We start from the raw sequence: 72,089 nt of genomic DNA on the forward strand, positions 1-72,089 counted from the left end.
TTAAACAGGTCGATCGATGTCATTGATCGGATTGAGGGGGACAAGTTTTTCCATTCATTTTCAGCTTTTGCAAGTTTAATGCTTTGCGGCCAATTTCTTTTTTTTTTTTTTTTTTTCAGTAGGAACATTAAAAATAGTTGTTCAGTGTGACGTAAATTATATGCTGATCTAAATTGAATCAGAAACTCTTTTAAGTAAGGTGGGAACTTAAACACAAATTGGAAAATGTGTAGCTGTCTTCTGGATGTCAGAGAGAGACATTTGAGGGATGAATACAATATCCAAATGATTTTAGTGAAGGTGTATGGAGTTTAAAGAGAGGGTATCATGCATGTATGTTTGTTCTTTCTTGCTTTCTACCTTGTTATAGTGTTGTTCCCTCATCAAAAACATGCCTGACTCGGTTTTTAGACGTCATCCATGCATGTTTGACTAGTTTTGTGATCTCTACAGGGCCCTATTCAAATACTCCTTACGGTTAGCTGTAAGATTCTGTCCAATGCTCCGCTCACAAGCCCATGTTCCCACAAGTCTCCATAAATATGCAAAAACACAATACAAAACTGTACACAGCAACTTGACAAACCCGATGTGATGTGCAGTAGTTTCATTAGCACCAGAGGTGGGACAAAGTGGTTGTTTTGCAAATCTCAAGTAAGTCTCAAGTCTTTGACCTCAAGTCCGAGTCAAGTCCCAAGTCAAAGACAGACAAGTCAAGTCTTGAGTCACTGGCCCATAAGTCCAAGTCAAGTCCAAGTCGTCTGCTTTGAGCTTCAAGCCATTTCAAGTCTTTAAACCAAAGCACCAACTATAGATTAGATATCTGCAATTTATATGATTTTTAAACTAAATTGTACCATGGTATATTCATGGTATTTACATAAGAGTTGTAGAAGTGTAAATGTGTCATTTTTAAATGTCTTGTCAAGATCTTAGTGTGAGTCATTATAGCCAGAATAGAAATAATTCAGATTATCAGTGCTTAATAACAGTTATTTTGTCATGTGTCTGAAATGGAAGGATCGTGTTTTATGCAGTTCCTTCTGTTTCAGTGTATTGTACTTTATATTACTGTAGTACATTTGATGATACCACATTGTAGTACTTCAGTTACAGAAGTGGGAGTGACATGTTTCAGTTCGTTTCTGTAAAATTTAGCACCGCATATATCAGCTGTAAAGAGAAAAGTATTTTCTAAAAACATATATTTTTAGGAGAAGCATCAAGTCTTCTCAAGTCACAGGCCTCAAGTCAATTCAGGTCCAAGTCGAGTCCCAAGTCTTAGTCGATTTTATCAAGTCAAGTCTCAAATCCTAAAAATAATGACTTAAGTCTGTCTCGAGCCCAAGTCATGAATTGCAAGTCCCAGTGGGATGCACGTTGATTGCGTTGCGATAATGCTCTGAAGGGGAAGTGACTTAGCATGGACAGCATGTCAAAAACAAAACTTAGAAAACATGTTACTTTGGTGAATATAGCATTTTCAAAACAATAAAAGGTAACATGTTGACCTGAATGTGTTTGCAGTTTTTTGTTTGTTTTTAATTTAGTTTATTTTCTTTGGTCAATTAACATCATCATACATCATATTACAGTGATTTATCACAGAAATTATGCATTTTATGCATATCACTAAAGTTATTCTACACACCAAAGGGGTTTAGGCTGAAGTTTTAACACTTATTTTACCAAACCCTATTCAGGGTAGCCATGGGGTCTTAAAAGTCTTAAGACCTTTGTCTTACATTTCATGTTCCTAAATTGAGGCCTTAGAAAATCTTAAATTATGTTGTCCAAGTCACAAAGATCTTAAATTTCCATAGCCTGTTTTTTGTGTACTCAGTAGGGCTGCAGTGCAATGTTAAATGGAAGAAAACGTGAAATGGAAAACAACGTGAAATCACGTAACATGAATGAACGTCTAAGAGTATGTGTAAACAATACTTTGGTTTCTGATGCCAGTGGCAACGAGTAAACAATCAGTACAGTGGAGGAAGGTGCTGGATTGGTCATGGGGAAGTGAAAGTTTAATCCACAGTGGCTCTTCGATTCTAGAGAGAGTAGTTGGTCGGTCATTATTAGAACTGGATCTGGAGTCCTTCGCCTGCATAATGGGTGCGATGTTGGTCTTACTTTTCATTTAAGTGGTGTTAAAAAGGTATTAAATGTGGGGCAGCCAAACCTGGGGATACGCTGCTATTAATATATAAAACATGATACAAGACGGCAGAACTATTTACAGAAAACAACACAAAACTCATCTTTTATTAGCACAGGCAAGAATGCGTACTTAATTCCCCATAGACGTAAAATACCCCCTTTTTAATATACAGTTGTCATGTGATCGAGCAATACCCTTTGTCTTCCTTGCCTCTTGTGTCTGCGTAGACTGGCGAGTTTATGAAAAAAAAAATTAATAGCTCCCTGAGGAATTGTTAGGAGTACTCAACGAAGGCAGGAAATCGCTCTATTTACTTAGAAAACCTATTCCCTGTTGCATTGCCCTAAACCCACGTGTATTCCATTAACAAACCACTGTCTTCATTAGATTTGCCCACCCTCACTCGCGTCCCCCATAGATTTCATTACACCCGTGTCCTGTTTCTAAAATAAGCTCCGGTTCGGACCCCCTCTCCTTCAAAGTCCTTGGAAACCGTTGCCGTGGGCCTTCCGTGACAGCCACCGCGCCGCTGCCTGGTTGCCGCCGTTTGCATCACTCTTACCGCGCTCTGCACTTGTCCCCGGAAAACGCATTAAGTGGAAGCGGTTATAGCAGAAAGAGATATTATTTTGTTTTCGGCTGGAGATTGCCTCATATCAAAGGGCAGCTCTGCGGAGAGGGGGGCAGGATGGACAGCAGACACTCCGGGTCATTGGAAACGCCTCATTAGGATTCATGCGTTCAGCCGCGCCACTGTTTTTCCCCGCACAAAACAAAGTCACGGAGAGGAGCTGCCAGTTTTATTGCGCAAATCAGAGACATGTTCAGAGAGAGATGAGAATTATTATAATGAGGGTGAAGCAGACGGTTTGAAATATTGAAACATATTTGGTTTAATAATGACGGGCAGGTTTTGAGTTCTCTTCGGAGACTTGCAGATTTGTCTAAAGGACCTATATTACGCAAAACTGACTGCGCATACCAAACATACCTGGAGTTGTGTTGTTTTGTTTCATACATGTTGGAGTAACCCTTTATTATTACCGTATTTTTCGGGCTATAAGGCGCACTTAAAATCCTTCAATTTTCTCAAAAATTTACAGTGCACCTTATAATCTGGTGTGCTTTATGTATTAATTCTGGTAGTGTTTACATAACCTAATTGATCAGCTGGTTTCACTTCGTAGAAACCGTCTGACCTCTCAGCATTCGTTCGCTCGACGGTAGGCAGGTACTTTTTTCATTTAACCAAATGCTGCTATTTGGTCATAATGTATGTAATGCGCCAAATCCCGTAGGAAGAAGGACAATAACGTCTTTCCCCTTGATAAAATTCACCAAACATTCTCTTTGTTCCGGCTTTAAATCCTTGATCTCGGGAATCGTTGCCAGAACAGAATGTACTCACACTTGTGGGGTTTTTGCGAACCGTTTAGTGTATTCTGATTCCTGATCTAGTCGCTGGAGAGAAATGAAATTAAGCGGGGGAACTAGGTGGCGCCAGCCTGGCTAGTGTTTACTGACCTCGAACTGATTTATGCGGTATATGGATAAAAAAATCTAAAAAAATCAATAATCTGTCAAAATGTTTTAGTACATTACATTTGGTAAACTACGAAGCCACACCGCTTGATGGATTGTCAGAGAGTTACGGCTACTGTAGTCAGGAGCCTCACGGAGAAAGTCCAATTTACAGTTCTTTAGTCCGACAGAAGCTGAAGCATCAACGCAGAAGGAGTGAGCAGTTTTTTCAGCACTTACAGTTTATCCAAACTTTAAGTTTTGTTTCTGTAAAATGTAAACAAATGTGTGCAAAGTTGCAAACACATTATTACTCACTGAATATTTGAGTCGTCCTCGTAGGGAATAAAAAACAAACTTAAATTATGCACCCACATTCACCAAGACAGGGAGGCAACGCCGGGTGAATTACACCACGATCTGCCAATGGATCGTGGACGCCCGGGCTAAGGGATCAGTCTCAAGTGTCACCCGTTTGTTTTGTTTAATGTACCTTATAATCCAGAGCACCTTATGTATGAAAATAGACGAGAGAATTCAACATTATTGATATTGCGCCTTATAGTCCAAAAAATACAGTAGTCTCAAATTGGAAAGTAGAAATGCTAAGGCTGAAATCATTCAAATTGGTGTGTACGGAGTTTAAAAACACAGTGGATCACTTCCTGTATTAACGGATGATGTGTTTCTGCTTCACCCAGTATAATGTTTGTGTGTTAAACATGTGTGAATGAAACAAAACTCAAATCCAAGTATGTTGATGAGGAAACTACATTATAACACAAATTAGAAAGTAGTGCAAAATGGGCTCTACATGGGTGTTATTACACTTCTTTAGCATATTAACTGTTAACACACGTATTTAGATCACCATGTTATCTTTTATTGTTTTGAAAATTCTATATTCACCAAAAACAATGTATTAGCATTGGTCCCTCCTCCCTTTGCTAAGTCACTCCCACTTCAGAGCACAATCACAGCACAATCAGCATGCATACCTTTAATGAAACTGTACAGTGCATCAGGTTTGTCAAGTTGTAGTGTTCAGTTTTGCATCTTTTTTTTTTTTGTATATTTATGGAGAACTGTCGTGTGGGAGCATGGGTGACTGCTAACTGTAAGGAGGGTTTGAATAGGGTCAAGGGAGATCACTAGATTACTCAAACATGCATGGATAACATATAAATCCACTTTGGGTGTGTTTCTGATGCAACAATTCTATAATATGGTAGGAAAAAGTAAAATTTGCAATTTGCATAAAACCTTTTTATTTTCATCAGTGTCGACAGTATTAAAGTGGTTGAAAGGTCTAAGGGGCTAAAAGTCGCACTAACACAGTCCTCGGTCATGTTTTAAAAATCAGGTACAGACCCTTTAAGACAAGTCACACCATCTGTCATGAGGCCTTGTAACTGACAGATGCAGATGCAGAACAACTAAAATATACCATTATGGCATCGTTAAAAACTCATAAAGGTCAGTTTTACATAATCAGAGGGATGTTCAGAGAAAGATGAGAATTATTGTAATAAGGCTAGAGCAGACATTCTGAAATATTGAAACACATTTGGTTTAATAAACATGGCCAGGCTTGAAGTTCTCTTCTGAGACTTGGACGTTTGTTTCAAAGTAACGGTTAGGGTTAGGGTTAGTATTTTGCAGTATTTTGATTCATTTCATCAGCATCAACAGTTATGAAGTAAAGATAATGTGATCAAATATTGATTATATTGATAATGTGATGTTGATTTCACATGACGTAAATGTCCGGCTCAGGCCTGCAAGAAGTTGAACAGCCTTAAATCAAGATGCAAGTTATACGGTATACAATATGTGTGTGTTCAAGTGCAGATCCAAAGCATGTTCTGATTTACCAGACAGTAAAGTAAACATGAGAAATACATGACATTCATTTAACACTGTACACACAGTAACTATTGACCCTTCTGCAGCCACATGGATGAGGCTCACACATGTGTTTGTTTTGGCTGCACTTCACTCTCTGCAAAGGATGTTTATACAAAAACAGTTGCAGTCAGCCCGACTATCTGCACCTGCTCCCTCTGCTCCCTGGAACCATCAGCCTCGCCTGCAGACGCTCTAACAGCTCCTCTTTAATGTGCATTAATGTAGAGCTGTACATAACACATGACACCACCTATTAAGACAATAGTTATGAACTGAACTGCTGCTCATAAATCTGCGGTGTACGACTGTATAATGCTCACAGACAGGACCATTTCAAATGCAGTTAAATTAAATACCTTCGGGACAAACTGTAAATGCACTCTAAGTGCTTCCTACAAAATACATCTGAACAGACCTTTAGTGTGTAACATGCTCACTGTATACTGTACTCCTGAATCATGTGTGTCGAAGTACTGCTCTAAGCCTCTTCTGGATCTCTTGTATAGTGCTCTTCTGGACCTCAGTGCTGTGAGGGCCAGCGGTTCCTGGAGGCACAGAGGGCCACCGTCATCATCAGGGAAGTATCTCGGGTGAGCCTATGTTGGTATATGAGACTATACTGTACACCCAGTGCATCACTCTATGGACCGTTGGGAGGGCTCGGGCGTAAAAATGTTGCGGAGGACACAAGCAGACTAAGTGCAGATTCTCTCAATAGTCTTTATCACAACCATGTAACAGACTCCATCCTGCAATGAATACACGGCTCCTATGGCCTTTAAAAGCAATATATAATACAATATTTCCCACTCACATTTCATTTTCTCTGTGAATAAGAGCATGGAAAGCCGCACACCTTGAATCACCATGTACTGTGACCTCCGTCTGATCATATGACTTTCGCGCAGTCCTCTATTTGCAGTATAAAAAGTTGAGTGTGTGGTGTCTCTGTCCTTCATGTGAAGGTGAAGAGAATCATTGTTGTGAAATTTCCTTATGTCTGTGGTGCCATAAACTGTGTAAGCAGTGTTCCATTATCTGTCTGTTTTGAACCAAGGCAGGCCTTGGAACACAAGAAACTGTGGAGAAAGTAACTTCCAAGGCGAGGCCCGAGAAACACTCTCTGATGTGAGTCGCCACTATCTGAACCCCAGCACCTGCATGAGTCAGAGCTAGTGCAGCCTCTGCAGCTCAGGAGGGACGGAGGTTCTGAGCTTTCACATGTTCCTCAGTGCACCATCAACTTAAGTTTTACATCTTGTGTGAATCAATTTTTGTCATTAAATTTTATTTTAATGACTAAAATAAAACATGTTGATCCTTGGCAGTGACATCACACTGGGGGTGTTCTAAATGTATGCATATGATTAAATCTTTAGCAGTTACCATGGCGATACAATGCACACATTAGCAAAGACTGCCAGACATTTCAAGAAAAAAAAAATACAAATGGATTTAAACAATGGTTTTTCAAGGACCTGTGATCAACGTTCATGTTTTGAATATTTCATTTTCAAGAGTGACTCACCTTTGTGATCTAGATTGTGACTAATGCTACATGAGAGGGACTTGATTATCAGCACAATTGCACAAATCTCACCTCATATTATTCTAAAGCCCACCTGCAGGTTTTTTTCAGCCTTAAATGATTTTCAAACCACACCACAGACTCGAGGAGCATCACCTCACATCAGCTGTTTCCTTCTAGAATAAAACCACTCACTTTGAGACTCTTAAGTGTCCAAAAGATCACAGAATTGCACTTCTAGTTTAGATGCTAGTCAAAATTTGTTATTATTATTTGTGAAATGTGGTGCAGACTTCAGATACATGAGTTTTAATGTACAGAAGGCTGGTGATAAAGTACACAGGAAGTAGAGACTCAGCTTCAGCTCGATCCGTGCGCTGTCTGGATCGACACACTGTTGCCTTTTTACTTTTAAAAAACGCTTCAAACTGGATTCACAGCTCTGTTTGTGGACTGGGGTCATTATTTGCAGAGGACAAATTCTATGGATAATGTGGACGAGACGCTGCAGTTTAAATCTATAGCTTTACTAGAGGTGAGTAATAAAGTCGCCTCATTATTTTTCGCTGTTTACTGAGTTTGCTTCTTGCGCCTCTGTGTCCGTCACGCCGTCTGCCCCGATGCTCTGTTTTGTTGGCTGTTGCCGTGGTGATGTTTTACTGTTATGATGTGACAGAGCCGTCAGAGAGCTTGTGATTTCTGTGATGCTGTGGGTTTCACCTACTCGTATTTCCCCCAGTAATCCAAAACATGCAGAGTACAAGCACTCCTGAGGACCTTTTGGGGGATTGTCTTGAAGGTTCTTAAGAAGGTTCCTCAGTATGGCATTAAACATCTATTATCTAAGGATCTGTCCCTGTGGAGGCAAACAGGTGATTCCACCAGGCCAAGGTCCAGGTCAGATTTATGTAAAAATGTATGTTTTTCCCCAAGGTATTTTGTCAACAATAAAAATACTTGTAGTTGAATGAATGTTAAATAACCATGTTTAGTTCCACTCTGCAGAACATTCCAGGCAAAGCAAAAACATCTTTACACTGTAAATGTCAACAACAAACAACAAAGACTCGCATGTTGTCTGTCCCTCCTATAGAAAGCTGCAGATTACACAAGCAGGCTGCGGACTTTTGCTCACTTGTACCAAAATGCTACGCAACGCTGCAGAATTCTACATGTATCACAGATTAAGAAAATCAACCTGGAGAACAAAGTGAGTAGAGAGCAATGAACTAATGCCAGTGGAGCTGAAAACGAGTATTGTATTTTTCGGACTATAAATTTCTCCAGAGTCTAAGTCGCACCAGCCAAAAAATGCATAATGAAGAAGAAAAAAACATATATAACGTGCACTGTAAATTGCACTATAAGTCACACTTTTGGGGTAAAGTTATTTTATAAAATCAAGACCAATAACCGACATTTCATCTTGAAAGTCAAGTTTTAGTAATAACAATAAAATAGAGAACAACAGACTGTTAACATCACATATGAACAGTTCTTCAGATAAATATAGCATGAACAACAGAACAGAACAAGTTTACCAAACTCTCCATCTCACTCCAAATCACTAAATCCATCGAATTCTTCATCCTCAGTGTCATTTCTGAGTAACTTCCGGAGGTAAACAGAGCGCCACTTCCTCTTCTGTGTCACTGTCGTCAGACTCAGCATCAGTTCCAGTTAGAATTATTCTGACCTTTCTGAATCCCGGCAGGATGGTTTCAGTGTCACTGAAGTCCAAGCTTTGTTGATCCATCCAGTGACTCCAGGAAAATTGCACGTTGCACCCTCCCGGTGTCACAAGTTTCTCGCTCACTCCAAACTTTCTTTCTGTTGCTCGATTTCCATTTTGCGCTGCATATTTCGCTACTTGCAAATTTTAATTTGCAAAATATGATTTTTTTTGGGGGGGGCATTTGTGTTCAGTCTTCTCAGTCTTTATAAGTTTTGTTTAAATTTATAATTTTCAGTGATACAGATGTAATGATGCGATCGATTGACATGATACAGACAGGACAGAGGCTCTTTCTGCAGGAGACATGCGCAGTAGAGTGAAGTAACAGTGGTACAGGAGGAACAGGAGCAGCAGATACTGACACACAAGCCTAGAGCGCCCTCTTCAAGCTGTCAGTGTGAAAATTTAAATATATAAGTCGCACTGGAGTATAAGTCACAGGAAACACCCAAACCATGAAAAAAGTGCGACTTATAGTCCAAAAAATACAGTAGAACAGAACAATAACATCTTGAATACTGGAGAATTAAGAGAACTCAAACATGCATGAATCACACTAAATACAACTTCGAGAGTGTCAATGAGCAGGAAACAACTAGAACATGGTTAAAAGCTGAAGTCCTTTTAAAATAATCTGCAGCATACTCTGGTTGTGTGCTCTTGGTGAAACTGCTTTGCTTCCTTAGCTCCTTGTTGGTGGTTGCTAATCTCCCTAAGTCCAGCTCTGGACTTGTTATCTGCTTATTAAGAACTTGACAAGACACAATTAGGAGAGTCTCCTTTATCATAAATTGCCTGGTCTCCTCTGGCCCTACGGCTCCATACAGTAACCAGCGCTGTGTTCAGACCGCACGCAGGAGCACTAATTGGAAAAGGCTAAAGTAACACGTACGCTTTGATTCCATGGATTAATTTTGGGTATAAAACAAATTGCCAAAGCTGCAGACAAGCTCCCTTCTCACTTTGGGGTTGAAAGTGTTGGTTGGTTTTGATTAAGGATAGGTTTTTTCCACTGTTAATGGCCAAACAGCATGTGGGATTCTAACATGAGGAGGCAGATTCAACTGGACTAAAACTATAGATTGGATAAATGGACAGAACTAACCTGCTATCCGCTGTGTTCCAAATAGGTAGTGAGCGTGGGAGCTGGTTCCTTTGAGCTCTGGTTGCAATTGACTTCTATTGAAATATCTCTCTCTCTGTAGCTGCTGCTTCCAGGCTCGACATTCTGACCTTAAAATGTTCGTATTTCCTTGCTCTACATGATCCTGGAGTTTTTATTCCACTATTTGTCCCTAAATCAAGATAAGATATGAACATTAATAATAGACCAATTCGGCGCCTGCTTTCCCCAAGGTCGCTCCCGCTAGTGTTAGGAACAGCATGATTGACAGCTTTGTTGCGAAGCGCCGGCTTAGAAGTTAGTTTGTATTGATAGTGTTCAACCTCCCACAGTTCAGATGTGATCGTAATACAGAAAAATAACAACGTTTTGACACAAGTAGAAAGAGAAAGCTTATTGAATGATAAGTCGATGTAGTAATTATCATGACAGGCCTATGCACATGATCAAACTGAAAGCCATACAGGGAAAAGGCAGAACATTCAGAGGAATACTTCAGTCTGTTTGGGCAAAGTGTGTTTGTATTTCTGCTGAAATAGGCTGAAGTACATGAATCCACGGGTGCAGAGCTTTGCGTTGGTCCTTTCTCCTGCAGACAGTCTTTCTGGGCGCGCCTCAGGACCTGTCTCGACACTCAGTCCTGCTGCAGTTCTGGTTTAGTCCTGGAGATATCATGAGCCTGTGCAGGTTATTTTCACCATTGCCAGTAGCTCCGGTTTGACATTTAAGTTGTAGCTATTTTATATTTGTAATTTTTTAATAACTCACGTCCGGAGAAGTAGGTGGACGGCGTACCCCTGCGTACCACGCCCACTACATACCAGTATGTGTGATGCACTGTGTGGTCTGGCTTTATAGGAGGCTTCTGAACAGTACTATTGTATGTGTAATGTCACAGAATAGTTATAATGCACATCAGTGTGGACAGTAAAGCAGTAATTTCATTGTACAGGGCGAGGCGTTTCCTCACTGTGCACATGGCAGTACGCAATTTAAATCGTGAATCTAGTGCCCTGACAGTACCTAGTGGATAAATGTATTTGGTTGTAATAATCTGTACACGTGTGGCTGTTCTTCAGACTCTGTGATGAACCTGGTTTCTTTGACGGTTCTCGGACTCAGAATTCTCTTCGTCAAAACCGTCGCCATCAAAGTCCTGCTCACGATGCACCTTTGCATCAGCCACTGTGAGCAAGTACTATTACTTATACTACTACTACTACTACTACTACTACTGTACTACTACTAGCTACTACTGCTACTACTGCTACAACTATTACTATTACTACTGCTACTACTATTTCTACTACTACCACTATTGCTACCACTACTAGTACTACTACTACTGCTAGTACTACTACTGCTACCACTACTACTACTACTACTACTACTACTACTACTACTACTACTACTACTACTACTACTACTGCTACTATTACTACTACTACCACTAATACTACTACTGCTACCACTACTGCTACCACTACTGCTACCACTACTACTACTACGACTACTACTACTACTACTGCTACTACTACTAGTACTACTACTACTATTTCTACTACTACTACTATTTCTACTACTACTACTATTTCTACTACTACTACTACTAGTACTACTACTGCTACCACCACTACTACTACTACTACTACTACTACTACTACTACTACTTCTACTACTATTAGTACTACTACTAGTACTACTACTTCTACTACTACTACCACTACTACTACTATTACTACTACTACTGCTACCACTAGAGCATTCGCCCACTGATCTGAAGGTTGGTGGTTTGAATCCAGCTCTCGACATAAACATCACAGGTTGACTGGTCAGATCCACTGACCCACAGGTTGGCTGGTGTGATTCCAGCTCCCACAGATGAATGCTGCCGTTGTGTCCTTGGGCAAGACACTTAACCCACCTTGCCCACAGTGTCTGCATACACTGGTGTATGAATGTGTGTGTGAATGGGTGAGTGGTTCCTTGTTGTAAAGCGCTTTGAGTGTCTTGAAGGTGGAAAAGCGCTATAGAAAAATGTGACCATGACCATTTACCACTATTACTAGTACTACTCCTACTACTGCTGATATGATATTATATGATATTATATTACATTATATTATATGCACGTCTTGATAAGTCCACTGTGTGCTTTCTGCAACTATTTATAAAGGATTATTCAGACGTGTGTGGATAAAATAAACCACAACTTTAGGTAAGTTTTTGGTAAAGTAACAACATCATAACATGGCTCACAAGAAACAATTTTGTTCAATATAGGACCTGAGAAATAACCTTGGGCCACTGCAAACCTGAAAAAAATAACAAAAAACGTTGTTGTGTTTTTCGCCTGAATACGACAGGCACGGGTAGAACAGGTACATCGCTTTTACATCTGATCCTTTCATGTAGCTCAGCCCATCAGGTTTTGTGTGTGTTCAACCTTGTTACGTTTAAAATGGTCATGTTTATTGCTTGAAGAATGTTTGAACTCCTCTATAATTATACATTCAGCATTTGTTTTTCATCTTTTGTATTCACCCAATGTCATTCTATTTCACAGTGCAGCCTCGCAGATAAAGCCCACAGACACGGGGAGAATGCAGTTACAGTCATTTAACCTACACAAATGAACATCTGGGATGCAAAAAGACGTCAAACTCAAAATATAATTACATCCAAGGTTATTTCATATTCTGTACCATTCAGAGATGGAGATATGTAGAAATTATACATATTCAGAAAAATAAACACTTTGATAATTATCCTTTCAACCACCAAGAAGAGATGTTCAACAAACGTCTCCCTCAAATTTCAATTTCTCAATTTTTAATTTTTTTTTTTTTAATATTCAATACAAAGTTGGTATGTGTAGCACTCTGAATTAAGTTCTACACAACATGGCGACGTTTATATGATGACAGTCTGAACAGAAGACACAAAAGTGGCGTCGCTTCCTCATTTTTTATTCCGCGTTTAGAGGAATTCTGCATATGGTGACGCAAAAGTGTGTGGAATTCTTTTGGGTAAGCATGTCAGGTGGCTTGGTGGTGACACTAGGTGGTGACATAAACGTGTACGTGAGGTGAGCAGATCTGACCAGTGTTTTGCGTTTTGGGCAGCATAGACGGAAACGCTACGGTGGAGAGTAATCAGCTTTTTCACTCTGGAGGGTGGTTTCAGATTTTTGCGTTTTTAAGCCCCAAAAACGTCGTAACTATCTAAACGAAAGGCACTTCCGATAAAATAGTTTCTTGTTTTTACCTGCAAGTGTTCTCGTGTAAACAGGCCCCAAAATACTTCTTACTGATGCTAAAATAGGCTGAAGTACATCACCATGTTTGTTTTGGTTTGTTTGGGTGCTTGGCCTTTGACTTCCGCTCAAACCTCGATACTGCTCTGTGGTTGGTCTGCCCACCCAAGTACTCTGTGGGTAGTTTCGCTGTACAGTCGTCCCTCGCTATAACGTGGTTCACCTTTCGTGGTCTCACTGTTTCGCAGATTTATTTGGTGCAATTTTGCATGCCTTTTTTTTTTACAGTGTATGAATGCACATTGTGTTCCTCCCCCTGCGTCCTGATTGGCTAAGAGACTGTTCACCACTGATAAATCACTTTCCTTCATGCCGTGTCACCTGTACAGTACAGAATGTGTTCGATCTCCAGCAGTGTGATTCTGAAGTGCTGTATGTTTGCAAGTTTTTTCCCCGACAAAACCCACCATGTCGACCAAACGTTCTGCACCGACAAAGTCTCCTGCGGTCGTACCCAAAAGGCAAGGCAAGTTTATTTGTATAGCACAATTTGTACACAAAGTAATTCAAAGTGCTTTACAGAATAAGAAATACATTAAAATCATAATAAAAATAAATCAAAACATAAATAATCATGAGGATTAAAATTAAAAAAAGAGAGACATAAATTGGAGAGAAGAGTGCGGAATGAAAACCTTTCAGTTATATGCACAGTTAAACAGAAATGTTTTGAGCCTGGATTTAAACAGCGTCAAAGAAGAGTCTGTCTCACATGTTCAGGAAGACTGTTCCAGGTTTTAGCTGGCAAAGGAAGATGCAAACCATCGTAAAAAAAGTTGGACCTCTGGACACGCTGAAGGAAGGGAGAAGTTACGCGGCTGTAGCAGAGCCCTGCACAGGGTCGGGTATGGGCAAATAATTGTTGAAACGGGTTTAAACGTTCTGGATTTTTACGAGCGGGTAGTGATTACACACGGGCAGGTCAGGACTAAATCTAGACTAAACCAGGACTAATCTTGGACTTGAGAGAACCCCAAGGCCGCGGAGCAGGGTGTCCGCAAAGCACGATCAGCTGCGCTTACCTCCGTGTACGATATTTATTGCGATATTTTAAAGAGGTTTACAAAATTGTTACTATGCCACTTTTCTGTCAAAGTCCAAATAATTAAAATTTAAAGTGCTTTAACGCTTATTTAATCAAGTAGATTGGACTGAAACAAAGCAAGGGATCATGGGATATGTAGTTCTATCTGTTTTTTAGTTATTGCTGCACCACGACAATGAATTAAAGAAAAGAAACTTATAATTCAATGTATTGTGATGACCTTGGATATTTTTGCGAGACCTTTAACGGTACAATATCACGATATTTCAGTTATTGTTACATCCCTAGAATTGGTGCTTAAAGAGGGGCATTATGCTAAATCAACTCAGTTAATTTTCTACCATGTTATAATGTTCATGATAAGCACGCCTGAAGAGATGACCTGAATCATCTGTGCACGCATGAGTGATCTTGTAATCTCTCCTAGGCGCTATTTGAACCCTCCTTACGGTTAAATAAGGTAAGAGCAACTCATGATCTAATAAATCAAAAGCAGAACTAAAATCTAATAAAACGGCTCCAACTAAATTATTCTTCTCAATGAAATTATAACAGTCATCCAGCATTTGTGTCAGCGCCGTGGCAGTCGAATGGCCCTCACGGTATGCATGATGAAATTGAGTGAATAATTTCTCATTTCTAAAGAATAGTTTTACTTGTGTATTTTTCAAGGATTTCACCGAGCACTGCGGTAAGTAATAGATTTACATGTAAGCCTGCTGAGTTTCTCTTTGGAATTTTTTCTTCATTGGGATTAGTTTAGCAGCTTTTCACAAATTTGAAAAGATAGGCCATTTTCTGTATTTTGTAAATGTGGCAAACTGGTCGAGTTATTCAACTAGCAAATGTTTGAAATTTGCACATTCAGGAGATCTTGCAGGGTTTATTTATGTCAGTGGAATTTAGATGCATTTCCTCCGTCTTTGTATTAAATCTTTTGAATTCAAAATTGACAGTGGTTTTATTTTTCAGAATAAGTTTGATTTGATCTTTACAATGTATGCATATCATGTCTTAATTTGTCTGATTTTTAATAGAGACATTTTATTTTATTTTATTTTTTTTTTGATTGATTGATTCATTTTATTTCGAGTTTGTGCCAAGAGAGAAACAATAATCAGGCATACTACATGTACATTGTAAACAAGGGAAAAGGAGTGTGAAGAAGAAAAACTTACATTAACCCAAACCCTATTCAGTGAAAGCCCTGAGAAGGAAGAGAAAACAAAACAAAACAAAAAAGAGGCATGTCATTTGGTGCCAGTGGTTTATCTTTTTGTTCAACTCATAAAAAAAAAAAAGATATATATATATCTATATATCTATATCCATGTAAATATATATATATATATATATATATATATATATATATATATATATATATATATATATATATATATATATATATATATATATATAGTCTTTATTTTTACTTTTTTATTTTGGACCAACAACTAAAAAATGTTTGAAAAAAATGAACAGCTCATTGCGTTAGACTGTGGGTTAGAATATGGGAGACCAAGGTTTTTTTTTTTTTTTTCTCTTGCCGCTCATGGTTTCCATACTATTCATTATATAGTTACAAAAATTATGTGGTTGCTTATGTACATTGATCACGGTAATTTACAAATATTTACATATAGCAAAATAAGTTACATACAATGTACATATGTGTGTATAGTACTATATTATGTTTTACAGTTATTTTATCTGTATACTTCATCATCCATTGCTGACACTCACCGTTGTACCACGAAAGCAAAAACCCTTTCTTTTTCGTAATTTCTTTTGAAGCTGTGAATATTTGGGCACTACTTCAGATTTTCTCCCAACCCATTCCACAGACTGACCCCACACACAGATAAACACAAGCTTTTCCCGGTGGTTCTCTCTCTCTTTATTTTAAAGTTTCCCTTTATTCGCCACACTAAATCACTCCCCCTTCAGAGCACTATCACAACACACTCTGCGTGCATCTGTTATTGACACTTCTACACTTCTCATCAGGTTTGTCAAAGTGTAGTGTATTGTTTTGTATCATGTGTTTGTATATTTATGTGGAGTTGTCGTGTGGGAGCAGAGAATCTTAGAGCTTACAGTCAGGAGTGTTCAAATGGAGCCTGGGAGCGACTGATTATTCAAGATTACTCAAACATGCATGGGTGACATATAAAACCACTTCAGGCATGTTTATGATGAGGGAACAAGATGGCTCCAACATTGTAGATTTTAACATGAGGGAATCTTTTCTAACTTGTTAAGAGGTAATTAAAGCCAACAGTGCACCTCCTTTACATCAGCTCTGTTGCACCATGTGTCTTTCACCTGTACATATTCAGTGTTAGGCATTCTGCTGTGCTCTGCCGCTTTGGGCCCGTGGTGGGATTAGCCCAGCCTGTGTGCACCTGATGAGACAGGCAGGCATCACAATAAGCTCCTTGTTATGCATGAGCTCTGCAGAGATCCAAGGGCGAGGCTGTTGTTGAATGCATTTGAAACCTGTAGCATCAGTCATGTAGGCAGTCAGGTGGCTTTGTCTGGCCTCTGGGTTTTACAAAATCCATCCGGCAGCAGCTATAGCCTAAGCAGAGAACTCTCATCTGCGACAAAAGAGAGTCAGAGTTCACTAAGTATCGCCGGAACGTGTCTGCTCTTATCTCAAGATTGTGTGGTGTTTTCAGGTTAGATAGTGTGAACAGGATGAGACACAATTTTCACCAGAGGGGGTGGGATGCAAGCCTGATTCATCAGCTGGTTTAATTTCGTAGAAACCGTCTGACCTCGCAGTGTTAGAATTCGTTCGCTCGACGGTAGGTGGGTATCATTTAACCAATTGCTGCTATTTAGTCATGGCGTATGTAATGCGCTTCTAATGGGGTTAACTGGTATATTAAGCTTTTCCCAAATTCTGTAAGAAGAAGGACAATAACGTCTTTCCCCTTGATGAAATTCTCCAAACATTCTCTTTATTCCGGCTTTAAATCCTCGATCTCGGGAATCGTTGACAACACTGAATATATGGCTCTTCGCTGATTGGCTGGTGCCCAAACTCGCACTTCCAGGATTTTTGCGAACCTTCTAGTGTATTCTGATTCCTGACCTAGTCGCTGGAGAGAAATGAAATTGAGCAGAGGCACTAGGTGGCACCAGCCTGGCTAGTGGGATGCAATTTTTATACATTATAGAAATTCTGTAATTCTTTTTCCAAATTTGCATTCATTTAATTTTGGATTCAAAGAGGGGGTATTATAGCCAGGCCGGCCCCTATACACATTTTTTCATGTCTAGTCTTCTCACAGCTCCACTGGAACAGGGCGGGAACTGTTGCTGACTTTGTTCGTTGAAAAGTCTGTTGTTCTGGTTGCCATTTCCTCTTCCACATCTCCTACAGGCAAAGCACAAACTGAGCTGAATCCTGGGCTTCTCTGCTGAACGCTCGGGTCTGGACGTGAGTAAACTCCGGCAGGCACACCTCTCAAGGCCCAGGTGGCATTATGGGATATATGCAGACCACAGTGATTCTGCCATTATCCACTGGCTCATTAAGAAGCACCACAAGAGCTCCTTATGTGAGCTGAAGGCCGGATGGCAAAACTGCATCCGTACACACTCATGGACGGGTTTGTGTGTGTGTGTGTGTGTGATCAGTTCTATTTATGAGAAGAGAATATATGCCACGTATTTGAAAACATAAATGCAGGGAGAGTGGATAGCGCTGTGACAAATCCTTTGAGAACATGTGAGAATAAAAAATGGCGGAGCCCGGCTGCACGACAAACCCTGGATCTAAGCAAACTTTTTTCCATAGCTCCAGTTCTCGGCTATTTTACTTATTGCTTACTGTATTTTTCGGACTATAAGTCGCACTTTTTTTCATGATTTGGGTGATCCTGCCACTTATACTCCGGTGCGACTTATATATTAAAATGTTCAGACTGACACCCGAGAGGCTCTATGCCTGTGTGTCAGTATCTAGCACTACTATTACTCCTGTGCCACTGTCACTTCACCCTTTACTGCGCATGTCTCCTGTAGAAAAGCCGCTGTCTTTCTGCAAGTAATGAAATATGCAGCCAAAAACGGTAATCGAGCAGCAGTAAGAAAGTTTGGAGTGAGCGAGAAACTTGTGAGGGACTGCCAGAAAGCGGGGATGGAGAACACAGCTTCACAGCAACTGGGAGGGTGCACCATGAAACTTTCCTGGAAGTCACTGGATGGATCAACAAAACCTGAACTTCAGTGACACTGAAACCATCCTGTCAAGATTCAGAAAGGCTGGAATAATTTTAACTGGAACTGATGCTGAGTCTGACGACAGCTACACAGAAGAGGAAGCGGCGCTCTGTTTACATCATGGATCTATGGTTTATCTCTGGACGTCAGTGACACTGAGGATGAAGAACTCAATAGATTTAGTGATTTGGAGTTAGATGGAGAGTTTGGAAAACTTTTTCTGGTTGTTTATGCTATAGTTATCTGAATAACTGTTAATGTGTTACGTTAACATATTAACGCCTGTTCAGTCTGTTGTTCTCTGTTCTGTTGTTATTACTAGAACTTGCCTTTCAAGATGAAATGTCGGTTCCTCATCTCTGATTTTATAAAAATACATTTCCCCAAAAAGTGTGACTTGTAGTCCGGTTGCGACTATATATATATATATATATATATATATATATATATATATATATATATATATATATATATATATATATATATATATATATATATATATTTTTTTTTTTCTTTTCTTCATTGCACATTTTTTGGCTGGTGCAACTTATACTCCGGAGCCACTTATAGTCCGGAAAATACAGTACTTTATGGTGAAATGTCCAGCAGTTATAACAGCGACACAATGTACGTATTAGCAATAACTACCAAAAAACTTTTAACGGATCTTAAAAACACATTTTCAGGATCCTGTGATCAATACAAGCGTTCATGGTCCTGTTTCAATGTGATTTTCAACCAAAAAAATGAGACTGACTAGAAGTTCTAGTTAATTCAGTCTTTATTGTCAGATTGTGTTAAAACAAAGATCAGATTAAAGTCTAACGTGAGTAACAGAGCCTCAGACAGAGCAGTGCCTACGTTAGCATCGCACCCCCGGAGAATGTTGATGATCAGCTCCATTTGTTTTCATGCCCTACAAGAGTACATATATATATATATATATATATATATATATATATATATATATATATATATATATATATATATATATATATATATATATATATATATATAGATAGATAGATAGATAGATATAGATTATAGATATTTCACTCTGTGTTATGAGTCTATATAATACGTCGATTTGACTCTCTGAAATGAGAGACAATTATTGTTCATGATTTTAATTTGTTTTTTAGATGGAGTAGTAGTAAAGTCCATTAAAACACCCTAAGCTGCAACTGATACAAATCCTACTACCATATTTTGCTAATATTTATATATTCATTTATTTATTTATGATTTATTATCCCAGTTTAATAATTTTGGTGGTATATAATGTTAATTTCTGATTGAAAATCTTGACATCTCATTATAGGAAAGTCCATACCTGCAACTTTACATTAAATTTACCTTGGCTAAAATAATTTGTTTTTTGTGCAGAAATCCATCCCAAGCTGTATTTTAAAGAAGACAAAGAACGCTTTGGTCCACTATATGATTAGAATCTGTGATCCCTGTGGATCAGTAGCCAACCTTTCTTTTCTTAAAATTGCAAACTTTACCTAAAATGGCTTAATAAAAAAAGCTAAACAATGCCAGTGACTTTCAGTATGAAAACTGCTGACTAGTTTCCGTCCTCACCACACACACACACACACACACGCACACACGCACACACACGCACACACACGCACACACACGCACACACACGCACACACACAGACACACACACACACACACACACACACACACAGAGCTCGCGGCCAGACCGGCCTCTTGATTTCACAGCAACATTTCAAAGGGAGAAACTGTTTTTTGTTTGTTTTGTTTTGTTTTGTTTGCCATCACCTGGTATTGTAGCGCCAAACATTTGGACTCAGAGTCTGACTCGGAGGTTGAATTGTTTGAAGAACCGCAGCAAGTTTGAAGGCTTCTTGAAGACGTGTCTGCTCGGTAATAGAAGTCATAAACATTCATTCTACATTTGCATTAGCTCTATGATGCTGAGTGTTTCTATTCATGGTGTGGATGTGGAGACGGTCGCACTTTGCCAACAGAAACAGAAAATCTTTGCTGCCAGGAGGTTTAATATTTAAACTAAAGAAGATTGCACTTTTATACTCCTGTGAGGACAAAATATGAATTGATGTTGCTGATATATTATTTAAATATTGTAAAACTGACCGTGGCTGTTGTGTTTTCTTGTTTCATGATCTTATTTGTTTAATTATTAAGAGTAATAAACTTTAACATTTCACTGCATATTTAATGGATGTTTTGGGTTGTTTGTCTTTTGTGAGAAAATGACTATAAATAATACACAAAATTACTCTTTCCTTTTCAGTTACAAGCAGAATATTACAATTGCCCACACAAATTCCATGTATAATAAATCACCCGGGATATGAAGTGAAATGCCTGAGTGGTTATGCCCTTCAGAATATCCATTATATATGAAGAGTTGACTACAGGCCAGTGTGGAGAAGAACACAGGAAGAGAATGTATCACAATTGTCTTTAACAGTTAGAAATAAATACCAAACTCCTCAAATTGTGCACTCAAGTCCTCTGGCACAGGCACCCAGTAAAGACACAAACCTGTCTTTATTGGTCTAGCTGTAGATTGTCCCCTCAGTGATGCGCGTGCCTGCAAGTTAGAGCCCACAGAGACATTATATTTACATTAAAAATAGATAGTTGATATGATATTTGGATATTGTTACATTCAAGCATTTATGTTTAGTTTGTGTACTGCTGTCTCCTCTGCCCTGTGTGTTCAGGTGCTGTGGGCGGGACCTGACGGGAGCTGATTGGCTGTGTGTTCTCTCTCTCTGTCTGTCTGTCTTAGAGATGCGCGGATGGGCTACTTTTTCATCCGCAACCGCATCGCATAACTCATCATCCGCCCGCTATCCATTTGCAACCACAGTTTTTAACCAGTTTTCAAAACCGCACCCGCCCGCCATCCGCTCGGTCTCCTCCCATTTGCTCCGAGTTCAGAGTTTTTTATTTGAGTAGTGAAACCGCCACCCGCCCGAATGTAATTAAAATATAATTGTTCGTCACGTCATCCGCCCGACCCGCAGTTTAGCCGCGGAGTCCGCAGCTGTAACCGCCATCCGCGCATCTCTAGTCTGTCTGTCTATGGGTCCGGTCAAGTGGTAACGGAGGGAAACAGGGGCAGATTTTTTACATTCAAATAGCTTTTATTCAGAAACTAGAGGGACTAGTGAAATAAGTAAAGTATCAGAATGTAGGAAAGAGTTACACTCCAACAGGGTAAAGTTAAACCTGTGATATTCTTTCAAGTTGTTGACAAAAAATTTAAAAACTCATGTCGGTAACGGAGGGAATGAAATATGCAGCACTTTTTGGGCAATAAATACAAACAGTGATAACTAGCGGTTCTCACTTACATATCCTAAACAAACTGGTTTGAATATTTGCTTCATATAGTTTTCTACCATATGGTACAAGATTAGGTTGAAAAACCTCTTACTTTTTGAGTAATGAGATTTTTTATTAAGAAAGGTCATGGTAACGGAGGGAAAAAGTAACGGAGGGAAAATTGTGCAAACAAGTAGAAGGTGCATGATTTTGCATAATTTGTCGCTTTTTTCTTCAGAAAACTTTAATATTACTTCAAAATGAAAGGAAACTATTTCTATAAAAATATGTCAGTCCTTCCAAGCAAATTTTTATCATTTTAAAATATATATATATTTTTAAATCATGTACCTTCATCAACAGTTCAAAGATCGAATAACACAAGATATGATGAAATACATCAATTTATTTACATGATTTTTGCAGGTCTTTGAAATTTGGGAAATAATTTTTGTTCCATGTTTCATACATGGTCTGTTTAAAATGTATGTAACTTTAGAATCAAAAATGGTACAGAAAAAAGGTAAACAGTTTCATAAACTAGAGTACATATGTATCTGTTGAATACATTTTTATTTCAGATGCATTAACTTGAATTTTTGACCTTGCTGTTTACTTCTGCTTGACCGGGCCCCTCTCTCTCTCTCTCTCTCTGTCTGTGTCTCTGTGTAAGGCTGCTAGCCAAGTTTGTTTGATTGGGAGGTTGGTTATAGGTAAGTTGGGGATCCCTATACACTTTGCATCACATAGATTTGCTTTGTTAGACACATTAGTTTATCAGTTTATGATTTCTTTACTTTTGTAGCCTAGTTTTCAGTTAGGGCCTGTTTTGTAATATTTTTTGGTTTTGTTGATTTAGCACAACTGGCACACTCCTCCTCCCACCAACCTTTTGCTTGTTTTCTGTACAGATATTGGTGAATGTTTAGCCTAAAAATAAAAAGTACCTCAAGGATTGTTTTATACTCGTGATGTCCCTTGTTGGACATTGGGGACATAACAGATATGGATGTACAGGACATGCAACCACCCACAGCAAACTTTCCCTTTGCTTGCATTTGCACAAAGAGTTTGTCTTGGTCGACCTTCCACTTGTGGTAAATGGCAGGTTCCAAATGTGTGTGTACATGTGTCTGAAAGGTGTCACACTGATGCACCTTCAGCTTCATGGACTTGGAAATGGACTTTAAAATGGTTCATATTAAACAAGCAGAATTCAGCATCACATATAAGCTTAATCTGAAATTATTTAGATTCCTTTGACCTTTGCATAAACAATCCAGGAGTGAAGAACACCAGATTCCCCAGGGGGCGCTGTCCTTCATTCACCTCTGACTCTATGAATAATATGGACATTGTGGGACAAAGGCAAAAAATATCCCACAATCCTTTGATGAAAAAACAGATTGTACGGATGCCGAAAACAATCTGATGAGGACTAAAACTCACTGTCCAAAAAACAAAATAAACAAATTAGAATACAGCGGTCCTACGTTTATCGCACGAAGTAGTCAACTTTATATTTTACAATGATTATATCTGTTTTAAGTCTGTAAAACCCCTCAGCACAAACTTTATACACTTTTCTCAGACAGGACAGTTACAACCCTTTTTACATCCTTCTTAAAACTTATTGCTGCTGTCGTCCTTTTGTTATTTTCCTTCTTCTTTATGTAATGAACCGAAGATTAATTTATTGCATAATGGAGCTCAACAGCGCAGAGTCCTGCATGGTCCATTTCTGGAGACCCGCACCCACGCAGTACAGCACCACACCTGCCCGTTAACCTGAGATTATATCAAACTTTTGTGCTGCCTACGCCATGAACTGAACCAAGACTAAACCAGGACTAACTCAGGATTAACCTAGGACTGATTCCAGGACTGAAGAGGAGGACTAAACTAGGACTAAAACAGGAGCAAACCAGGACTAAACCAAGACTAAACCAGGACTAAAACAAGAGCAAACCAGGACTAAACCAAGACTAAACCAGGACTAAAACAAGAGCAAACCAGGAGTAAACGAGGACTAAACCAGAACTGAACCAGGACTCACTGTTGGTACAGACTCGGAGGTGACTGCAGGAGAAAGGACCGACAGAGAGCTCCCCGCCTTACGAAGGTAAGCGTGGCAATTGCCTGATCGCACAACACTACAGAATCACACTGCTAACGATCGAAAATTTATGTAAATTTTGGCGAGCTGAATGCTTCTGTACTGTACATGAGACACGGCACGGAGGAGATTGATTGACAATGGTCTAGAATCCCTCAGCCAATCAGGACGCAGGGGGAGGAACACAATACGCGTTCATATGCTGTAAAAAAAAATGAAAAATGCATGCAAAATTGCACCAAAAAAATCCGTGAAACAGTAAGATCGCAAAAGATGAACCGTGATATAGTGAGGGACGACTGTAATATTGGTCAGATTAAGCCAGGGGTGTCCAAACTTTTTTCATCAAGGGCCACATATGTAAACACAGATGAAGCAGAGGGCCGATTGAGGGCCAAAGACTGATGTTGAAAACAGTGAATAATTAAAATATGTGCATGTTTAACACTTTAGAACAGGGGTGGGCAAACTACGGCCCGGGGGCCATATGCGGCCCTTTAAACCTTTCAATCCGGCCCGCCGAACTGGAATAAATTACAATAATAAACCTTGTTGATGTTTTATTTGTCATGCATTTCCAGCGTTTCCCAGTAGATGGCGCACTATATATACATTGAGGTGCGGCGTATTATGTTGGCCGCAATGATTTATGGGAAAGTGTTCTTACAGGAGTTATTCGGACCATGAGTGCAGTAGTGGTGTTCAAGATATAAGTCTGCACTGCTTCAGCTTCTGTTTCACATTGGTAAAGATCAAACATGAAAAAACTATAGACTCTTGTTGTGATTCTCAAAGCAAAGAAAGTCAGAGTCTGATTTCACTGCACTCACTGGTGTGTATGTGTGTAATTGTATGATGTGAGCTCTGTTCTTGAGCTATTGTTTAGTTAGAGTTGAGAATAAATGTCTCATTCACCTGTGATGTGCCGTGGAACAGGTCTATACACCTTTATGTGTTCTGAATCTCTCAGTGCGTAGTGTGTGTCCTATGTCCTACATAAATATGAATGTAATGACAGCGAGCTCTTAACATGTGATGTTCTGTCTTCTGTCCGGCCCTTCAGTCAAATTCTAGGACCCTATGTGGCCCGTGAGCCAAAAAGTTTGCCCACCCCTGCTTTAGAATGACCTTTTATTCATGCTAAGATACTTAAAACCAAACTAAATATTAAATATTCGCTTTATCAAAGTAAATTTTCAAAAAACTTGCAGTAAAAACTTATTATTAATTGATGGAAGGTAATTTGTGGCAATTCACCTGGAAGCCTGAGGGACAAGAAAAAATTGTCGGAGGGCCGCATTTGGCCCACGGGCTATACTTTGGACATGCCTGCTTTGTTTATATGATACATCAGATCAGAAACATCACTGACAGAGGCGCCCGGGTCATATGTGGGATCATGAGGTAATGAGATGGTGAGTCTTTTATCAAGTCCACGGAGAGCTGGTTTTCTGGGGTTACTCAGTGTTTGTAACTCTGCTCAGTGTGCTGACAGGGACCTGGACACCGGTGTGCGAGTTGCCATTCATAAATACTTTAATGATACAAAAGGTGAAACAATGTGAAAATTAAAAATACATGCCTTTACCCCTGTGAAACACTAATGTCCCAGCAGATAATTGTTTGACCACTGATCTCTGGGTTTTGAGGCTGGAAGATTTTTCAAATGAGCTCTGAACAAAACAGAAGCCACAGATATCATCATAATCAAAGAACTCCCAGGTCTCACACTCCGGTGAAAAGCAGGTGTCAAGTCGCTTTGGCAGGTGAATTATAATAACAAAGGCAGAGTGCTATCATTATGTGAGTGTCTTTCTCATAAATTAAACACTTCTGGGACACAAATATACACGTAAATGTAAACTGCAATCGCAAGGTTCATGATGTGAGACATAAATACAACATTCCTTATCCCTTAATACAACAGTCTTTTTCATTATCGATATTTAAAATCAATTTAAAATGTAAACTACTGGAAAATTATGAGTGCAGCTGATGTTTTTCTTTACATGGTGATCTCTCTTTGCACATAATACAGGTCTGCAGCGCCATATTTATGTTTCAAACCCATATAGAAATACATAGAAACAATTAAATGAATTTGTTAAATGTAAAATAAAATAACCTAAATCTAATCTAATTTAATTCATCTAAAAGAAAAAGGGAAAGATACAAAACCCTTTACCTGCCTCAAGTGCAGGAGTTCAGAGTATCTCGGGGTCTTGTTCACGAGTGAGGGGAGGACGGAGCGTGAGATTGACAGGCGGATCGGTGCAGCGTCGGCAGTGATGCGGTCGCCGTATCGGACCGTTGTGGTGAAGAGGGAGCTGAGGAGAAAGCAAAACTCTTGATTTACTGGTCGGTCTTCGTTCCTACTCTCACCTATGGTCATGAGCTCTGGGTAATGACCGAAAGGACGAGATCGCGGATACAAGCGGCCGAAATGAGTTTTTTTGCAGGGTGACTGGGCGCTCCCTTAGAGATAGGATGAGGATCTCACCCTTTACTTGATTTCATTTATTAATTTTTTTTTTTTTTTTTTCATTTTTATTACATATATATTTTTTCTTTTCTCTTTCACGTATTTAGATTTTTTTTTTTACCTTTTGCATTTATTATAATTTATTTATTTTACATTATTATTATTATTATTATTATTATTATTATTACAACAAAAACAACAACAATAATAATAATAATAATTTGTTTATTTACTGTCTTGTCTGTGGTTGTAATTTTACTATAACTGAACCTGTCAAGCCACTAAATTTATTACGCTGTGGTGATGGACCCTTATACACAAGCTTATATACCAGCTTCTTTGGGAGTCCATGATTTTTTTAATATATTTTTTTTTCCTTTCACAGTTAACACATATGAACATACATAATTGTATGTCAAATGTGTGTACATATTTACATGTATGTATAAAGGTGTGCCTTGTGGGATTATTAAAAAAAAAAAAAAACTTCCTGAGGACAAGGCCTCTTGTGTACAGATATCAGGGCATCACACAGGCTCTATTAACAACAAAGCTTTTTTAAAATCACATTATTGCATTACTGTTTTACTTACTGCCGGCGAATCGGTTTCAGAGTCCAGAGGAGCCACGCATTTTGTTGTTGGGACTGTGCCAATAAAACTGTTAACTTTAAAAGCCACGACCAAATTAAGTTTATGAAGCACTCATTGGTGAAGTGTTTTTTGTTTTGTTTTTTGTTTTGTTTTGTTTTTGTGAGGTTGGTCTCTAAACACAAACACTGACCACTTCACTTCACTCTTTGTCTTTTGAAACGTGTACAGTATGCCAAAAAAACGCTTTATCCATGATTCAGACATGTTAACGTTATCACGCAAAAATAGCTCCCAAAAAAAAAGGAATATAACTGTTTATCATGATCACTAGAGCAGGAGACAGCTCGGTTACACATGACAGTTTGCTTCTGAGGGCCGGGGGCGTGTGTTTACCTCTAGCTTCGGGGTGTGAGCGAGCCAGCCAGACCGCTTCCTGGTTGTGCAGAGTAGTGGGCGTTTGCCGGTGGTGGTGAAAAGTGATGCTTGAAAATAAGCAATTAAAGATCGTTCCAACATGCACGAATCACTCCAAATACAACTTCAGGTGAGTAAACGGTGAGGGGAAAGCTTTAGAACACGGTTAAAAGCTCTGGAAAGTTGAAGTTTGGATACATTTGCTGTAAAATCCTGACCATGTCTTGAAAAGAAAACAAAAACAATTAATGGAAGACTTCCCTCACTATTCAACTTTACAGCTACTGGTTTATACGGAAGCCGAGAGGGGTCACAACAAACGCAAATGCCGCAACAAGTACAAATGCGACAACACAACAAAAAGCCACAACACACCAAAAAAAAGCCACAACGGAAAATGAAAGCGGGACTCTATTTTAATGCAAACACCGCAACAAATACAAACGCCACAACACAAACGCAAATGACGCAACACATTAAAAAGCCACAACACATTAAAAAGCCAAAACAGAAGAGACTGTGGGACTCTATTTTAATGCAAACACCGTAACAAATACAAATGCGACAACACAACAAAAAGCCACAACACACCAACAAAAAAGACACAACACACCAAAAAAAAAAGACATAACGGAAATGACCCCGGGACTCTATTTTAATACAAACGTGGCAACAAATACAAACGCCACAACACAAACACAAATGCCACAATGCATTAAAAAGCCACAACACATCAAAAAGTCCGCAACGGAAGTGACCGCGGGACTCTATTTTCCGACGGACTGATCAAGCGGCAAGTGAAGAAGAAAAACTACAATGTGAAACGAACAATGATAAAACAATAAATTACTTTTACTTACCTTTCCAATTTCTCCGTTCTTTTACTTTTCACGTTGTAGTTCTTCTTCACTTACACCTGAGGTCGGCAACCTTAAACACTCAAACAGCCATTTGGATCGTCTCCCACAGTGCATCAGCGCACAAGGAGCGAGCTGTTTTTTTCAGCGCTTACAGTATATGCAAATGAGCCATGTGGTTTAAGTTTTGTTTCTGTAAAATGTAAACAAATGTGCGCAAACCTGCATTAAACACGTTATTGCTCGATCTATATTTGAGTCGTCCTCGTAGGAAAAAAAAACCAAAAGCAAAAGAAAAACTTAAATGATCCACTCACATTCACATTCATAATACACATTCACCAAAACAGGGAGGCGACGCCGGATGAATTACGCCACGATCTGCCGATGGATCGTGGACGCCTGGGCGAAGGAATCAGCCTCAGAAATCATCCGTTCATTTCACTTAATGCACCTTATAATCCGGTGCACCTTATAGTCCAAAAAATATGTTATCTATCTATCTCCATGGTAACAAGCTGGTCGATGTTACAGAGATCAAGGTGTGTTTAGAGGCAACTACGTGTTTAGCTTTGGACTCTCTGACCTTGACGTATGGTGCATTTGTCGACCGGACACCCACATGTTTGGTAAGTTATGCAGAATCTTTTCTCTTTCCTTCGCTGTTGCATTCATGTTTTAATGAGCGCCATAAAGTATATCGCTGAGGTTATGCAAACAAAATGTGGAGAAACTAAAGACTAATGACTGTGTTGTGTTCAAGGACAGTGATAATGAAGGAAAAACTGACACTGCTCATTTATTCAAACTGGGATAGTCTTTAAGGTATTAGAGTTTTTTAGACAATAGGATGCACAGTCAAGGCTAGAGAAGAAGCTATAACGTTTTATTTGGACAGAGGTTGAGTAAAACAAACTTGCAGGGGTGTACTGGGGATTTTTTAAGCGGGGGTTCGTGATTTGTAGCATCATCGATGTGATGAATCACCCCCACACCCATTCACCTCCAGCTCAAAAGCCGTACACTCAACTTAACATGCAGAAATACACACAGGAGTCATATAGATTGTTCATTAAAAAAAAGAAAAAAGAAAAGAAAATCACTTTCAGTACAAACATAAAAGCACCAGCCCAGTAAAAAATTGTAATATTTGCCGTTCATAATCACCTACAGAACACCAACACATGAACCAGGACTAAAACAGGACTAAAACAGGATTAAACCAGGACTAAAACAGGACTGAAACAGGACTGAACCAGGACTGAACCAAGACTGAACCAGGACTAAAACAGGACTGAACTAGGACTAAAACAGGACTGAACTAGGACTAAAACAGGACTGAACCAGGACTAAAACAGGACTGAACCAGGACTAAACCAGGTCTGAACTAGGGCTAAACAAGGACTGAACCAGGATTAAAACAGAACTGAACCAGGACTGAACCAGGACTAAACCAGGACTGAACCAGTACTGAACCAGGACTGAACCAGGACTAAAACAGGATTAAACCAGGATTAAACCAGGACTAAAACAGGACTAAAACAGGATTAAACCAGGATTAAACCAGGACTTAAACAGGACTGAAACAGGACTGAACCAGGACTGAACCAAGACTGAACCAGGACTAAAACAGGACTGAACTAGGACTAAAACAGGACTGAACCAGGACTAAAACAGGACTGAACCAGGACTAAACCAGGACTGAACTAGGGCTAAACAAGGACTGAACCAGGACTAAAACAGGACTGAACTAGGACTGAACCAGGACTAAACCAGGACTGAACCAGTACTGAACCAGAACTGAACCAGGACTAAAACAGGACTGAACCAAGACTAAACCAGGTCTAAACTAGGAGTAAACCAGAACTGAACCAGGCTGAACCAGGACTGAACCAGGCCTGAACCAAGACTGAACCAGGACTAAAACAGGACTGAACTAGGACTAAACAAGGACTGAACCAGGACTAAAACAGGACTGAACTACAATTAAACCAGGACTGAACCAGGACTAAAACAGGACTGAACCAGGACTAAAACAGGACTGAACCAAGACTAAACCAGGTCTAAACTAGGAGTAAACCAGAACTGAACCAGGCTGAACCAGGACTAAACCAGGACTAAACTTGGACTTGAGAGCGAGAGAGAGAACCCCGAGCTGTGGAGCAGGGCGTCCGCAAAGCTCAATCGGGCGACGGCTGCGCTTTGCCCCGTGGGGCGTGGAGCTCTGCGCCGGTCTTTCCTCCTACGATCACCCAAAGGTTTACACAGGCGCACCTCCGGGCCCATCCTGGTTCAGTTTTGGTTTAGTCCTGGTTCAGTCCCAGTCCTTCATGTCTCAGGTCACTATAGGTTAGTCATGCAGATTTCATGGGCCTGTGCAGTTTGTTTTCACCGTTGCCAGTAGCTTCGGTTTGACATTTAAGTTTTAGGCTATTTTAAATTTTTATTTTATTTTTTTTATATATATATTTCACATGGGAGGAAGCGGGTGGACTGCGTACCCCCACGTACTACACCCACTACACCCCTGATTCTGATTGGCAGGTATCAAATTGATCAAAAATAGCAACACCAGGGACATTTCTTGTATAAACCTGGCACAAATAAATGGTTTTGGATAAATCTGCTAGGACAGAGGACACGAGGCTCAAAACTGGGACTGTCCTGGGTAAAGAGAGACATCTGGACATCTAAGAAAATCTTTTTTGACTTTTTTGTTGTGTTAAATAAATGTACAGTATCATACCTTCAGCTTTTAACCCTTACTAACTAAAACAGACCTGAAGTTGTGTTTTGTTTAACGCACAAACTCTGCACAATTAGGCTGAGTTTCTTCTCTCAAACGGAAAACACTGTTCCACAATGGAGCAAAGGAAGTGTAACAACATTATAACATGGCTAAAAACTCACATGAATCAGTTTTGCATAATATACGAGCTTTTTTGTCTGCTCTTCTTTCAAAATGTCTCCGGTTCTGAATGGGTCTTTTCCGCTTTGAGCCGCAGGTGCACATCTAACCCCGAGTTGAACCAGGTCAGTCGAAGTTTAATGAGGTAACAGCTTTGTGCGGCAGTTAGCGATGAGCTCCAGATAATGGTGATTGCAGTACGGCATTATCCACCTAGCACAACTTAGAGATTAGCTTTTCTGAATTCTCTACAAACTGACTCCCTGTGGCTCATTGGAACTAAAGCGCTGACAGACTTATCTAATGGCACGTTCTCCTATAGAAGTCTTTTGCCTTGTGGGTAAAAGTCTGGGGAAAGCATTTTTAATCTGCTCACATCCTCGCATTCAAAAGGCCTGTACTTTTTTTTTTCTTTTTAACCTAAACCTAACGCCCACTTAGTCCTTTCTGCTGCTGTGGTTTTGCACCATGACTAATATTACTCTCCAAACTCTGTCTTCTTTAACTTTTTTCATCATAAAAAGTGAAACATGACAGAGAATGAAGTGTTTTTGATCACAGCCCGATCACACTAACTCAGAAATCAGTTATTAGTTGAGAAAATGCGAAATGGATAGACAGTAGGGATGTAACAACAACCAAAATATCGTGATATCGTATCGTCAAAAGTCTCTCAATAACGTCGTGGACCATCACAAAATAATGAATCACAAAGGTGTTTTTGCTTCAATTCATTGTTGTGGTGCAGCAATCACTAAAAAAACAGTGGGAACTACATCGACCATGATCCTTTGCTCCGTTTTGGTGCAAACTACATGAAGAAATAACAGTTCTAAGCACTTTTAAGTCTTAGTTCTTTAGATTAAGTCTTGTCAAGGCATTTTAACCTCCACAAAATGCAATAAATACTGCACCTTGAGATGTATATCGTGCAAAATATCGGATATATATTTGGATAACGTTACGTCCCTAAAAGACTCTACCCACTGACTGTAGCTCAGTGGGTAGAGCCTTTGTCCGTTGATCTGAAGCAGTCTCCCCAGGGCACTATTCGAACCCTGTTTATGGTTAGGGGCACGAGATCATGTGACTTTTCTAACGCTCCACCCACAAGCCGACATATCCGGGAAGCTCTCTGCAGCGCTCCTCATGCTCTCTTCAATAACAACAACAAAAAGTAACCTCTCCACTGATGGATCCCCAGTCCCCTACTCCTCCCACCTCCTTTAAAAAAAAGACTTTAAATGAAACACAACAGTTGGATGGGTCAGTGGGACTTTGTTTGTCGCGTTCACGGTGACTCTGGGCTTTGTTCAGTTGTGGCGTGTAGGGAGGGTGCTGTCTGGGACCAACGGATTGTCGGCGTGTTCGCAGTGACTCAGTTGTTCAGTTGTGGCTAGAAGTGGCACATTGCACTCACTTTTTCGGTTCGTTCCTCCGTTCCGTTCCTCGTCCGCGTGGAGTGGCTGTGGGTGTTTTTCGCTGTGCGCTCGCTGTCTGCTCCGTGTGTGTTTGCGTGCGCTGCAGGTGGTGTGGCTTTGTAGTTTACTGAAGTCGTGCTGGGACACTCAAGTGGATTCGTGTATAGGGCGCTCTGGATTACGGGGTGCGCAGTTGTTTTTTGATGGGATTAGAGGCTTAAGAGTGCTGTTAACGACCCAGAAAAAATGAGTCCCAACATATTTATAAAAGGACACGGAAACCAAAGTAAAGTTTTAGAGTTCTTTTATTTTCTTTGTGTAAAGGTGTTTTAAACCCAAAAAGAAACCGTACCCGTGCCCAAACCAAGAAAGTAACAACAGAAAGTTGGACCTGATGAGCCGGCCAAAAAGAACAAAAGGGTGCGACACCGGGCCAACCCTATACAGGGCTGTAGGAGCCAGTGCCAGTACCCGTAACTAAAGACAAAAAACCCCAACAAATTAAACCCAACAGAAAAGTGAAAACAGGACAGCCGGTCCCACCAGGTCAAACAAAAGGCTAACGACTAACAAAAGGTACCCAAACCATGGAGCAGGGGAGCCAGCAGGGCGGCTCCCAGCGCGAGGCGTGCGCGCTCCGGTACCTGCGGCGGCGGCGGACGAGGAGGAGGAGAAAGCGAGAGAGAGAGAGACGCCGGGCTCGTGCATTTAAGGCGTCCTGCTGGAAATGAGTACAAAAACTACAAAAACATAATCAACTTACAAGAACAAAACTAGGCAGAAATGCTTACCAAAAATATAAACAATAAAAAGAACACAGGGAAAAACCAAAACGTGCCCAAACATAACAAGCGCTTCTAATAGCCAGGAAAATATGGTATATGTATATTTATATATATAGTAGAAACAACTCATGACAATATAGCAGCACATAAATGGAGGATGAGCATATAGAGCAGGACCAGTTACAGCTGCTCCTCCTTTTCATTAGACTTGAGACAGTTTTCTTCTCCGTCCTCCTGCCCTAAAGGGCAGAATGACAGTTAAATGTATGCAGTCCCAATGTACTGATCCTAAATGCCACCTATGTCTCCTCACCTGTTTCACACAGCTGAATGTCACTGTTCCTTTTCTAACCAGCCCTGGCAGTGTGGTGCTCTGTGTCAGACTGTGGCGTATTTCTGCGTGAGGTCTGCGGATTTATAATGTTTATATTCTGTAGGTTTTGTCGTGCAGTTCTGCTGGTTTCTCACGTCATTTATCTGCAAGTGTACTCTGTTTCTCCACTAGTCCCGACATTGTTTACACTTTTAAGTTCTGGTTCGGTAGTAAGTTTGTACGTGGAAGCGCCATCTAGTGTCCTCCACGTGTAAGCAGCAGACAAGTTAGTGAAAACTGTTAAAAGAGCAAACATGCAAACACGCCCCACTGTGCACTCTTCTTGAGAAACCCTCGGCAAAACATAATCTGTAAATTACAAGTGACTTAAAATGATGTGCACTTACTGTATTTTATATTTCTACTAAGCCCTGATGAAGACCAGTTAAAGTCGAAACATGTTGGCTTTGGCCATTCATATAAAGGCCTTTTAACTACATTTTTTCTTGTGCATTTTTTTTGTTTACTTTTTCTACTTCTTTGGAGTGCCTGGAATCCGTTGTGTTTTAGTTTTGATCCTTTTTCCAAGATCACCCTCTACTTGCTCCCACTGATTGGAACATCTCCTGCAAACAGCCATATTTTTGTTCTTTCTTACTGTATTTTGTGTTGTGCATTTATGTTACAGAAGACTCATTGTTATTGAGTCTGGTAGATAGTTCTAATCTGATACCTGTGGATCATTGTTACAATTTGCACAAGCAAGAAGTGGATTTTATTGTATTTTTTATTTCTTTATTTGTACCAAAATGACAACATAACACTGCAGAATCCTACGCACATTTACCGTATTTTCCGGGCTATTAGACGCGCTCTTAAACCTCCAACCCCGTCAAAAAACGACAAGCCAGAGCGCCCTATACACGAATCCACTCGGGTGTCCCAGCACGACTTCAGTAAACTACAAAGCCGCACCACCTGCAGCGCACGCAAACACACACGGAGCAGACAGCGACCGCCCAGCGACAAACACCCGCAGCCACACTCATCACTCCACGCCGACGAGGAACGGAACGGAGGAACGAACTGAAAAATCGAGTGCAATGTGCCACTTTTAGACACGACTGAACAACTGAGTCACCGCGAACACGCCGACAATCCAGCGGTCCCAGACAGCACCCTCCCTACACGCCACAACTGAACAAAGCCCAGAGTCACCGTGAACACGACAAACAAAGTCCCACTGACCCATCCAACTGTTGTGTTTCGTATAAAGTCCGGTGCGGTTTATTTGTGAAAAAAGTTCAAAAATAGACCATTTAATGACAGTGCGCCTTATAATCCAGAGCGCCTCATAGCCCGGAAAATACGGTAATATAATACTTTATTATCCCGAAGGAAATTCATTTTTACGCAGCACCATGATAATAATAAAAAATAATAACATCAGTAAATCAGGACAGGCACAACATCCTGTCCCCAAAGGTGCTCTCTGCGCGGTGATGGTGCTGTGCAGGGGTTGCTGGGGGTTCTCCAGGATGGAAAGGAGCTTGTTTAGGGCCATCTTCTCAGCCACAGATGATAGTGAGTCAAGCTCTGCACCCACTACAGATCCTTTCCTCCTCACCAGCTTTTCCTTCTCCTTGAGACTTCCTCCTCAGCAGACCAGAGCGTTGTAAGAGGACACTGGAGATGACTGTCTGGTAGAACATCAGCAGGAGCTTCTGGCAGATGTTAAAGGACTTCAGCCTTCTGAGAAAATCCAGCCTCCTCTGTCCCTTCCTGTAGAGCAGGGGCCTCATTTATAAAAACTTCGCAGGAGTTGTCGTAAGTTAGTGCGTACGCCTAGTAGCTACGACAGGCGTGCGCCACGCAAACTCCATATATAGAAAACCCACCGCACGCACCAAACCACACAATCTTTGCTTTATAAATCCCACCTGCAACTAGAATTTGCGCACGTAAACCCACGTCACGTCACGCCCTCTCCACACCTCCACCTCACCATAAAAGGAGCATGTAAAGTGACTCGTGAATGAGATTTCCCTAAACATGAGCCGATAATCAGTGGGTTTGACTGAGACACGCGGGACAGAGGGAGGAGGACGCTCCACGCAGCACCACGTGATCACGACAAACACTTTATTAAAGACTTTATTAAACAAGGTTTAATAAATAAATACAAAACTAAAAGTGACAACAATGACTCATCTGTTCATTTAATCATTTTTTATAATATTTAGGCAGCACATCTTTGCAGTAAAGCCCATGTGTTTTTTCGCTGTTTCAAGAGTTTTATCGCTATATTTTTAAGTCTGTCTATGATGTGTGTGAGGACTGGCCCTGTATATTTATGCATATACACGTAGATACATGCACGCAGTGATCTGAATGGTCAAATTATGAGCGCGTGCAAGAGATTCTAAAAACTTTATAAATGAGGCCCCAGGTCTGTAAATGTAAGCCCAAATACTTCTAACTCTCTACAACCTCCAGTGTCCCTCTCAGTGGTCACAGGTTGCAGCTTTGGCCTAAAGTCTTTCTTTGGTCTTTGGTATCACAGATTAAGAAAATAAAAGTGGAGAACGAAGTACAAAAAAGTTGATGTGTACCAGTGGTGGTGAAAAAAGGTTTACAAAATGTTTTTTCTGTCAGTGAGAACAATATAAGTGTTGTGTGGGACGTTTACTTTTAAAATGTATTCCCCTACAGATTACAGATTACATACCCCAAAATGTAGTTTGTAACGTAATCCATTCAATTATTTAAAGTGAGTAACATAATCTGAATACTTTGGATTACTTGATATTGTCATGTTTTTTAAAACTACATGAATGTAAGCGACCACTTCCTGAAAATTCTTGCTTGTTCTTTTCAAATTGGCTGAGCCCAAGTCTCCAAGAACAGACAATAGTTTACTGTAGAGAAGCAAAGACTAGGAAATCTTAACATGAGTTGTTTTCTCTGCTAAAAGAAAATAAAAAGTCCAGTCTTTACTTAAGCATATTAAAAATATTATTGATAGAGAAATTATTTCTATATGAGGTCACTGCTGCCGTAAATTATGTCCACCCTACTGTTAGGTGTTATATTGTTTAGTCCTGGTTTAGTCCTGCTTTTAGACCTGGTTTAGCCCTGGTTTAGTTCTGGTTTAGTCCTGGTCTTGGTCCTGGTTTTGGTCCTGGTTTTGGTCCTGGTTTTAGTCCTGGTTTAGTTCTGGTTTAGTCCTGGTCTTGGTCCTGGTTTTGGTCCTGGTTTTAGTCCTGGTTTAGTTCTGGTTTAGACCTGGTTTTAGTCCTGGTTTTAGTCCTTGTTTAGTCCTGGTTTAGTTCTGGTTTAGACCTGGTTTAGTCCTGGTTTTAGTCCTGGTTTTAGTTCTGGTTTAGTCCTGGTTTTAGTCCTGTTTTAGTCCTGGTTTAGTTCTGGTTTAGACCTGGTTTAGTCCAGGTTTTGTTCTGGTTTAAACCTGGTTTAGTCCTGGTTTTAGTCCTTGTTTAGTCCTGGTTTAGTTCTAGTTTAGACCTGGTTTAGTCCTGGTTTTAGTCCTGGTTTTAGTTCTGGTTTAGTCCTGGTTTTAGTCCTGTTTTAGATCTGGTTTATTCCTGGTTTAGTCCTGTTTTATTTCTGGTTTAGTCCTGGTTTAGTTCTGGTTTATTCCTGATTTAGTTCTGGTTTAGTTCTGGTTTAGTCCTGGTTTTAGACATGGTTTAGTCCTGTTTTAGTTCTGGTTTAGTCCTGTTTTAGTTCTGGTTTAGTCCTGATTTAGTTCTGGTTTAGTCCTGGTTTAGTCCTGGTTTTAGTCTTGTTTTAGTTCTGGTTTAGTCCTGGTTTAGTCCTGGTTTAGCCCAAAATGTGAAAACAGGAAAATGCCATCCTATAATCCATTTATTTCAACAAAGTAACTGTAATCCAATTACCACTCACTGAAACAGTAACTGTAACTGAATACAATTACTCATAATTTGTACTCTGATTATGTAACTCTGGTACATGTAATCTGTTACTCCCCAACACTGGTTTTGCACTAGTAATATATGTGTTATTATCTTTCATGTTGCTGCTTTTTTGAACATTTATACAAATACTGATGTATTTCTTGTAGCTGTTGCAGTATAAAGACATAAAGACATCCTGCATCCGGTTGTTTCTGAGGTTATTTTGGTGTTAAGATTACGGTCAAAGTTGAGTTAGAAAGTTCTTAGCTAAGGAGAAGAGTTAATATACTGTTAACAAGGGACAAAACTTGCACTATCGTCTTAATTAGACTAATATAAATAAATGACAACACTGTTATTGTGTTTTATGAAGGTTTAAACTGTCAGGAAAGTGTCTTGTCCATAAATTCTCTCTGCATTTTGGATGAAATTTGTGGAGTTGATGAAAAAAGCAGAGGGATTCTGTTTTACAGCTCATTGCTACTTCCTTTATTTATGTAATTTTCTTTTCCCACAAACTGCCACTAAGTTATAATAAATATTTAACACAGGTACTTAGTAAAACATAAAAAACAAAAAAAAAAACACTTGTCATATGCACTAATCCATTTTAACCCACATGTAAACTTTAAGACATGTTACTGATCTAATAATAAAGCTTATACATGATTTTTGACCCTGCGATAAATACCCCCCCACATACACAACTATAGGCTCCTCGCTCCTGTCTTCTCGTTCTGTCGTCTCGCTCCTGTCGTCTTGCTCCTGTCGCACACACCTCACACCCCATTCATTATTTCCCAGCGTTCCCCCCGAGAGCGTTCACTATTGACTGGAGTAATTAAACATGTTTCAAATCATGCTTTGGAATTTCCAGGCGACTACAAAGTCGAGTGAGAAAGATTGGCCACCTGGGATGTTGGCATAGCTGACGGCACAGTCGTTGGATGTCCCCGCTTCAATTCCCACAGGGTGTGAAGTTTGTACGCTCTCCCCGTGCCTGAGTGAGTTTCCTCAGGGTGTTGTCATTTCCTCCACCAACTTCAGGCTAATCATCCACTTAGGCATTCCTGATGCCCTCTCCTGGCGGGTGGGGAGTCCCTGCCTCAAATGGAATAGACGAGACTCTGCAGGTGAATGAGAAAACATCTAATCAATGTGCAACTTGTTTACTCGCAGGAAAGTGAGAAGGAAAAATTGCCAAAACATATCATGTTTGGGGCATATTAATCAGAAATATGGCTAAAACAAGGATTACATTTTGTTTACATAGAATATACAAAACAATATATAACAATACAGAGAATTTTGGAGATCTGCATTATTTGAGAAAACTAGATCTTACTGAAAATTGGTCTGAAAATTAAAATCTGTCTGATTTTGTAGAAATGAAACTTTAATAACTCAGGCTTAGACTTAGATATCCAATCCTTCTGTTTGACTCATTAAAATCTTGTTAAGTAGAAGACTATAAGGCTACATTTACAGATATGATGAGAAACGAATATTTCCCTCCCTCCATTTTTCAAAATAACTTTGTGCACACAGCATCGTTTTCAAAAAAAGTTTTCATTTACATCAACCCACATAAATAGGCTAACAGGCGCCGTCATAACTACACCAAGTCTCTGGGCGGCACCTGGATTAGATTCAAACCTGCAGCATTTATTTCATTACAGTTGTAAGTATTACTCAAAAATACCTTGAAAAACAACGTGCCTTACTGAGCGGCCTCGCCTCTCCACAGATCTGTTAAAGAAGTGGTAAAATGTCTGACCTCCGAGTCTCATTCGTCTCTGGTCCTGGATATGAAACATCGGCTGTGTGTGCAAACGGAAACACATGAAAAGTGTTTGCACCAGAAGAAATGCGACAGCTGCTCTGAATGCTTCATCATCATCATCATCAGAGCAAAATGTAAACATTGGTCACATTTTTGGCACGTCAGCTCTTAAATCTCTGTTTATGTCACGTTCCACGCAAACGCCAAACCGTAGTTTTTAGAAAGATTCGTTTTCAGAGGCGAATTTGCTGTTTGCATGTAAAAGGTGGATACAAACGAAGGGAAATGTCTGCCGTGTTTGTGTAAATATATCCTGAAGTTTAGTGTACGTAGGTAATCCAGGCTAATCCCTTTGTCTGCGTGAGAGAAAAATGTATTTTGTTGCAGTGAATTTTGCCTGCAGTGTTTCCCCTTTATGTATCGCCGGGGTCTTGTTCTCGAGAGATGGGAGGATGGAGCGTGAGACGGACAGGAGGATCTGTTCTGTTGAAGAAGGATGTTCTGGGCATGTCCCACGGGGAAGAGGCCCAGATCTGCTTAACTTACAAGTTCTGATGAGAAAGAACATTGTCAGGCCGGAATGCTCATACATAATTTTGAGGTTATTCTTTAAAATGAACAAATGCCTGAATTATTGACGTGTTATACCCAAAAATAAATCATTAATTGTAGATCTGGAGGTGAGCTGCTCGTTGTGCACTGAAGAATGGGTCAAATGCAGAGGACACGTTTCCCCCGGCGAGACAAACAGCCCACCTCCTCAGACACGCTCCTGTTGCCGAGACATGATGACAGATTCATTAATTCTCAGCACTCCAGTCTGCTCTCCCGGAGCTCTCTCATTATTGACTCAAGTAATTACAAATGTTTGGATCTCACCGAGGAATTTCCAGGTGACTGTTGCTAAAAGCCCTCGGTGATGTGATGTAGGAAGCAGCGGTAACCAGGACGCTTGGGTGCCAGGTATGCTTCCGTGCCAAGCAGATCTGGCAACGTACCGTGTGGAAAAAGCAATACATCTATGCTGTCAGCTCATTAATTTCCATTTAATGAACTGCAGGAGATGCCACTTTACACAGCGGAATTGAATGCATGCTAATTAGTGGGATTAGCAGAAAAAAATGTTTGGTGATTAGTTTGTTTTTATTGTATTTTTTGAGGGGCACTATGTAACTTTTAACATCACCTGCTTGTTTCACCAAAATGTTGCTGTTTTACCTGAAATGTAAATGTATATAACTTGCATTTATCTTATTAAAGTTTATTTTATTGCTCAAAATTACCTTCAAAAATACACATCTTCAGTTTGAACAAGCTCACCTCTCCACAGATTTGACCTGTCACTTGGCTTGTCTCCATGGAGATTTATGTCTGTGGAACATTCAGACAATGCGATAACATCTCATTAGAATCAAGCAGTCAATGTAAATGTGGTGTTTTAATATTATTGTCTACTTTTCCCTTGTCCTTTTTTTGGTAAATGTGCAGCTTCCTGGTCTCACCTAAATCAAAAGCTACGTTCAGACTGCAGCCTGAGGCGACCCAAATCCGATTTTTTTTTTACCTCATGAGACCTGTATCTGATCTTTTAATGACAGTCTGAACGATACAGATCAGATTTTTTCAAATGCGACCCAGGCAACTTGGATATGTGCTTCTAAAACCGATACATATCCGATCTTTTGACATGTGACTTCAGTCTGAACGGCCAGGGCGCATTCATCCCACCTACACGCTCACAAATGTGCACAAATGTTCTTCTTGTCACACGAAAATTGTGTATGTCAGTGAAGCAGTGAAGCACATATCAGTCACGCCACTCTTGGCTGCGACTCCGCACACACATGTTCCTTTCTAAATGAAAAAGAAATAAATTGTTATGCATTTTGGTTGGAATGTTTGGTATTATGAATGACATATGTAGAGATTTTCTACTTTCTGCATTCTTGTTCTTTGCTTCTCCTTGTTAGTGGCTCGACACTTCATCCACATGGCCTAGTGTGAAAGTGGTGTGTGTGTAAATGATGTTGGTGGTCGGAGGGTCCATTGGCACCGATTGGCATGGCAGCCGCCCTTCTGTCAGTCTGCCCCAGGGCAGCTGTGGCTACAACAGTAGTTTACCATCACCAGGTATAGAGTGAATGAATAATGCTGAATGTAATGATCTGTAAATAGGGACTTACTTACTTACTTACTTACTTACTTGTTCTTTGCTGCCCCCTAGTCCCTTCGCTCAATTTCATTCCTCTCCAGCGACTGGGTCAGGAATCGGAAAACATTAGATGGTTTGCAAGAACCTCGGAAGTTGTAGACTGCGCACCGGCCAATCAGCGAAGAGCTGTGAAGCCATGACGAGATCGAGGATTTAAAGCCGGAACAAAAAGAATGTTTGGTGAATTTTATCAAGGGGAAAGACATTATTGCCCTTCTTCTTACCGGATTTGGCGCATTACATATATTGGTTAAATTAAAAAAAGTACCTGCCTACCATCGAGCGAACGAATCCTAATTCCACGAAGTGAAACCGGCTGATGAATCAGGCTATAGAAAAGGTGGACGGTCAGTCAAATGCTTTTCTCCAAGGTTATTGTTTGTCTGAAATGTTTCGCAGTTTGGTATTAAACCTTTACCAAACCAGGGCAAGTTACAGGTCAGATCTGTGGGGAGACGACCCCGCTCAGGCCGAACACCTGTTTTTCTAGATATTTTTGAACTATAAATCCACATGTAATTGAATAAATGTAAGGTAGAGGTGGTTTGTTTATTTTAAGCTGTAGGGATTCTACACTGTTGTGATGCTACGTGACCCCGACCTATTGTTACTCACTGATAATTAAAAATATACTTCCTACGAGCTCCCAGTCCCGTGCATTTCTCTAATAGCACCAGAGCAGAAAGTCCTTGTTCATTTGTGCTCCTCCCTCCGGCCCCACACTCTGCTTCTCTGTGACGGATGCAGATCGGAGCTCGTTGTGTGCAAATCTGACCTTCTTTGTTTTAAATTAATCCCACGGGGCCCAGACCGCCGCCTCCCTGGTCACCGCGTCGGCTCGTGATTGGTCGCTCGCCGCAAGATACAAACGAACAGACAAAGAATTGATGCTTTGCTTTGACTGCACTGTAAAAAAGTGGTAGTATTCTTGGATAGATGGATTCTGAATGATGATGAGGAGAATTACCAAGGGCGGGCGGGCGGCTTCTTCACGACTGGAGCATAAAAAGACACAGGAATGAGACTTTACTGGAGGACCTTGTTGTGGTTGATAAGGAAGATATTTGTCTGATATTTGCTACATAAAAAACTAACTTCGTCTAACTTGTCATATACATACAGTGTTGGGGAGTAACAGATTACATGTACCGGAGTTACATAAATCAGAGTACAAATTATGAGTAACTGTATTCAGTTACAGTTACTGTTTCAGTGAGTGGTAATTGGATTACAGTTACTTTGCTGAAATAAATGGATTACACGGCGGGATTTTCCTGTTTTCACTTTTTTTTTTTTTTCAGTAATTCCACTCATCGCTGGACACTAAACTAAATCTAATCTAAACTAGGTCTAAAACCAGGCCTAAACTAGGTAAAAACCAGGACTAAATCAGGACTAAACCAGGAGTAAAACCAGGTCTAAACCAGGTCTAAACCCAGGTCCAAACCAGTGCTAAACCTGGTCTAAAACCAGGTCTAAACAAGGTCTAAACCAGGACTAAAACCAGGTCTAAACCAGGTCTAAACAAGGTCTAAACCTGGTCTAAAACCAGGTCTAAACTAGGTCTAAACCAGGACTAAAACCAGGAGTAAAACAAGGTCTAAACCAGGTCTAAACCAGGTCTAAACTAGGTCTAAACCAGGACTAAACCTGGTCTAAAACCAGGTCTAAACTAGGTCTAAACCAGGACTAAAACCAGGTCTAAACCAGGTCTAAACCAGGACTAAACCAGGACTAAAACCAGGAGTAAAACAAGGTCTAAACCAGGTCTAAACCAGGTCTAAACTAGGTCTAAACCAGGACTAAACCGGGTCTAAAACAGGATTTAACAGGACTAAACCATGCTGCGCGGACCATGTCTCCTTCTCTTCTATCAATAATATTTTTAATACGGTTAAGTAAAGACTGGGCTTTTTTATCGTCTTTTAGCAGACTTATGTGAAGATTTCCTGGTCTTTGCTTCTCTACAGCAAATCAAGTAATCCAGAAGTATTCAGATTACGTTACTCACTTTAAGTAATTTAATGGATTACGTTACAAACTACATTTTGGGATGCATCTCATCATCCCCTTCACTCTCCTCATCCTTTCATCTTTCACTTCACTCTTCTCATCCTCATCATCTCCTTCATTTTCCTCATCATCTCACCGTATCCTTCACTCTCTTCTTCCTCTCATCATCTCCTTCATTCTTTAATAGTCTCCTTCACTCTCCTCATCCTCTCATCATTCTCCTCATCCTCTCATCTCCTTCACTCTCCTCATCTTCCACTTTACTTTCCTCATGCTCTCATCGTCCCCTCCACTCTCCACATCTTCTAATTGCCTTCTTCACTCTCCTCATCCTCTCATCATAACCTTTACTTTCCTCATCCTCTCATCTTCCCCTTCCTCTCCTCATCCTGTCATTTTTCTCTTCATTCTCCTCATCCTCTAATCATCTCCTTCACTCTCTTTATCCCTACCTCATCTCTTTGACGCTCCTCATCCTTTCATCTCTCCCTTCACTCTCCTCATCCTCCCATCGTCCCCTTCACTTTCCCCATCCACTCATCTTTCTCTTCACTCTCCTCATCCTCTCATCATCTCTTTCCCTTTCCTCATCCTCTCCACATCCTTTCATAGTTTCCTTCACCCTACTCATCCGCTCATCGTCCCCTTAACTTTCTTCATCCTTTCCTCATCCCTTTCACTCTCCTCATCCTCTCATCATCATCTTTAACTCTCCTTGTGATGAGGAAACATGATCATAAATCAGAAAATTGAATAAGATGTGCCCTTTAAAAGTCAAAACAAACAGTACAATTCTAAATATTCCAATTCCAGTTCCTTTTACCTCTCGCAGATGGTCTTTTTTTTTTTTTTTTTTTTTTTAACAGTGTCTCTTCTGCAGCAGACACATGGAGAGGAAGCGGTTGTAATAAAGCAGCCGAGGGAGTGTTTTAATGAGGCTGAATGTCGCGTGGATCTGGGGGCCGCCGCACTGGCCCGATGGGAGCCAGACCTTGTCCTTTTCGCTCCATCACAAAGTTTTTAATGAACAAAGCGTGGTGACTTTTTTCTCAGGTAGAGCCGGCCCTCCCCTCGGGGTAGACTCGTGTTCACCGGGCGGTTGGTGTGAGGTAGCAGGAAATTATATGTGCTTAAAAATGAAATATTATGATTTATTGTAGCCTTTTGGAGTGCTTCCTTCCTTCGCAGTTGCTTTTTTTCAGAAGGAAATTGTCTCGGCGAGTGGGTATTTAAAGAGGATGTATTTTAACTGCTGTACACATAAAATATTTAGCTCACCGTATTACTTTTTATAGTTTTGAAAATCCTATTTTTGCCAAAAAACAACATAGTAACATCTTTTGTGAGTTTCGCTTTCATTTTTTGATGCTCTGAGTCTCCTCTGCCTTTGCTCCCTGCACTGAGTCACTCCCCCTTCAGAGTGTATCACAACACAATCAGCGGGCATCTCACTAATGAAACTACTGCACATCACATCACGTTTGTCAAGTTGCTGTGTACAGTTTTGTAAAATGTTTTTGTAAATTTGTGTATTTGTGCACAGAATCTTACAGCTAAGTGTAAGGAGGGTTCATATAATAAATAATAAATAATAAATAGGAATGGATCGCTAAAATACTCAAACATGCATGAATGGCCGCCAAAACCTTTACCTGTTTTTGGTAAGAAGACATTATAAGTAGGAGATATATCAGTTATTGAACTAAATCTTGCCGATATGGGCCAATATTAGGAGTGTAACGATATCCAAGTCTCTCGATACAGTATTGTCGCGGTATGAACCTCTCAGTATGATATTTATTGCGATATCATGGGAAAGCTCACAATATGGGGGGAGGCTTTATTAGGGATGTAACAATATCCAAATCTCTCGATACGATATTTTCAAGATATACATCTCACAATACGATATTTAATGCGATATTTTGTGGAGACTAACAAAACTGTGAATATGCTCCTTTTTTCTCTTAAAATGCCTTGACAAGACTTAAACCACAGAACAAAGACTTAAACGTGCTTAGAACTGTTATTTCTTCTTGTAGTTTGCACTGAAATGGAGCAAAGGATCATGGTCTATGTCAGGCATGTCCAAACTATGACCCGTGGGCCAAATGCGGCCATCAGACACATTTTTCTTGGCCCTCAGGCTTGCAGGTGAATTGGCACAAATTACCTTGCATCAATTAGAAATTAACTTGTTACTGCAAGTTTTTTTGAAAATCTACTTTGATATGGTTAATATTTAATATTTAGTGTGTGGTTTTAAGAATCTTAGCATGAATAAAGACTGATGGCTCATTCCAACGTTAAACATGCACGTATTTCAATTATTCACTGTATTTAGCATCAGTCTACGGCCCTCGATCGGCCCTCTGCTTCGTCTGTGTTTAGATATGTGGCCCTTGATGAAAAAAGTTTGGACACCCCTGCTCTATGTAGTTCCCTCTGTCTTTTTTTAGCTACTGCTGCACCATAACTCTTTAATTTAAGCAAAGACACTTGTAATTCGATATATTATGATGGTCCACGATATTATTGTGAGAACTCTGACGATACGATATCACGATATTTCGGTTATTGTTACATCCCTAGCCAATATATATCTTTATTTTACAGACTCAGGGTCCACATTGTACATACAAGGACATACACTTACAATAAACCCACCAGCACAAACACACACACACTCACACACACACACACACACACGATGTAAGGTCTGGTAATTAAAATACATACAGCTGGCTCTTCCAACATTTCCAGATGCCAGAGTAATTTTGGGTGTCACTTTCCTTAATATCAGTCAAGCACGTTATAATTCCATTTCTTGATTCAATTAACTTACACATACATTTATACACAGGTTCCTCATTAGAGCCTGGAACGTGGAAATATTTGCAGTCACAAACAAAGCACTAGCACTTTTCTAGCACACCTTACCTTATTCATTTTTGCTTTGCCGTAATTATACCATAGGTGAGCTGTACAGAGTGGAATATAGTATGATCTAAAAAGAGTCATTTTGACATCATTTGTACACATATGGAATATGCCTGCCAGCATATACACTTGTGAATACAGTTGGACACTGACGCTGGATCATTGCATGAGTCATTTCTAATAATATGGCCCAAGGTTTTTTTTTGTTTTTGTTACATTAGTCAGCTGATTCTCATTTAAATAAAAAGAGGGGAAGCATAACTTTTGATCCTCCTTAGTCATGTCAACACTGTGTTTTTGAATTAACCCTAACTAACTAATTAACTAACCCTGATTATTTGATATCATACTGCATCCCATACTCTGAACAGGCTCTCATCAGTTGCTGTAGACCAGCACAATAGTCCACGTGAGCACGTTATACCTCGTTATATAGCTTAGACTCTCTATATTATGTCCATTTAATCCAATTTACAGACAGATAAATGTCCTAATATGTGGCCCCACATCAATATTTATCAGAGGAGTAATTTGTCTGTGTCTGTGAAGCCATACTGCCCCTGAACGCACCCCGAGAGTCACATCACTCACTCGCTCTTGTTGACACCAATTTGCAACACTGAGGAACTGCTTTACACTCTCTCTTGTCTGATCCACAATACTGACAATAAATATAAGTGAATTTCAGCACAGTTTAAACCAGCAACAAAACTGCTTGTTTTTTATCAAACTTATAGGTGCAGTCTTGTGATCTGAGAGGAGCCTGTGTGAGCGCTGAGTGTTGGTTTTGGAGCTCCTTTTCATTCTTACACATTGGTTAGTGCTTAGCTGTTGTAGCTCCCACACATAATCAGCTTGTTTTCTCTTACGTTGGCCAACTGTAAAGTGACTGCACTGACATGTAGATGAGCTGTGAATAGAGGTGTGAATGATCAGCTTTTACACATAATTAATTTCCGCAGCAGGCATGCATTTACTGCTAATGGCTGAGAGTGTTCATTTACTTACATTGTTTACTGGCTGGAATGTGATGCAAAAATGCCATTAGGCCGACCTACTGTCTTTAAATATGACTGTAAAGAGGCACATTAACAATAAATGTCGCCTAAACAAACCCAATTTAAAATCCAATAGAGCCGAACCTAAGTTTTATAATCAACTGAAGATTTACAGTGCATTTTTACATCACTAAATATATCGGCTATCAGCAGCTCCAACTTTCATTTTATCTGCATCATAACGGCCAAAAAAATCCATATTGGTCGGGCCCTACTTATAACATGGCAAAAAGCTCAAAAATGTATGGAGCATTAGGCTACGTTCAGACTGCAACCTGAAGTGACCCAAATCCGATTTTTTGCGACCTGTATCTGATCTTTTAATGACAGTCTGAATGACACAGATCAGATTTTTTTCAAATGTGACCCAGACCACTTGGATATGTGCTCCTAAAACTGATACATACCTGATCTTTTGACATGCAACTTCAGTCTGAATGGCCAGGTCAAATTCATCCCACCTATATCCTCACAAATGTACACAAACGCTCCTCTCTTCATAGGAAAATTGCGTCTGAACTCCGTGTCAGTGAAGCAGTGAAGCACAAAGCAGTCCCACCACTCTTGGCTGTGACTCTGCACCCACACGTTTCTTTCTACGGACGTTGCTGCCACTGCCCCACAAAACGTCACGGCCAAAAACCTCGTCCTTCTCCTTCTCGATCTCCTCCATCAAACAAATAAGCTGTACATGTTCTGGCTCCAGTATGACAGTGTGGAAGTTGTGCATAATGAAAAGGAGCCGACAGCTTCTCACATTTCAGACACAGAAAGCCGTCTGTCGCTTTATTAACTGACCAGAAAACTCTAGAAGAAACGGCTAATAACGGTAAACAGAACTGCATGCCTAAAACATCATTGGGTCTTAAATAGAGCAAATATTTACTGTAAATAGAGCAAAACCTGACAACAACTGTGAACACTGAACATAAAGTACTAAATCAATACCTGTGTGGAACAATACATAGGAACAACTATGCATAGGTAAACATGTAACTATTGTGTCTCTTTAAAACTTTAAAGGGCTCATCTCATGCAAAATAACTCTTTTCACATTGTATCTTCTGCACATAAACAAGCACAATTTGGGTTTTGGAACATCCATTACACAATAGTTATGAAATCTTACTGATTTCTTGGAGGCAGTCACAGACCAGGAACTATGAAAGGCCGACTATTGCTCATCCCCCCGCCCGTCCTGATAAAACACAGGCTCCGCCCTCCAAATGTGACGTAGGATCTGAGTGAGTCGCCCTTCCTCCGCCCATCTCAGGGAGGGAGGGGGAGACAGGCGAGCACCCTGATAGCGGTAGGAATAATCTTTTATTCATCATGGCGATACAGCACGTTCAGCCGCATGTGTTGGACCCGGAATCGGACGAGGACTTGAAGGAGCACGAAGCTCAAGCACCATGTCGACATCAGCTGAACATTACTGATTAGTAAAGTATTAATAAACACTAGTAGATAAACTTATTATATCGTGTTCACTGCAGTGTAGAACAATGAGCTTATGCTGTCGCTTTTGTTTGGGTGTTCATGTGCGAATTGTCAGCCGATGCGGGGTGGAGGCGGGGCGGAGGCAGTGGAGCGGGGATGGGGGCAGGTGCAAAGCGCTTTCTGCTATGTCAAATGCGTCATAGATGTAGTTGGCCGTGTCATCGTTGTAGCAGACTTTAGTTCGTTGTCACGTGGGAGGGTGGCAGAAATACACTGCAATTTGTGAACAAAAAAAACACCGAATCAATCTAAAAATCACTTCGGCGACATATACAAGGCCCACACATCACTCTTAGAAGGTAGAAAGCTCTGAAAAGTTGATTTTGCATGAGATGGGCCCTTTAAAATCTCCAGGTGCTCAATTCTCACGTCCATGTTTTGGTGGCTTTCGTACACACTAAGCACGATCGCCGAGTGTGACCCGTTTGAGGTGTTTAAAGTTCACACTGGAGAGCACACACAAGTCGCATTTAATTGGAAATGTGAACGACTCCGCAAAAAGAAATCAGATTTCACAAACAAATCCTAACCGAACATTAAACCCTGCAGTGTGAAAGTAGCCATATACTCCCTCTTTAACGACACTGTGCTTTATTTTTACTGTCCTAAAAACGTGAAACAGGACTAGTTCTTCTGCATTTGTAGCATCCTAATTCAACATTTCAGCTTTTCACAACGTTCATAATCCAGATTTGAGTTTTGCTGTCATGGTAAAACAAACAACAACGAGCACAACGCGCACTTCCTGATTTAATCTTCTTTTAATCTGATTTGAATCTTGACAATAAAACAAGGTTCAGACAGCACGGAGCAGGGACGGTTTGCTGCTTATAAGACAATTTTGCTCAAATACATGAAGAGAAATTGGATACAGGTCCTTTAAGTCACCTTCTCCGCAGAATAAACTCTTTACTTTTCCTGTTTTATAGACCCGTACAATGCTTAGATTAACGGCAGATAAAGCCTTCTCGTGTGTATGTGTGAGCAGTTCCCAGCGCACATACACGACTGCTTTGGTTCAATAAAAGCCATATTTGTATCAGGGGTAATGAGCCTGATTCAATGGAACTGCACCATCTTAAATCCAGCACTGCGCTTGACTCAGAGCCCAACAAATGAATGTGTCACCTCCCTCCCTGCGCTTTAATCAAAGGGAAATGTTGCTTGAAATCTTCTTTTTTTTCCCCCTCACCTATAAATTCATGAGGTTACAAATCAGTGCGCCTCTGCTCCTGGGAAAGTTAAAGAAATGTGTTGAAGAAATGTGTTTTATGTAATGGACTTTTTGGATGTTTTTAACCTTGGAGTAATGATGTTTCCATTGAAAAAAAAATACATTAGTGATGCATGGACTAGCCTTTTGTACGCATCGCCCTGCCTGGCCCGATTTTAAATTCAACGTGACCCAGAGAAATGGGGTTAGGAGCCGAATCAAATCCCCTCACATATTCAGAATAATGCCTTTTACTTCAGAGGAACGCCTTGTAAACATGGTGACTGTTGCTTTTTGACTGTTTCGAACAAGTGCGCTGCAGAAGCTGTTAAAGGATTTTACGGCGTGCCACAAGGGTCAGTGTTAAGACCCTTACAAGACACGCTGCTCTAAGGTCATACATAGAGAAAAACTTCCATTTGCTGTTTAATACAACTGTACTTATCAATGAAACCTGATAAGACTCATTGAGTAGAGTGTGAAGAATAAAAACTTGAATGATGTGGGGGTTTTTTACCTTGAAAAAGCAGCGGTCACTGCACTGCCCTACAAAGGCGAAAAAGACGTTAACGCGTCAGAGTGTGAAGCTGGGAAAAATGACTTCGAAGTTTCTGTTTTGTCCAGACAAAAGTATAATAGGTAAGGTTCCCAAAATTTGACAATTAGACAAATATTTGTATGCAAAAAAAGTTCTCTACCTTTGTATCATGAGCAAAAATAAGGAGTCGTGCAAAGGCAAAAGGCATGAACTGACATGATCATTATTTGTTTGATTTTCTCCAGACTTCCATCCATAATAAAAACACCTCACCCAGGTCGAGTCATCATGGTGTTTGTTTAAAATGATATAGAAGAGCTTCGGATTTTCTGTTTAGTGCTGATCAGGATCGTGCCGTGACACTTACGCAGCTTAACACTTTGACAGACAAGTTACTTTGCAGTATAGTATGTACAGTATGAATAAATACACAAAATAATAGTTTAATTGTATATTTTATTCATTCTAAAATACTTTTTAACGCAATACTGATCTAAAAGTACAACTAGAAGTACAGTTGTTTTACCAGAAATGTACTCAATTCCACGTACTGCTGCCAAAATTGTACATACATAAAAAGAAAAATACATTTCAAAGTGTACATTTGACTCTTTTATGCAAAACTTAATTAATGAATCAGTTAAAGCTGAATTAAAGCTACAGTGTGTAACTTTCTGGAGGTGGCACATCTGCAGGATTCCATGGAAATGGAAATGGAAAGTTAAAACCATACTTCGGAACATTCTCCATAGAGATAGATAGACTTGTTTTATGCCATACTGTGGAAGATTATGGTCAAAGGAACAAGATTTTTTATGGAAACTAGCAGGAGAAGTAGTGAAATACTTTCACATTAAAGATAATTTAAGTATAATTGAATACAAAAGCGAATTTCTTTAATGTGTTAAGACCATTTGTGTTGCCAAGGCTGTGACAAAAAGGAGGTGAGAGGTAGGATTTTAAAATAAAATGTGTTTATATTATCCTTATTGTTGGCTCATGATATAACTGCAGAGAGCAGGAACTTACAAATAAGGATTAAAGGTCAATTCTGAGCTCAATATTTTTCATGATATTTATTCACATGATAAAGGAAATCTCAAATACCCCAAAATGATATTAACTTATTTTTGACCAAACATGATGTTATGGTGTTCTGCCTTTGTAGGGCAGTGTACTAGACCCTAAAGGACTGAGCAGACCAGACACACCGGACAATGTCAAGAGCTTCAGGGTAGGAAGCTGCTAATTGCCCTTTTGCCAAGTTTTACTGTTTGACCTGCCTTGTTGTTGTCATGACTCTGCACTGTGCTCTCAGAATCCCGTGAGTCAATTAAAGAATAAAGTAGATATATAGTAGGAATAAAGTAGGTCGATCTTTACAGAAATAAATAATTAAGTGATTGAGCCTTCTTGGGTACATGATGTTAAAGCAGAGGAGATTTGTCAGGTTTTCTCGACAGAACCTGCCCACAGTAAATGAAAACCTGCCAGAAGTCAAACCTACAGAAATCTCCCATGTATGTAACAGATAAGTCTGCTCCTCCTCCTCACTCCCACAGACGGTTTTGGCTTTGAACATGTCTCATCCAAATAATCCAGTGTGTTTAAAGAGATGTTTCGCTTTTGTCTGCTATTGAATCTGTATCACATATTTATATCTTTACATTTGTTCATTGTAAACCACAGTATAGATTTAAAACAGCTCAAAAATAGAAACAGGTTCATTGACTTTCAGTTGAAAACAATTTGAATTGATTCCCACCTGCAATCTAAACCTGCGTGTCTCTAAACACCATAACAACACGTGGTGCACTTCTCGTCTTCAAAACATTGCAAGCAGGGGATTTTCATTAACAGGATTTTTTTAGTCATAAAAAAGAAAAGAAAAACAACCTAGTGTGTATTTTTTGGTCCAAAAAGTGTACTACAAGGCCGTGCACACACAATGTATCGAGACTGGAACTAAACTGGACTAGACCAGGACTAAACCAGGACCTAAGTCTATATCGGGACTTAATAGGCCTCAAATTAGCAACACAAATTTTAGGAATGAATTGTTGATTTAACACACAGATACTCATTGTGCGGTTCGGGAGCCACATGCAGCTTGCCAAGATTTAATTGGTGGCTCATAAGGTTATACCAAAAACAGCACAGCCAATATATTTTTTTCAAATGTGCAGACAAACATACAGTGAACATTGCAACACAAACATCTGCATTACATTAAGTATAAATCTAGGCTTAATTAATGGTGTTTTCTAAAGGGGGCGCTATGACACCAGCAACCAGGGATGCGCGGGTCCATGTATAAACGACCTGAACCCGACCGACGCTTTCAACTAACCCACCCGCAACTCTGACCGCAAACAAAAATTTGAAAATATTGTACTGACCTGCTGCCTGACCCACATTTGAAAAAGTAGAACATGATCTTGATTAGTAAAGTGACCAACATAAATAAAGTGAGTGACATGATGATGTTAAATAAACCCGCACACCGTCTGATCTCTGAAAACATGAACCATCTCCAACGTGACACACACACAGAACAGACTCACCATGAGCAGCACATCTTCTGTCACAGAGAGAACACTCATATTCCACTGAGTCGTGTCCTTCAGTCCAACAGAAGCTGAACAGCATCAGCGTTTATGCAAATGAGCCATGCGGTTTTAAGTTTCGTTTCTGTAAAACGTAAACAAATGTGCAAAGCTGCATTAAACACATTATAATGTCAAACGGGCTGATGTGACTCTAGAGTGATTATGGTTTATATGTTGTAAAGTTTAATTTATTTATGTAGATTAGTAATAGGAATAAAAATGATGATAATTTTTATATAAAAACGTGAACGAACATGAGGAAAAAGAAGGACATGCATGCCAGCTTCTGTAAATATGGTTTTAATTGAAAATTTATTGACTGTGTTTCCTTTTTGTGGGATTTCCAGTTTATCTCTAGAAATGCACATTTGCAAAGGTGACTTGGCATGTTGGCGTATGCTGGGTATAAGTAGTGGCTCTCCTCTTGATTTTGCTCTTCCAGTGTGGCTCTTGTGGAAGAAAAAAAAAAAAAAAGTAAGTATCACTGATCTAATACAAATTCTCATACAATTCAACACATCCTTGTACAGATATGAACTACAAGGGAAGCAGCTTTACACAGAATAAGACCTCATGGAAAAACTGGGAGGGCATCTGACACAAAAGGAAGGCATTGGACACATAGGGACATTTCAGAACATGTTTGTCGAGGTCTAAAGTAAAGGTTTAGCAGCTTTTACTCAGAATAAGACCTCATACAGGGAGGGCATCTGACACACTGGGACATCACTTTGTCTTCTGGCATTTGCGCTCATTCTAATCACGATTCCCTTTTGATTGCCGAGCGCCAGGATGAACCGTCGCGAGCCTTCAGGTGAGCCTCGCCGTACGCAGAGTTATTGGGAGCAGAGAATAGCAGCTGTTTTCCATAGAGCACAGCCGGAGATGAGGCTGACGCGCTTCAATCAGGGAGCAGCTCTGTAATCCTAATCCTGTACCTCCGGATCGTCACTCGCTGCAGGCACATGGAACAGAGCAGGTCTGGAATGACACTGGGAATATCACAAAGTCAGTGTGGTGCTGTCTAGTGTTGAACTCTTACACTATGAAACTGATTTTACAGTCTGAAAATTGTGAAAAACAGAACTAGTTCATTTTGAAATGTTTGCAGTGGTCCAAAGTTTTTCCAAATTTACCAAATGCATGCCAAGTGTCCTAATTGTTCACCTCGATGTGTCTATAAGATGATTTTACGACTTTCAGAGGCTAAAATGGAGTGTGGCATTATGGCAAAACCAACAACTAGCATGTTAAAGTGCATTTCCTGATTATCAGAGAATAAAATGTTTTCTAATTACATGCAGGCACTACACAGCAGAGGTGGGACCAAGTCGTTGTTTTGCAAGTCTCAAGTAAGTCTCAAGTTTTTGACCTCAAGTCCGAGTCAAGTCTCAAGTCAAATACAGGCAAGTCCAAGTTGAGTCTCGAGTCACTGGCCCATAAGTCCAAGTCAAGTCCAAACCAAAGTAAAGTAAACCAAAGTACCAAACTGAGCTCAGATTTTTGCAATTCATATGAATTTTAAACAAAATTCTACTTAAAAAGTCATAGTATATTTATTTATTTATTAGTATTTATAGAGTATATAAGAGTTGTAGAAATTAATTTAGTTTTTTTTTCCTTTTTAAATTTCTTGACAAGATCTTAGTGTGAATCATTACGGTCAGAACAGAAAGAGTTAGGATTTAAAAGTGCTTCTCAAGTCTTCTCAAGTCACAGGCCTCAAGTCCGAGTCAAGTCCATTCCCAAGTCTTAGTCCATTTTATCAACTCAAGTCTCAAGTCCTAAAAATAGTGACTCAAGTCTGATTCGAGTCCAAGCCACAACTTGCGAGTCCCCACCTCTGCTACACAGCACATGTATTTTAACCTCACATATTTAGACTTTTATTTAACCATGACCAGCTGAGACTAAGAAATCATAGCACCAGGAGGTAACCTACACAGGCACAGGGAGAACGTGCAAACTCAACGCAGAAAAGCCCATACCCAGAATCAAACCCAGGACTTTCTTGCTGTGAGGCGACAGGACAGCGGTAACAGCTTTGTCACGTTGCCACAATTTTGCTCAGATACATGAAAAAAATAAGTCTTTTCTTTACTACAAATCTAAAATAGTTTCACCAGAACGTAGACCTGCAAGTAGCAATTATTTTACACTGTATTGAGATTTTGGGCAATACATATTAAACTAATACAAATTGATTCTTTACCTTGCAAAAAAAGGCAATAAGAGCAATATTATCAACTTGTAATAAACCAACGAAAACCTTCAAACTCTGAATTTTTTTTGTCAACCTTTACACTTTGAAAATCATGTTCAAAGTAAACAACAGTCTCTTGTCAAAATCATTACAGAACATGTTCAAAATCCGAAATAGCCAAAATGAGCTCACAGGTACGGCCACGTTTATCAAAAAGAAAATCAGAACAAACATGAAATTTTGTCCATCTGTTAAAGTTGTGGACCTCTGGAAGAAATGTACAGAAGACGTAATATTGTGCACCAATCTCTTCTCTTTTATGAAGAAGTTTAAATGTTTAACTCTGGGCAGATACATGAATTATGATTCTTAGTTTGTGAAGTAAGACTTTGTTGTACTGTTACTGATTTGTTTGTTTCCTCTTGCTGTATTGATAAAGATGAACTGGTGTCAAGATGATGCTCTGACAAAGGAATAAAGGGTAAAAGTATAATAAGCTCAAGCTTCAGCAGACACCTTTTTGGATCAGTGTATGTTTAAATATGACCGTCTATGGAATAATGTCAGAATATACCTGACCGACATGAATTAATCAATCAATTCTAGTGATCTAATCTATACTTTCAATTAATCTATTAGCTGTTTAGACCAGTGAATATGAGATTTTACTACATTTTACCCAGATAAAGCTGAAGTGAAGCCACATTAGCACAGCCTAATGGAGTATTTTACCAGTCCAAAGTTTGTACGAAGCCTCTTAGTCAGTGTCTTTCTATATTTTAGACACAGAGCAGATGTCAAACATGAAGCAAGATGTGTGGAATTATGTAGAAGACTTTAAATAACTGAACAAAAATACGTTCAAATCATCAACGTAGCCACCCTTTGCTTTAATGACAACGCTTCAAACCTTTGACCTTTGTTTTCAGTGAACTCCTTAAGTCCTACTTGGTTTTCAGTCATGCACGTTGACCTGAAGCTAAGCAGACGGTTGCCCTTTTGTAGGTTTACTAATTAACGGTTACATAAAATATAGGAAGTTTTTTTAAGAGCATTCTGGTATCCAATCATTAAAACTTCTGAAACAATGATCTGTTCAGTTCAGAAGCTCAGAGACTTTTGAAAACTTTAAAAAGAGCTGGCTTTTTCATTTGTTTATTCTTTATATGCAATTTCATTAAACTTTTTAAACTGGTGGTGGTTTAGTTCACTATTAAATGTGGAATCTGTTTAAAGGTGTTAAAGCTCATTTCCTTTTTTCAATTATATTAGCACTTCAAAGATTGTACATTTAATCCCCAAGATATTTCTGTTTCCCCAGAAATTCATTTTGTCTTGTCTGTGCTCTGCTCTGCTTGCACTGGGAAATTAGCAGATTAAAATGTGTTGTCACAAACGTTATATTAACTGTGAATATGCAGCCTACAATTGCATAAATATAAATACGTTTTATGTTGTTTGTCCGTGAATGTGTTGCCGTAAACTCAAGTCTGTAAGGTTAAGGTTTAGGAAAAGATTTGGACTTGTCTTAAGGATCAACTTTTGTTCCAATACATTGAAAAAAAAGCAGAATGTTGACCGCTGTTTGTTTAGTTTTAGGGCCCTGTGAATTGAGGTGAGTCGTCCGAGTGTGTGGTGTTTGTCCAACTTCGGGATCGCACCTCGATACGCTGCATTACGATAGGCTCCACATTTTCACTTTATTTTTGTAGAACCCAAAATCACAACAACACACTGCAGGGATTCATAGAAACTGTATAACCAAGACTACAAAAAAATCAATACTTTTTATTTTATATGTACAGTAAACATATTAGGTCTTCGAAGAATTGGTTCGGTTTTGTTTTAAGCTTCTGCTAGTTACTTTTGCTGGTTGGCTGCACATGCTCCACTTCACTCTGGAACATACTAACTCAAATAAACAAAGCTTGTATTGGTTTGTGTCATGTCACTGTCACTCATGGTCCCAATCCTGGAACAATATGGAAACTAACGGCCTATTTACGCAAGAATGCTTGCGGGTAAAAAAAAAAATATCTTTTATCAGAAGTGCCTTTTGTTTAGACGGTGACAGCGTTTTGGGGGCTTAAAAATGCAAAAATCTGAAACCACCCTCCAGAGTGGAAAAGTCGAATATGCTCAGCCGTAGCGTTTCCGTCTACACTGCCCAAGACGCAAAACTCTGGTCAGATCTGCTCACATCGCGTTACACGTTTACGTCACATTCATACAGTACACAGAAACAAAAAATGTCGGATCATTTCCATGCGTCGGACCTTCAAGCTGCACTGGAAACTCTAATAAACTTACAGGAGGCATCCCAACAAATGTACAGTCCAAGTGTACTGTCAAATTCTGGATGCACCATGAGACCTAGAGAACTAAACCGCGGTGGGATAACTTTGTGGAAGGAGTAGCTGATACTTGCTTTAAGTACACGCATACCCAATCGAATTCTACACACTTTTGCGTCACTGTATGCATGAAAATTTCCTCCTTAAAACGCTCTTCTTCTCTTCTTTTGCGCCTTCTTTTCAGACTGTCATCATAAAAATGTAGTCTTAAGTATCTTTATGTGGATCAAATAAAAAGGAACTGAAGACAGAAACAGCTTTCTCCACTAGGGGGCAGCACACTGAACCCAAATCAGAAGAGTGTATTTTACTCTGGGGCATTTGTTCGGTAAGTTAGAAAAGCAAAGAGTGAAAGAGTTATTGGTCAGTAACAGACCAACCATCATTCACAGCACAGTCTCTATAGAGCAGGGAGGAGGTTCCAGGAGACACATAAGTATTCCAGGAGAGTTGGGGAGTTTTATCTGCTTCTTTGTGCAGATGGAGGAGCAGGACAGACTGTCAGAGTCATATACAATGACATTCAGCAGACCAGTGGAGGGAGTGTGTGGTGGTGGGTCCATGATCGGTCTCAGTGGGATGGACAATGGCCTCTGATCGTCAAAAGACTCAGGATGAACCCCCTCAGCCCCCAGAGACACAGAGACAAGCCCAGCCTTATTATAGTGCAGCCAGCTCAGAAGTATGAAGGTCCCACACTCTCCTGATCTAAAACAAACAAAAAAAAAACACCTATGAGACCTTGTGTTTGGGCCCTTGTGGAGGTTCCAGGTTAGACATTAGACAGTGCAGAAGTTTGAGAAGGTTCTGGTCCAGGACAGGATCCCTCAAAGTCCTTTGTCTAGGAGCAGGCCTCGGCACACTGTGTTTTCACATTGATGTTGGACTCTTTTTGTATTCAGCCCCCTCCTGGTGTTTTGTATGTCCTTAAATCAGGGCAGAATTACATTTGGTTGCATAATATGTTATTGTAAGCTATGAAACGCCAAGGCTGAAATGCAATTGAAAGTGAAGTATGCAATAATATAAAACCAATTAATATGTGTTTGTCTCAGTGTGAGGGCGCTTTATAGAAAGGCATTCTGAAGTGTGGGGTAGGTTAAGGTTTCATAAATTGGTTTCATAGCTAAATTGCTTTTCTCTTTACAGTCATATTTGTTTTAAATTAATCATTTAATTATTCACTGGATTTATATACCGCCTTTCACCCAAAGTGATGTATTATACATTATTCATTTTCTCCTTACTTGGTGGTAGCCACAGCTGCCCTAGAGCAGATTGATGAAAGTGAGGCTGCCAATCTGCACCACACACACACACCAAACTCTTTGGCTCTGCTGACCCTCCTTGATCAGTCCTCCTTTTAAACTGCACTGAAATGTTGCGGGGATCAGTATAAATATATCTCTCTCAGACTCATGCTAGGCAATCAGGGTGAAGTGTCTTGCCTAAGGATACAACAAATACTAACCAGGCCCGGCCTTGCTTCGCTTTTAAGATCTGACAAGACCTGGTTGGATGAGCTCAAAGAAGTCCTCTGTGTGGGTCATTATTTATGTTTTACTTAAAAAGATGGAAATTTGTCTCTCCTGTTATATGCTTCAAATACCGTAATTTCAGACTCTAAGTTGCTGCGGAGTATAAGTCACTCTTTTTGGGGGGAAATTAGTTTTTAAATCAGAGACCAGGAATTGATATTTCATCTTGAAAGGCAAGTTCTAGTAATAACAATAGAACAGAGAACAACAGACTGTTAACGTCACATATGAACAGTTCTTCAGATAAACTATAACATAAACAACAGAACAGAACAAGTTTAACAAACTCTCCATCTCACTCCAAATCACTAAATCCATTGAATTCTTCATCCTCGGTGTCACTTCTGAGCAACTCCGCAACCTCCAGAGGTAAATGGAGCGCCGCTTCTTCTTCTGTGTAGCTGTTGTCAGACTCAGCATCAGTTCCAGTTAGAATTATTCCGGCCTTTCTGAATCCCGACAGGATGGATTTGGTGTCATTGAAGTCCAGGCTTTGTTGATCTTCCAGGAAAACTTGCCCTCCAGGTTGCCATGAAGCTGTGTTCTCTCTGCGCCCTCTCGCAGCCATCAGTGTGAATATTTTAATATATAAATCGCACCGGAGTATAAGTCACAGGACCACCCAAACCATGAAAAAAAGTGCGACTTATAGTCCAAAAACTACGGTATATCTTTTGTGCTTGGAACTCATATTCTTATTATTATATTCAAGCATGCACACCCATTTTTATCCTAATTAGCATAAATGTTTGTTGGTGATCTCTTTTAACTGGCTCATGTGAAGCTTAAGCATGAGAAGAGGATCTCGCATCTACCCACTGAGGTCTGGAGTCATTTCTTATCGACAACCATCTCCTGGTATCACGGCTGTCACACTCAAAAAGTCTAAGGGGGGTACAACATCTAACGCTCCCCCTGCAGGCTGCGTACAGAAGACAGTAGGCAGTTATCCATAATGCTGCTCATCACATTTAGTCAGATCCAGCCAAACTCTTTTAGTGCAAAACGAACCCCAGCGCTGATAATTACTTAGAGAATGAGTCAGCGCGCCCTTGTGTGCGGTCCATTTGTAAACGAGTGGAGTAAATGTGTTTAGTCACCTGGTGTTATCGGTCAGAGATGCTGCTGCCAAACGCTTTTGGCCCGCCGCACGACTGCCAAACCATAATGAAACAAAGGACAAACGCGCGCCAAACTTCACAGGTGATCAGAGCGCTTTAATACAGCCATATCCATCGTGCCCATCTGCAGCGCTCGCACAGGCCCGCGCCGTAATGCCACAAGTCGCAAAACACAATCTAATAGAGGCCCGTAAAAGAGTGGAGCAAATCAAACGCTCCGCTCCGAGCTCTTTCCATTCTGCTGCACAAAAACAATCTGCACAATCTGCGTCGCGGCGTTAGCATCCACGGCTGGGCTCAGCGGGACAGCCGAGTGGAGGGGCAGAGAGATCCAAATGTGTTAGCATTCATCGCACAGGGTTTTTATCTGTGCCACAAACAGCCCCGGCGACATCTGAACACAAAGGCTCTCTGTAATGTGCATGTGACAGTGGGCTGTTTGATGGGACTTAATAGTATTTCTAACAGTTTTATTAAAGGGACTGTATAGGTCTTGTTTACTGTGTGATTAGAATGTCAAATACGTGTGGGGCTTTATCTGAACACTGTCTTTTATTGACGCATTACTGTGTCACTGTTACAGGTTAGGTTAGGTTGCGTTATTCATCCCCATGGGTAAATTTGTTTTGCAGATTTGAGAGGCTGGTCCCACATTTCACAACCATTCATCCACATTCTATACAATAAACAAGTATAAAAGCACAATTACATAATAAAATGTTACAGTGCTCCAGTGATGAAGAAACCTGATTCATCAGCCGGTTTCACTTCGTGGAAACCGTCTAATCTCACAGCATTAGGATTAGTTCGCTCAATGGTAGGCATGTACTTTTTACTGGTATATTAAGTTTTTCCTAAATCCCGTAGGAAGAAGGGCAATAACGTCTTTCCCCTTGATAAAATTCACCAAACATTCTCTTTGCTTCGGCTTTAAATCCTTGATCTCGTGAATCATTGCCAACAGAGAATGTGGCTCTTCGCTGATTGGTTCACACTTCCGGGGTTCTTGCAAACCGTCTAGTGCAGGGTGTCAAACTCATTTTGGTCCGGGGGACGTATCCAACCTGCTTTGATACCAAAGGGGCCGGATCAGAAAACTCAAGTTCAAATATTTGTGCAGAGAAATGCAAATCAGAAGTCTTTTTTAATTGATGAACACTTTCTTTTACAAAATATTATAATATTATGAACAACCTGAAACTTTAAGAAAAATGCAATTTCAACACAATATTTTAACATTAACTTGTATGCAAATGGGAATAAGTAAATTTTTCTTGGAAAATCCTGCACTCGGCTCCACTTTTCTCATTTTTGACATTTTTCTGATGAGGGTGTCACGGTCAACAGTCAAAACGATCGTCCTTTAAGAGCATTTGGAAAGAGACAAGTCTTCATTTGTGCTGCTCTAGTGGGAGGCGGCCACGAGACGCTGCTATGATAAGCGGTGCAGAAAATTACCACTATTTTAATAGAAAATATAATTAAAATATTTTAGTAGATATATTATATTTTAGGGCCAGATTAAAGGTCTTGGAGGGCCGGATCCAGCCCCCGGGTCGTATGTTTGACACCCCTGGTCTAGTGTATTCCGATTCCTGACCTAGTTGCTGGAGTTGCCTGACTAAGATCACAATAAATATTAAATATATAAAAACACATGATTTTTCCAAGACAACAGACTAAAATTGATAGATAAATAGATTACAATTTATCCATAAGTACAACAGCAGCTCATTTTAAAACTCCTTTAAAGCTCCTTTTTAATACATAGAATCAGTTTTGTAAGATTTTGATTTTAAATTTCCTAAACTTTCTCATATCCTGAAACATAGATGAGTCAATTGTAATTCTTGATTAAAAAAAAAAAAAAATCATTGGACATGCATAATTTGGTGTTTTGCTTCTCAAGACGATAATTCAATCTGACAGCAGAATGAGCCTCCCACGATTCTCTCATTTGGGTTCAACACTCAAATCCAGTTGATTTAAGCCTGAAATTACTATTTAATTTGAACCTCACTAACTAAACCCCAGCAACTGCAGCCAATGATTTATCAGTGCTAGTGCAGCCCCTGCAGCTCAGTGAATGAATTCTAAAGAGTCTGTGCTTTCACATGAGGCCTGTCCATATATGGAGAATGAGAAAAAAAAAAAAAAAAAGTTCTGTGTCCTTGTTATAAAGGTTAAGACTCTGGCGGCTCATGTTCAGCAGTGACTGTAATTACTTTTTAAACCAGTTAGACTACAAGATACACAGTTTATTTAACTACAGGAGCATGAAGGAGCCAAAGTGACCTAGTGCAGTGTTTCCCAAACGTTTTTTCTAGGGACCCATATTTTAAAAGCCACAAACCTTTGCGACCCAAGTCAATAGACATTATTCGTAAATCACAAAATAAAAGTGGATTTGACCATTTTTTGATTGTATTTTATTCTTGATTGAGTGATCGTGTCTCTGTGAACAATTAGTATTACTCAAGTTTTAAACAATGAAAATAATAAAAAACAATCATTTGAACCAGCAATAAAAGGATCCATAAGTCGCCTAATTGGACATGAAATTAAATTAAAAGCCCATTTCTTTTTCTTTTCAACATTCAATTGAACCAGCAATATTCTAACCCAACAAAATATTCTTCAGACCTACATGCAGATTGTGACAATGTGATCCCCCCCCCCCTCCCAAAAAAAATAAAATAATAATAATTAAATTAAAAATCTCTTGCGACCCACCTGAGGATCATGGCCCAGTCTTTGGGAAACAATGACGTAGTGTGATGGTGCTCCAAGCTACTTCCTGTTAGAAACATGTTCCCCTTGTGGTTAACTTGATCTGTGGTGTGTTTTGTTGAACACCATTTTTGTCATCACTGTGTTCAGGCCTGCACTGACAATGATTTTATTCATAACTCAGGCTACACCAGGCACACAGAATCCAAACATTTGATCCTGTGAATCAATTAAAGAATGCATCTTCTGCCAGCAGCACAACAAAACAAGTTCGCAAAAAAAAACAACAACAACAAAGCTCTCAAAAATACACACTTTCAATATCCTAGAGCCTGGGGGGGGGGGGGGGGGGGGGGGGGGGGGGGGTCTGTACCTGATTTTTCCCAGCAAACTTTCTTGTCTCTTTATAGATATATGTGGTATAAGCAGCTCTTGAGGTCAAAATAAGCCTGCAGTGTGCTGTCAGCATCTAAATATTAAGTGTTTTTTTGTCCAAGAATCAGGAGGTCTGTGTTAGCATGGTAGTTGTTGTCAGCTTTATCGTGACAGCAAAATGGATGGATGTCGCAAGTTGAACCTGTGATTAATTAGCCTGATTCATCTGCCAGTTTCGCTTCGTGGAAACCGTCTGACCTCGCAGCGTTAGGATTCGTTCGCTTGACGGTAGGCGGGTACATTTTTGCATTTAACCAATCGCTGCTATTTGGTCGTGATGTATGTAATGCGCCAAATCTCGTAGGAAGAAGGGCAATGATGTCTTTCTCCTTCACCAAACATTCTCTTTGTTCCGGTTTTAAATCCTCGATCTTGGGAATCGTTGCCAACACAGAATGTCTGTGTTCATCTACATCCATCTTTGTTTACTGTTGTGTTGTACCACAAAAGGGACCCAGACAGGCGCTTGAGTTTGACGTCATGGCTTCACAGCTCTTTACTAAATGTCCGATGCAAGGTCTACAACTCCCGGGGTTTTTGCGAACCATCTAGTGCAGGGGTGTCCAAACTTTTTTCATCAAGGGCCACATATCTAAACACAGACGAGGGCTGATCGAGGGTCATAGACTGATGCTCACTACAGGCAATAATTGAAATATGTGCATGTTTAACACGTTAGAATGAGCCATCAGTCTTTATTCATGCTAAGATCCTTAAAACTACACACTAAATATTAAATATCGGCTTTATCCGGGTAGATTCTCAAAAAACTTGTAGTAAAAAAAAATATTTTTTTTAATTGACGCAAGGTAATTTGTGCCAATTCACCTGGAAGTCTGAGGGCCAAGAAAAATTTGTCTGAGGACCACATTTGGCCCCCGGGCCATAGTTTGGACATGCCTGGTCGAGTTTATTCCGATTCCTGACCTAGTCGCTGGACAGAAATGAAATGATGTGAACTGAAAAACTGTTAGTGACTGTAATTTTATTTGAGAGGGACTTGTTTAACAGCACAAATCCGCTCTGTTGTAGCTCAGAAAAGTCAGTTCTAGCATCACAGCCCCAGGGAATGTCGATGAGCTGCGAAGTATCAACACAAACTTAATTGCAACCTTACTTCATATATGTAATGTGTTGAAATGCGTTGAAAGGACCCACTATAGACCAAGTAGTTCTTAGTCCAATCTTCCTCTATCCCCAACCCACCCGCTCCCGCTCTCTTCTGCACTTTGTCATCTTCCACTCCGCCCCTCTCCCCGTTTGCCTCGAGAGCAGCCCTCCACCATCTCTCGTCTTTGTTTGGAAGCCGGATAGCGTCCAAATTACCCCGCTCTTCCTGGTTCGGAGTTGGAAATAATGATGCCTCTGTCTTTTCATGTTCCGTGCACTCCGCCTCTGTTATTACATCAGTCAGACGGCGCACATCACAAAATAACTCCTCACTAGAGTCACTACCCGCCATCCTCTCCTCTCCTCTCCTCTCTCTCCTCGCCTCGCCTTGCTTCGGCTCGGGCGTCTAACCCACACGCACGCCCCAACACAAGGCATGATGGGAGTTAATGAGCTGTCGCGCTCTGTTCTCCGTGCGGCGCTTCAGGACTGGTCTTAATGGAGAAACTGCGATCTGTCACTCCTTAAAAATGTATTTCCAATTTTTTTTTTTGCTTCTACTTCAAAATCCCGCCCAGTTCATTTGCCCCCCGAACAGAAATCGCGCCTCGCAGTTTTGTTAAATGCTTCAACTTGTCGATGATTTCTGGCCTGACCTTCGTGAGTTGCCTTCAGGTTTAATTTGTCGGGTTTTGATGAGCGGTAAAAAGAAGCGGGTTTGGGGAAATCTGTGTCAGAGATCCAGGAAAGGCTTTTTAGTGGAGCAGATGGAGGGAGTAGAGCTGGCGGGGAGTGTTCAGCTTTGGAACACTAGTTGGCTCTATGAATGGGGATCACGATGTACTGTACAGAAAGCTGTAGAAGACCAAATGGGATCGGGGTGATTTTACTGGCTATTGGCTAAACATGATTTGCTTGCTGCTTTGGTAAACAGACTAGACCTATGCGTCAATAACATAGAGACCTTTCCAGTTTTTGTAAACACTTTTGAAACATTCTGAAGGTCTTTCCATACATTAGAATCAATGCATTTTCAATTGGAAAGTTTGCATCCTTGAAAAACACTGTAAACATTGTTAAAAGTCCATCCATATTTACAATTTCTTTTATAAATGAAAAAAATATATATTTTTAGAGCTTTTAACTATCTGAGAGTCATTTCCCTTGTATGTTTCCATGTATGTATCCTCCTGAAGTATATGGAGACATCATTAATCCATTTTCAAATTTATATTGCGGAGGATTTCTCTCAATCTGTCTTTGTGTAAATGAATGTGATTTCTACCTGAGACCAGACCAGTCATTAACATGTGTAAAGGCTCAGCAGACACAACTGTCTCCACTCAGGAAGCTCTTTGTTGTACTACCTGTCCTCAAATGTTTGTTTATTTAGCACCAGCCTCTGAAACAAAAGTCACTCTGCTTTGATATGTATGTAACTTGTATTTCTCTATAAATACTCAGAGCTCAAAGGCTCTGGGGCAGAGACTCAGGGGGAGACTCGGAGAAGAGACTAGAGGGAGAGACTCGGGCTCTAACGTTGGAGGGACATACTGCTGGGGAGGGGCGAACGTTGGTCTCTGGCCAGGGCAGGCCTTGGCCCTGTCCATATCTGCTGTAACAAGAGTAAACCTTGGGTTACGTTTACACTGAAATGAATCACCATATCACCGTTCTGTGTCCACAATCTTATCCACACAGGAAGGAGCAAGTCACAGTGACATGGTCCAATAAGGACGGCAACTAGAGCTCCTACGTCACAATGTGCATTCAGTGCTGGATCAGATCTGAACTCAGATGAATTCGTGGGAGCTGGCGGCACCAGATCGTTCTGTCTCTGGAGCTGTTTTTCATGGGATTAGTTTGGACAAACACTGCATCCACAACGAAAATGACTCCAGTACATACTAGTGTGGATGGGCCTTGATCTGTATTCCAAAAACTCATCGGGCTTCACAAATGGATTAATTATTTATCATCAAAAGATTTTTTATTTTTTTTTCCACAACACCCACTGCCCTTTACTTGCTTTGTTTTCGCATTGTATTTTCTTATTCTGTGATACATGTAGGATTTGGCTGTCGCCATTTTGGCAAAAATAAAAAATAGAAACACATAGTTGTTGTTTGCTAGTGTGATGTGCTTAGAAGGGGCCAACAGCACTAGTTATGGTTGTGATTTTAGGTCATGATTGTGATTTAAAATGTCCAAATTACAACATAATGGTCCATTGGTGTCATAGATTATAATCATATAGCAAACAAAAGCACATTATGTCTTCTTTAAGTAAGAATGTTATTGTTGGTAGTGAGTGTATTGTTTGTGTCTTTTACCACTTCCCTTGCTCTCCTTCTTGTTCCTCTTTCTGTTTGGCAGTCTGGCAGACACACTCGTACATTTTACAAACAAACATGGCGGAGGTTTCCCTGCACTTCGGGTCGCTGTGCTGGCTTCTTTTTCCTTATGAGAGCATTCTTGAAAGCAGCTCTGCTTGTTGACAAATTCTGGCGCTGTCACGGCCGATCTGTTCACTTATGCTGTAATTTGTCAGCAAAAAAACATAAATAAATCTCTATGAAGCAAATGCATCTTGCTATTATTTATTCATCGGTATCAAGCTGCTGTCTGCAAGGTTTAATATGCCACTTGGTGGCTATGCCGCGCAGTGAATTGAGTTTTAACTGGGGCCACAAATAGGCCTACTGCTACTATTAATTAGACTTTAATTACACCGCATTTATTATCTTATTTCAGGCCTCTTATAAGCAGTCAGAAATGTATGGAACCAGAGATGTTATTGCCACATAAAGCAGCTGAATGTAAAAAGTCCAATTATTTTGAATTTAAGAATTAAATTTAAAAAGGGGGTATTTTTCTTGTGTCTTAAACGTTAACACTTTACATATACTTAACAGAATGCTTTATTAGCTGAAAACAAACATAGAAAAACAAGTAAATATTGCACTCAAAATGCCATGTACTGATAAAAAAGTGTGATGTTTTATGTTTACAAGACTTCCTTAGTTTACAGTATGTTGTCCCAAAAATAATTCTCTAGTTAGAAGTACTACAAGTTTAATTACAAGTTACAAGTTCAGTCTAACTGTGTACAGTGCTTGTGGTTCAAGTTTAATAATGTTTTTTTTTGTTTTGTTTTTTTTTAAGATTTATTTTTATTTTTATTGTTATTAGTAGTTGAAAACCACAGTTCACCCATACATGCATAAATCCATTAAAATACAACTTTGAGCCAGCGAGTGATGAGGGAACACTGTTACAACCAGGTCAAAAGCTTTTTTTTTTTTGTTTTGTTTTGTTTTTTTCACACTTATCATTGTTGCACTGGATCCCCATTCATTTTAGAGTTGATTTTAAAATTGTATTTTATGCAATCTTTTGATACACTCTTCCCTCTCACGTTAAGTCCGCAGCTTCAGCTGATGCTTTAAGGGCCTGTTTACACCAGAACACTTGTGGGTAAAAACGACAAAATATTTTATCGGAACTGCCTTTCATTTAGACGGTGACGGCGTTTTTGGGGCTTAAAAACACAAAAATCTGAAACCATCCTCCAGAGTGGAAAAGTTAAATATGCTCTGCCGTAGTGTTTCCGTCTACACTGCCCAAGACGCAAAAGTCTGGTCAGATCTGCTCAGGTCGCGTACGCTTTTACGTCACACACATACAGTACACAGAAATAAATGTCAGATCATTTCCATGCATCGGACCTTCAAGCTGCTCTGGCAGCTCTAATAAACTTACAGGAGACTCCCAACAAATGTACAGAATATGTAGAGATACTATTAGTGAATAGAGAAGCATCTGCAATCACCTCGGTTAAATTCTGGAGTAAATTCAGTCGATGGTGGGACAACTTTGTGGAAGAAGTAGCTGATTTGTAGCGTGAAAACTTCTGTATGTCCAAAGATGCTGCCTGGCATGCATACACAATCGAATTCCACGCACATTTGCATCATTATATGCACGCAGATTTCCTCCTGAAAATGCTTGGCTAAACGCTGAATAAAAAGTGAAGATGTGACGCCCCTTTTATGTCTTCTGTTCAGACTGTCATCATATAAACGTAGCCTAAGTACTTCAGCTCACTGGCTTTTAAACGCTGTCATGCAAAATTTCCTCTTGTGAGCATTAAGTCACTTTTAATGCTGTTACCTCCACAAAAACAGACCTGAAGATTTTGGTTTCATTCACACAGGTTTGGGTAATCCTTTATTAGTCTGTCTACATCTCTAAAGTTCAAAATACTTTGTTCCACCTTGTGATGTCATGTAGTGGTCGTGTAAAAGCTTCCATTTATCTTTTGTTAAGTAGATGTGGTCAATTCCAAGGCTGTTTTTGACTCTAGTGAAGGTGACATGACATCACAAGGTGGAACAGTCTTTTCAGTTTAAGAGAAGAACTCGTGTGAATGAAATGAAACAATTCTGTCTGTTTCTGATGACGGAACATTATAACATAGATCCGAAAGTAGCCTAGTCTGAGCCCTTTAACATTTCCGTCTTGTCCCAAAATGAACCCTGTGCATCTCTCTGCTCAGATCCAACGGGCTCTGTGTGTGAAATAGCTTCTGTTTAATTCCACAGCACATTTCCGAGCATAACCTTGATACCTCTGTGTTCTCTCTCCTCTTCGCTCTGTTGGATCATCCTCTCAGATCTGACCTAGTCCTTTTCACTCATTCTTAAGGGCAGCGCACCACCCACTGAGCGCTGTCTGCTATCAAAGCCACAAGGAATCTCTTTGACCAAAACTCAACCACTCGGCTTGTTAGAATTCACATGGGGGACATATGAAGCACGCATCATTTCCTATACGAATAATTTTACAGGTGGTCATGTCTTTTTAACCCAATTATAGCTCTGCTTTTACTTAAAAAAAATATATTTAATGCAAAACTGACTCCTGTGTAATGCCACCTCCTCAAAAACAGACCTGGAGTTGTGGTTTTGTTTCATTCACGTTTGAGTATTTCTTTATTATTAGTCTGTCTAGATCTGTTCCACCTTGTGACGTCAAGAAGGTGAACGGAGTTTAAAAACACAGTGGAGTGTTTCCTGTATTACCACATGACATCACAAGGTGGAGCAGTGTTTTCTGTTTGAAAGAAGAGCCTAAATATGCAGGGTTTGTGTGTTAAAAAAGTCATATGGGTGGAACAGAGCATTTTGAGTTTTAGAAATGTAGATAGTAGGGATGTAACAATAACTAAAATATTGTGATATCGTATCGTCAAAGTCCTCACAATAATATCGTGGACCATTACAATATATTGAATTCAAGTTATGGCACAATAATAGCTAAAAAACGACAGAGGGAACTACATAGACCATGATCCTTTGCTCCATTACAAGAAGAAATAACAGTTCTAAGCACTTTTCAATCTTAGTTCTCTTTGGATTAAGTTTGGTCAAGGCATTTTAAGAGAGAAAAAAAAAAAGCATATTAACAGTTTTGGTCGCAGCCTCCACAAAATATTGCAATAAATATCGTACTGAGAGATGTATATCATGAAAATATCGCACCGAGAGATTTGGATATAGTTACATCCCTAGTGGACAGACAACCATATTTTTCGGACTATAAGTCGCACTTTTTTTCATGGTTTGGATGGTCCTGCGACTTATCCTCCAGTGCGACTTATATATTAAAGTTTTCACACTGAAGCCGCGAGAGGCTCTAGGCTTGTCAGTATCTGTATCCTGTTCCTCCTGTACCACTGTCCTTTTGCTCTACTGCGCATGTCTCCTGCAGAAAGAGCCACTGTCCTGTCTGTATGATGTCACTCGATTGCACCGTTACTTCTGTATCACTGAAAATGATAACTTCAAGTGACTTCAGTGACACCGAAAGTATCCTGTCGGCATTCAGAAAGGCCGAAATAATTCTAACTGGAACTGATGCTGAGTCTGACGACAGCGACACAAAAGAGGAAGCGGCGCTCTTTTTACCTCCAGAGGTCGTGGAGTTGCTCAGAAATGACACTGAGCATGAAGAATTCAACAGATTTAGTGATTTGGAGTGAGATGGAGAGTTTGTTAAACTTGTTCTGTTCTGTTGTTTATGTTATAGTTTATCTGAAGAACTGTTCATATGTCACGTTAACAGTCTGTTGTTCTCTCTTCTATTGTTAATTACTAGAACTTGCCTTTCAAGATAAAATGTCGGTTTCTGGTCTCTGAATTTACAAAATAAATTTCCCCCAAAAGTGCGACCTATATTTGTTTTTTTCTTCATTACGCTGGTGCGACTTATAGTCCAAAAAATACAGTGATAATAAATGGCTGCTTTAACATGTGTGATGCTATCTATATTGTGAAGTTATTATTATTATTATTATTATTATTATTATTATTATTATTTTATTTATTATATTTTTTTCCCTCAGTACACACTCCTTCCTTAGACTTTGACAGTCCTTTATAACTGATCCTCCTGGTCCTGGACTGTGGACACTGGAGTCTGGATCAGTGAGCAGTTCATTGATGTAAAGTGTTTATACTAATACTTGCTAAAGCGTCTCTGGCCCATTAGTGAAGACTTGTGTTGGAAATCGTGCGTCTGTGTGCCAGTCTGATCAGACAGATGCAAACCCGGACCTGAGGTGAGCTGCTCCTCTCGAGAGTTTACGTCAGACATGAGTCATGAGCTCAGATTAGTGCGACTAACATCACGGCTCTCACATCATTACACACTGCACACCTGTAACTCAAAAGAAAATTCACGTTGATGGGACCAAGACCAGCATTTTTGTCTGATTTTCCACTTTTAAGCCATGTCCCTTACCATTATCTAACTCGCACTTGTATTTTTGACTGATTCATGCGTCTGTGAGTAATCATGTATTCGAGACTTGAGTGCTCGCAAAACTTTCACCTATTTTTCACCTATCCCCGATCTCTGAATGCGTTTGGGGGAAAAACGAAAAATCTGACTCTGGGTCGGGCATATAGTATTTTAAAATGAGCCTTAACATCTGCTAAACTG

Source organism: Boleophthalmus pectinirostris, unplaced genomic scaffold (genome assembly GCF_026225935.1).
Source record: "Boleophthalmus pectinirostris isolate CB_2022bp ecotype Guang Dong unplaced genomic scaffold, ASM2622593v1 HiC_scaffold_16, whole genome shotgun sequence".
NCBI lineage: Eukaryota > Metazoa > Chordata > Actinopteri > Gobiiformes > Gobiidae > Boleophthalmus > Boleophthalmus pectinirostris.